The following is a 71219-nucleotide window of genomic DNA, read 5'->3' on the forward strand; positions in this document are numbered from 1 at the left end:
TTCTCCATTAGGAACCATTCTGGGATGTGAGTGGAGTGGGGATGCTGGAGCTTCCCAGCCCTGCTAGTCCCTTTCCCCCTCTATTTTTGACAATTAAGCATCCCAGGTTTCCACCACAAGACCTGTTCCACCTCTGAACAAGCCTGAAGATAAAGCCTTGAGATACAAACCACAAATCCCACCCCAAAAGCAGGAGGTTTGCCTCTCCCAGCAGGAGGAACGCCAGATTCCCAGCTGGACCAGCTGCAGCCTGGACCTTGAGCTATTTTCTCCCTGGTGAAGAGCAGAGAAATCCAGACCTATGGATCCATGGTTGGGAATACAGACCCAGAGAAAACGCAGGTGGAACTTGAGGTAGCTGGGATGTGTTTCCCTAACCTGGAATTTCGGCAGGAATCCAAGACTAACACCCTCCACCTTCCCTCTCGCAAACACTGCCGAGGGCTCTTTAACAACCACACTGCTCGAGGCCTGGGTTAATGTCTTATCCATAAGCGATTCAGTATTTCCTTTTAAAGACAAAATAGTTGGAATACCACTCTTTCTCTCTTTAAATTACAGTCGTGGCTGTTCCAAAAAACCCCTCAGCGCTATTTCCATGGCTGGGAAGTGTCTGTTTCTCGGGAATCCCTCCTCGGTTTTTATGGGAACTGCAGCGTGATGGAGTTTATGGTGGCGTTAATGCCCTCCGAGATAAAAGCAGATCCTTGTTCCCATCAGAGCTTGGTGGGGCTGGGAAAAGAGGCTTCCCAGGCTTCTGGTCTTGTCCCAGAGTATCCTGGGGAGATTTCTGGGGAAGGGATATCTCCTGGCCCTCCCATGAGGTGACACCAGGGGTTGTCATGCCCTGGGTGGCTCTCTGAGGAGTACAAGCTGCTCCTGTTGTGTCAACCCAAAACCTGAGAGCCAGGCAGCTGTGATAACCTGATTGTTACACCAAAACATTTCCACACAAAGAATCCCAGAATGGTTTGGGTTTCGGAAGGGACTTTAAAGATCACCCAGTACCAAGCTCATGGGCAGGGACACCTTCCACTATCCCAGCTTACTCATATATTCAGCTAGTGACCTGAATATATCCTGGTCCCCAATACCTTGGAAAACTGGGAAAGGTTAACCCCCAGTCTGGATCCATCCAACACCCCCAGCCTGCTCAGGAAATTATTTCCCATGGCAAAGTTTGATTAACATTTTTCTGTCTTCTCTCAAGTTTTTCAGGCCTTTGTTGAAAAAAATGAACAGAGAAAAGCCAAAACTATTTTGTTTTCTGGCAATAGAACTCCTCCTGGGAAGCTGATTCCCACGTAATGGATCATTGCTGGGGAGACACAGCTTCAGACAGAGACAAATGGAAAATCAGAGCACTCAGTGCCCAGAGTAGGCAGGGTTTGGCTGCAATGATGACAAAGGGAATCCTTGGCTAAGGTTGGAGGATGCAGCCTAAAATCATGGCTCTTTTTGGCTCCCAAAGGGTGACATTTCCCCAAATGCCTCAGAGCCTTTAATCCTAATGGGATTTAGGGCTTCGTTTCTTAAACAGTTTGGAAACTTGTCCTAGGAATGATTCTCATCTAAGGCTGCAAGGCTTTGTGAGTTGGTGTGGATTGAAGGACCACAACCCACCTCCTCCTCCTCTCCTGCAGGAATTATTCCCCATGGACACACTCAGGTAAGGATTAGCTCTTCCCTTAGATGGTCTGAGGGCTACCAAAATGTTGCAGCCACCACCAGCGAGCTTCTCATTGACAGGAGAAGTTTTCCATCCATCCACGGCACAGACATCAGCAGCATTCTTGGAATAGCTCAAAAAATCAGGGCTCCAGAGAGATGCTGTTAGGAGGGGGGAAGAATGATGTGGGTTTGATGTTCTGCACCACACTCAAAAATATTAAAAAAAATATATATATATGTACATGTCCATGCATATACACACATACATATTTTTAAATTTTTTATATATATATATATATATATATATATACACACACATATATATGTGCACACACACACACAGAGGAAACAAAGGAGATTCCATACTCTGGAAAAAGCTCTCAGTCAACCCAGCTCCCCTTTCAGTACTTGGTAAAAACATCAGGCACGAGGTCAGGTAAATTGCAGCAAATAAGGTTTGACACAAATTTCTGACTGGCTTTTTCTCCCCTAAAAGAGAACCATTTCCTGGTCTTTCCAATCTCATTTGTGTGAAAAGGTAAAGCTAACAAGAAATGGGTACTCTGGAATGACAATCTCTGTGATTTTCAGGACAACCTCTGCCTAATCCCTATCAGACACAGCAAAAGTCATTCAGCATCAATTTGGAGCTCAGCTTAAACGGAATGGGGCAAATGTGGCTGCTAAGGAGCTGCAGAAGACAATCCCTGGGTGGGAAAAAGAGATATTTTATTGCTGATGTTCCTCTCCAGGTGTGCTGAGAGAGGATTTACAGGCTGTTCCTATTCCAGTTCCTCAGAGCACAAACCTTCCCTGGTACAGCCTCAGGTACTCTTGGAGTCACTCAGAATAAACCCTACATTGTGCTCTAAGCCTCTACTTCAGTTATTTCCAAGTCACAGCATCTCTCTGACAAATAGTGAGGGTTAAGGGGGAAAAAATTGTCTGAGAGCACAGTATTGCCATGAATTTTCAGGAAAGATGACCAAATATTCGTGTTGCTGCCCATTTTTCCTGCACATTTGCATTCTGCAGCAATACCTGTGGATAGCACATGGCAGCCTGGATGGATCTCCTCCATCTCCTCCTCCAGCATTCCTGCAGACAACTCCCCTTCCAGGAATTTGGCAGCACTGGGACGTTTTGCTGTCACTTTGCTTGTCCTTTTCCATCCTGCTCTGGTTTTCCTGGGATGTGGGATTGCCAATGGTGCAATGCAAACCCGACAGGGCTTCCCACCCCATCCTCCTCCACACCCTCAAAGAGAATTTCCAAAGGCTCCCGAAAGAAAAAAAAACACATCACAGAGCTTTTCATTAGCCCAGCCATTGCAGCCAGCAAATAAACTCAGAAAAGGGAATGTGGAACAGCTCTTCCAAAGCATTAGCACCAAAAAAACCACACTAGGAGTCATTTTCCCTGCTCTGTTTTCACATTTCCTGACAGGAATGGCAGCAGCTGCAGTGGAATTAAAAGGAAAGGCCTGGCCTAGAGCTCTTTGATATGTTGGTAAGTGATCCTAAACGCCCATTTGCATTTGGATGGAGGATCTGGATCACTTTGGAGTCTGTCAAGGAATATATTTGAGTTTTGTGAAAAATGTCAGTGAAAGAAAGAAGTGTTTCCTTTGATATTTCTCTTTAAAAGGTTTCAGGCTTCCTTTTGAAAAGGATATGCCAGAACCTTGCAAGAGGAGAAATACCCAATGTAGACATTTCTAACAGAAAACTTTCATTTGAAAATATTTCTCCCCCCTCCACTTAAGATCTTTTCTTCCCCCTCCCTATGCTTGAATGGCAAATCGTTCCCATCTCCAGATGAATTCCTCCATTCCTGCCAGGTGCAGCTTTAGCTGTGCTGCAGAACCCAGGGGATCCAAAGGAAGATCTCACATCCCACTGCAGATGTTTCATGGTTCTGTTCAGTGCCAAAGGCAGCTAATGCTTTCCCAAGTCAGCTCCCTCTCCTTTTTTCAGGCTGGTAAAGAGACAGATTGTTATAAATTAAAGATGGCACATTCTGGGATAGGGTCAGAATTGACAGAACATGGTTCTGAGTGAGGGTTAGCATGGGGCTGGTGATAATTCAGCTTAAATTCTGCTAAAATGAAGCCAATGCTCCTATCAGGGGGTAGTGGCATCCAGCTCCCCCTCCACCCCGCTCCAGCCAAGGATCTGAATTTTGGGATGATTTTGCCTTGCAGATAATCTCACCTGGAGGCTGCTCTGTGCAGGATTGCTGTCCAGCTGGCTGTTTGACTTCTAACCATCAGCTGGTTTTCCATCTCCATTATCCTTTGGAGCCCAAATTCAAATCCTGGCTTTATTATCACAGAATGGTTTGGGTCAAAAGAGACCTTAAATCTCACCTTGTTCCACCCCCTGCCACAGGCAGGGACACCTTCCACTGTCCCAGGCTGCTCCAAGCCCTGTCCAACCTCACCTTGGACACTTGCAGGGATCCAGGGGCAGCCACAGCTTCTCTGGGCACTCTGTGCCAGGACCTGCCCACCCTCACAGGGAAGGATTTTTTCCCAATATCCCATCTCTCCCTGCCCTCTGGCAGTGGGAAGCCAGTCCCCCTGGTCCTGGCACTCCAGACCCTTGGAAAAGGTGAAGCAAAGGCTTCACCCACACAGGCAGAGAGGTCAAACACCTTCCCTGGCTCAGAGCTGATCCAGATTTAACCTCATTTTGCTCTACTCCCCCAGCCCAGGGATCCATGCATTCCCTCCCTGCACACCTGGCAGGCTGTGCCTCAATTCACCTCCTCCCAGGCTGCTCCAACACCTAACAGGAGATGGAGATAAAGCAGGAGTGAAAGCAGGGCTGTTCCCTGGCTGGGCCAGCTCCTCCTCCCCACGGAGAATCCCAGAGTCCTTCCCTTCCCTGCAGAGCCTTTGGGCTCCCTGATGAATGCACCCATTGAGCTGCCTGGTATTCAACACAGCTCCGGCTCCAAATCACGACACAAATGATTTTTTTTGGATGCCTCGAGCCACCGGTAAAAGTTTCCCTTGTTTTCATCTTCCCAGCCCCTGCAGAATGCTCCTCTCCTGCCAACCTAGCCAGAAAAACAGGAAAGACCAGAAAAATCACCTAAAAAATGGGTGTCACAGCACTCACAGACACCCTTCCACACCAGATTTGCTGAATCCACAGGAATATCATTGACACCTGGAGACTGAAAGGAGAAATAAAGGCAGGCTGGACTTACTTTGGCTACACCTATATACTATTTGTCCCTGAAACATTCTGGAAGATTCATAAATAGCACAAGTTCAGGCTGGTTTGGAAAATTGTTCCAAAAGGAAACAATTTTGAGGGAGTAAAAATAGGCCCCTTGAGCTTTTTCACCAGCCTAGGCACTGGGCTGGTTCCTCTCATGCCTATGATTTTCTAGTTCCAAATAGATTGCCACTTCTAAATGTTCACCTTTTAAATTTAGTTGAAAGAACAGGAAAAGAAACTGAAAAAAAAAGAAAAAAAATCCCTACAGACCAAAACAAGCCTTGATTCGATAAGAAACCCTTCAGATTTTTTACTAGCTGAGAAAAATCAACAGAATTATTTCGACTGAGCCACAAGCACTTTCTTAATTATTAAGCTTTTAGGAGCTGCCTGTAAACCACAGAAACCATTATTCACACAGGTCAGGCTTTGTATCCCTGACCTGGGAAACCTTGCAGAAGGCAGAATTTAAGACTTCCTGAAAATTATGTCAAGCCCAGGTTTTCTGAGGGCTCCTCACAGTCACTGGAATGACTTCAACTTCACCCCAAGAGCTGCAGATGCCACAGGGGGGTTTGCTCTGGAGCTCTCTCCATGCTGAGGTTGATGTTTCACGAGATTGTTGGAAAATACACCAGTTTAAAAATTTTGGATAACTTTAGCCAAAGAGTTCTGTTTGTCTTTACCCTGGGAAAAGGAATTTTAGGTTTCTCTCCAGGGCATTGTTCTACCAGGTGAGGTCTGGTGGACTCAACATATCAACAGACTGGAGGAACCCAAAAGATAAAGAGCTATCAGCAGAACATCAGCAGACAGCAGTGGCTATCTACAAACAGCTACCTGCAGCAGGGCTGAAGACATCTGGTCCAGAACGGACTGATAGGAAAACTGAAGAATGAAAAATCTAATTAACATCATAGGTGAGGAGATTCAGATCCAATGGGAAACTGAATACTAGGGATTTGCTCAGCTCTGCACCAATGAACACTGACCCAATCCATTTCTATGTATTTTAACTGCATAAAATACCTGAAGAATCAAGTAAAATCATGTGTGATGGAATGATTCTCTCTGCACAGCCAGGCTGTGTGTGGATGAGATGATTTCTGTGGTACATCCTGGCCAGAACAACATCCTGGCAGATAATAAAGTAATGCCTTGACTCTCTGACATTAAAATGTTGTTGGAGGGATTTTGTTTTTCCCGCAGTTTTGGTGACGAGATGACAGCATCAGCTCCAGTTTGTGAAGCAATCTTGAGGCTGTTTCCATGTAAAGTTTGGGGATGTGGGAAGGACAGATGGGCTGGGGCCTGAGGTTTGCTCACCCAGCTCTGGGTGGGTTGGACACAGCAAGGTCACTGTAGTGTCCAAGCCCTGGGGGTGGAATTGGGCAGGGAAGGAGGTGGGGAGGAGAATTTGGGTGGACAGGAGGCTCTGCAGGGTGACATCAGCCCTGCTGCCATGGGCTGGGCTGGATTGAAGGCAGGCATGGGGCTGGGTGGGCCTGGGGGGAATTTTGGGGAAAATCTGCCCAAAATTCCACGCTGCAGGTTGGGGATGAAATGCTCCAAGAGCCTCCAAAGCAGCCCTGGAGCAAGCAGAGAGCCAGGGAGGCAAACCCTAGAATCCCACAATGGTTTGGGTTAGAAAAGACTTTTCTAGTCCAACTCCCTTCCACTCCACCAAGCTGCTCCAAGCCTCATCCAAAATATTTGGGCAACATCCAGAACTCCACTAATTTAAAGGCAGCACCTATAAACCAGGAGTAAATTTTAATTGTAGTTTTTTTTTAACCATTATTGCCTTCAAAGTGGGTTTGCCCAGTGAGAAAAGAAATTAAAACATGTAGGTGTGAGCAAGCTGGCTTCCCTTGCAGAAATCAGAAAGCAGAGAGTTCATGACTATAATCTGAGAGGAGCTTTTTTGCTGAACATAATAGGTTTGTGACCTCAGTGGTTTTAAGTAGAGGAAGGGAAAAAAAATAAAGCAGGAGAAACTTGCAGTTTGGGTCAAAAAGTAATTGGCTCTTGGGAGAGTTTTCAGGAAAAAAATCCAAATATAAATAAAACTGGGTCAACTTAATATTTTCACTGATTTAAAACAGCATTCTGTTTCACTTTGATTCATTCTTTTCATTTGGTAGTTTATTCTTTTAATTTAGTAGAACATTTTATTCTCTTAATTTGGTCACTTCTTGAAAATCCTGCATACAAAAAGAAGGGTCAAAAGGGTTTATTTTGAAAAATGTCAAAGCAAAACATTTCTACATCAAAAAAGAAAAAAAAAAAAAGACATCTTTCTGGCTAAAATGTACTTGCCAAATGAGCCTGGTATTTGTGAGTCATTTCTCCACCACGTTTTGAATTTACTATTTGTCAGAAAGAAAAAAGAGAAGTTAAATCTTGCTCTTAATGAGAGCACGTATATGTTGGGTTCACATAAACAAACTCGTGAAGAAGAAAAGGGATTGGAAAGATCTTCCACTTACTGTGCATTTCTTTCAGCATCTGTCCCTGCACAAATTGGGTGTAAAATAGAGGCACACAGATAAAATCCAGACACAGCCACCCCCCTTTCTCCCTTCCTACACATATTTCCCCATCAAGACCTGGGGAGCCACAAGCCAGCCCGTGGAGAAAAGCAATTTAAGTAATATATTTCACCAAATATGCTTTTAGGGTTATTTAAAATTCAGAGTGGGGCATGGTGAGTGGGATTGTTCAGGAAGAAAAACCACTGGCAGTGCTGGCATCTCCCTTCCAAGCATCAGCAGGATCTTCATCCATGGGATTTTTCCCTCCTTTCCTTTACATTGCCCCAAAAGGCCCTTTTATTTCAGGGAAGTTTTCTCCTCCTGCAAATGATTTTCAAGATTTCAATAGGATGCCTGAATAGGCTTACCTAAAACAGAAGCTAGATAAAATTAGGAGAAAAAAAAGCAGTTGGATTTATTAAAGGCCTTCAAGATGCATTTAGGGCAGACAGAGCCTAGTGGAGAGGCCACACCCAAAATGGACAGCGAGTCATGAGTTTTTTGTACTTTATAAGTTCTGTACATTATCATATGGAGGTTTAATCCTCCAATTACACCTTCAGCTGATTATGTCAATTACTCCAAGTTTTCCCCCCATTCACTGTTGTTCACATATTTTAGGTCTCTGAGGCAGCAAAGTGTCCTTGATTTCCAACTTAGAGGGATTGTTTTGTCTAAAGATGTTGGGAGCAGCAGCTTTAGCACTCTATATGGAGTCCAGAGCCACACACTGAAACTACAGCTACACGAAAAATACAGAAGCTAAAATCCTAGGCAGCAAATAAAACCAGCACAGATTGCCCAGAGAAGCTGTGGCTGCCTCTGGATCCCTGGAAGTGTCCAAGCCAAACCTGGAGCCACCTGATTTAGCAGGAAGTTCCCTGCCCATGGCAGGGCATTGGAAGGAGATGATCCTTCAGTTCCCTTCCAACTCAAACCATTCAGAGATTCTGGGATTAAACTTTCCAATTAGCTAAATGAAAGAAATAAATGGTGAGTGTCCACCTTGGTCTCTTCCCCTGGGGTCAAAGGATTTCCTGAAGTCTTTGCTTCTGAAGAAGGACAAAAAATAATGGTAAAAGCAACAACAACAACTAAGGTCCAACTATCAGCGTGGAAAATGTAAGCATCTCCAGCTCGTAGAATGAATGAAGCACAAGTTTTTACGGCTGTCATCTCCAAATGACTGCGGGCAGCTGCAGGATGAGATCAGCATCTCCCTGCTCTCTGCATGGGAGAGCTGCAGCCCCACATTCCAGGGTGTAAAATGGACTTGCTGCTCCATTCCCGTTCCCTGTGCACCCATCCCTCTGCATTTCTGGGGACACTGTGCTCACATTCACCCCCAGGAATACCCAACATCTTCCCACAAACCCCAAGGCACACAGGATGGCAAAGCCTCCAGTTCCCCAGGCTGGGATTTGCCCCTGGGATTTATAGGCACCAGTCTGAACACTCCAGAAAAACAACCCTGGGACGATTGAACATTAAATGCAGAGCTGTAGTTACAGTCTGGGGTAATGCTGGAGTTCCTGAGCTGTGCTTTGCTCCATGGTTCTACAGAACTTCTCCCCTTCAGGCCAAACTGCAAAATCCCTGCTAGGACAGCTCAAAAAATGTCCATTAAACCACTTTTCCAAGGGAAGATAGTGCTTTCATTTGACTGGAAAAAGCTCACGAAAAGCATCCGATTTCCTTGAAAGTGTTTGACTTGTTTTATTGGAAAATAAAAATATTACTGGAAAATAAAAAGACCAAAACCTGAAAATTGAGAAATACCATTTTGAGCAGTGGATGATAATAAAGTTTTGGTCAGCAATCCTTTATTTTTATTACCCAAAAAGTGTTAACACTTCTCTTTCTTCCCCGAATGCATCACAAATGAGCATTTTTCTGGGACAGGCAGCATTTTCACTTTGTATTCAGGCATCTCTGTAAGAGCAGACACACTGGAGATTGTGTTTTTATCTGCCTGGACAAGGATCCAAGTGCAATCCTTGAGCATGGCTGTGTCCATGAGACCTCCAGAGTGTCCCAAGGACAGTTTGTCCCCACAGAACATCTCAGTTGTGCTCCTGGAGGACATGCTGAGAGGCAGCACCAGACCTGGGGGCTGACACCCTGCAGAACAGCTCTTTAAAGCTTCTTATTTAAACCTTCCTTGGGTTTGTCCCACACCTCCTGCCTGCAGGTTGGGCAGAAAACAGCAAAGGAGGGAGGATGAGAGCTCTGTGCCTCCAGAGATGTCACCCTGCCCCCTTCCTGCCCCCTCTGCCCTCACCTCCACTAACCCACCACATCCCAGAAACACAAAACTTCGCTCCAAATCCCCTTCCTAGCGTTCTGCTGGGAGACAGGAGCCTCTCCTCACTGAGATTGACTCAACCACCCACATTTGCAGCGTTAATGGCCTAAAAGCTTTAGATTTAGCTGTTCTGAAAAGCAATTTCCACCTCCCCATGCTCCCCCAACTCAAGCAGCCCTTTGGTCTCCACTGAATAATTCATGGCGTTTCCCAAGGTTGTTGTTTTTCTTCTTGCCATGAAGGCAGGCTATGAATACACCTGCTTGTTCTTGATTTCTCCAATGAATAATCCTGAATTATCCATGAAATGCTAAATGGCACCATGATCTCATCAGGCATTAACCATGCATGAGACAAGCTTAGCAACCAGGCAAAACACAGCAGCCCAGGCTGGAGACCACTTCAGACAGGGATGGACTTTCCAAGCACTTAACAAGGCAACAAACAAGAATATCTTTCCTGGAGATAAGGACATCAGCACCAGGAGAGATCAAAGGGGCTGGGCTGGGGCTGGGGCTGCATCTGCAGTGCTCTGGGATTTCACTCCCACCCTGACAAGCTTCATCAGACTTGGTTAAAACCTATTTTTCTCTTTTCTTTTCTCTTTAATTCTTAAATTTTTCCTTCTCCTTCTTGCTGTTTGTCCCCTCTTCCCCCTTTCTGGGGGGGAAACCTGCTGCAGTAGAAGTATCTGCAGGGGCAAGACTACCATGTCCAGTCAATGTCTTTTCAAGGGCATCATGAGCAGAAAGAGCCTCGATTTGAGGCAATTTTTTAGTTGAGAGTCAACTAGCAGAAAATTCTGATCACTGGCTTGGGGGTATTGAGAAAAAACCCAACTAAAGACCTTTATCACAAGGTCTGCCTTTCCCCTCACTATTCCAAAGGAAAAACAGCCCAAGGGAAATCTGGGGGGATTGCTGTGGCAGTGTGTGATTTTGCAGGGAGCTGTGCTGGAGCTGGGAGTGGAGCAGAGACCTGCAGGTGCAGGAAAATCACATTTCACCAGTGAGAAACCCAGCAGCCCCAAACCCACCCTGAGAGCTGCCCCAGTCCCTGCTGGCTCCCTCCGGAGCAAGGGGGGAGTGAGATGCTCTTCAAGTTACACTTCCATAGAATCCTGGAATGGTTTGGATTGGAAAGGATCTTAAACCCAATTCCAGCCCCTGCTCTGGGCTGGGACACCTTCCACCATCCCAGGGTGCTCCAATTCCTGTCCAGCCTGGGGTGGCACAGCCACAGCTTCTCTGAGCACCCTGTGCCAGGGCCTCAGCACCCTCATAGGGAACAATTCCTTCCCAATATCCCATCTAACCCACTCTGTAAGCTTGATGCCATTCCCTCTTGTCCTGGCACCCCAGGCCCTTGTTAGCAATCTCTCTCTATCTTCCTTGTTGGCTCCTGCAGGCACTGCAAGGCCACAATGAGGTGGCCAAACCCCAAAGCTTCTCTCCAGGCTGAACAATCCCAACTCTCAGCCTTTCCTCCTAGCAGAGCTTCTCCATCCCTCTGCTCATCCTCCTCCAGCAGCTCCAGCTCCTTCCTGTGCTGGGACCCCTGAGCTGGAAACAGCTCTGCAGATGGGGGGCACTGGCAAAGCCACAGCACTGGGGAAACTGAGGCATGGAGAGAGTCAGACTTCCCCAAACCAGCAGCAAACCCCACAGCAAGGTCAGGTGCTCCAGCTGCAGTGATCTGAGGTTTCATTTAATCACAACCCCCTTTCTCCCCTCCACTCCAGGAGCCTGCTGTGCTTCATTCCCCTCCTGATCAAAGCCAGCATGAGCTGTAAAATAAGGATGGTTTACAGTTATCTAATCATCAGCTTTCCAGTCCCTAGACACTCTGGAGCCAAAGGTTTGAGTCCCACCAGGATTCACAATGTTGTTTTGCTTTAGGAAGTTCCCTTCTGAGGAGAGATTTAAACCCCAGCTCTGTACTGGGGAGATGCTTCCTCAGAGGGATCAGCCTGGCCCTAAATTCTATGTTTTCCTACACTATTTGAGGTCCACAACCTCCATCCTCTGCTCAGACATCCTTATTTGCATGGGAAAAGGCTGCCAGACTAACATTTCAGCAGGTCCTGATCCTGCTGTCCCATGCTCCATGGGCTGACCCAGTGGCTTGCACAACACTTCTGGATCAGGAAGAAATGGAGTGATTAATGCTGAAGAAAACACTCCAGGAAGTTATCACGAGAAAGTGACTGCATGAAGAAGGACTTTCAGTAACTTCTACAGCTCAGCCTTACTCAGGTTAACCCCACTGTACCAGGAAACCTTTGGACATATCCTGCTCTTCCTGAGCTAGGAATTCAATCCCGTTTACAGCTGTGCTAAGGAACTCCAAGGAAATGCAGAAAGCTGGAGCAGTAAGCATGGCCCTAAAGGCACAAGCACACCCGTAAAGACCCAGTCACAAACCAGACATCCTCCTTTCCCATTTTTCTGCTGCCTGGGCTTGTGGAGATCCCTAAGGTAAGACTCAGGGAGTTTTTTCACACCTCAGAACTTTGTCACACAGCCAACCTCTGCCCTGGCACCCTTTGGACAAACCTAGCAGACTCTTCATACAGACCCAGTCACTTCCTGAGACCAAAAAAGGTTTCCAGGCTTGGAGAAAAGGAGAAAAAAGGCTGTGAATTCCCCTTTCTCCTACCTGCTCCCTCTTCAGAGCAGGGAGAAGGACTGTGTGCTATTTGCACAGCACCCTCACAGGGGCTTTGATGTCTTTGAAGCCTCCAGCTGATACTTCAGAGCCTCACTAAGCTCCCATTGATCCAGAATACAATCAGAGGGGAAAACCCCCAGCCAGCAGGATGTTTTTCAGTCTGAACTCATTGCTCCTTGTCCTACCCATCAAACACTGCAATATTGTGCAGAAACATCTTACATATTCCAGGCAATTCAGAGTAACTCTCGGTGCTAAAACACACACAACCAGTTTTTGCGTAAAGCAGAATATCCAGGGAACCAATTCAACACGTGCTTCTTGCTGGATCCTGCTCATCCCTGGCAAGGAGCCGACCAATTCAGGGAGGAATGTAGTTCATTTTGTCCTGACGGATGTCAGAAAGAACAGACAGAGCCTCTTCACTGCCCAAATCTCATCTCACAGCGTCATCACTGATTTCAAAGTGTCCTCTGAGCTGGCAGAGGAATCAGAGTCAGACCTGAGCTTGGACACTTGTGTGTGACACATGCTGGGCTGGCTCAGCTCAAATTATATTCCTAAATACAGTCTGCATTTAAAACACTGCAGACACAGTCATCCAAGACAGTAAGTAGAGGGAACTGGGAATGATGTGAATTCTCAAAAGTAAATGGAAAAAAAAATAGCAGGAGAGTAAATGAAGCAACAAAATGCAGATGGTAAGGGAAGCTGTAAGAGGGCAGCGAGGGCTGGCTAAGGATACAGCTGGGATTTGGAGGATGATGAGGCAGAAGGAGAGGAGCAGAGGGAGTTCAAGGGGTCCAGGTCAGAGGGACACAATGAGTGGATTTAAGGGAACAGAGCTGATGCAAGTCCCATGCTTTGGGCTCAGGGGAAGGTCTGATTCATACCCACATCAAGTCATTTTCCCAGGTTAGCCCGAGGTCTCGGGAAGCAGGCTGGCCAGCAATCCTGGAGTGCCTTTCTGGGAAGGGAGACTGGGCACAGTCTGCATTCAGAGTTTACCTGCATTGGCTCATCTCCAGAGCCAGCTCTGTCCCAGCCTCAGACACAACCCAAACACTGTGCACAGCCAGGGAGGTGCATTTATGGGCTGGATATTCCTGGGGACGACTGGAGCTGATAGTTACAGGCTTGAAAACCAGTTTGTAAGAGCAAGCTGGGCCAGGAAGACAACACAAAATGGAAAGTAACCCACCTAAGAAAGCAAATTGCAGAGCTGAGCAGTGGCTGGGCGGCCAGGAGGACACAGGGGTGGTAAAACTGCAGTGGGATAGGATCCAGTAAATAGCTTTCCAATGGCTTGGGCATTTATTGTAGGTTGTCCAGAGATTTTTCCAGCCAAACCACTGTGCCTAATGTCCTTTGGATATTTGTGCCTAGGTGTTATTGTTATTTTACCATGGTTTTATCATCATCATCTAATAAAGAGTGGGATTCCTTTTTGGCATCCCTCACTCCTGCCTGCTCACTTGGGTCCTTGGATTGTTTTCCAAGCTCACTGCTTACCAAACACGAGGACAACAGGAGAGGCAGCTGATCCCAGACTTCCAACCCAATCCCAAGGCCATGCAGCCCTGGGCATGAAATCCATCCTGATCCCAAACTTCCAACCCAATCCCATGGCCACGCAGCCCTGGGCATGAAATCCATCCCCGTGAGTTCAGTGGGCAGGGGTTAAGCAGCTGCAGCAAAATCAAGTGCTGTGGTTTCTCGGAGCATTCAAGGAGCTGCAGCTCCCACAGGGAATGAGAGCAGCATGGAAAAGGCTGTGTCCATGCAGTGCCCAGCCATGGAGATGTGTTGGCAAGGTCAGAACCCAAACACACCACACTGCCAGCCTGGAGGGGGGAAGGAAGCTCCCTTTTGGGGCGCTGCAGGGGAACAGAGGGGAAGAGGCGCTGCCCCACTCCAGGGCAGGACAGCAGGGATAAAACATCTCCCTTCTCCCAGACTCCTGCTGCAAGCAAGGCGGAAGCAACATTGCAGAAACCTCAGGATTTCTTACCCTGCACCAACCACCCTCACCATGGAATCCACTGCATCCCTCCTCCAAAGGATGCTCCAGCATGGAAATAAGATAGAAATAATCTCTCTCCAGAGACAACAGATCCCAGGGCAGGAGCAGGGAATGCATCTTCCCCTCCAAACCCCTCCTCCTTCCCCCACCCAATGGCTTGCAAGGAGCCTTAAAAATGCCAAATTCCAGTATATTCCATTACACCATATAATCTCAGTTTAAGGCTCCCAAGCATGCCTTTAATTTAAGCTTAATAAAGCTGTTATTGTCCACTCATTAATGACTGCTTATTAAAACCATATTTATTGCATATGGTGCTGAGAGATCTCGCAGAGAGCCTGGGGCAGCAATCCCTCCCTCCAGCCCGTGGTGTTTAACGAGAGATCCATGTGCAGGGGCTGGGAATTCCCAGCAAACGTGTTTCTAATAAGCACTTGTCCCAGCTGAGGTGCTGTGCACATACCTGTGGGTGCAGCCTCACGAGATGCAAATGAAATGCAGATTTAGGAGCTGTGGTTTTGCAGTGTTGGTGTTGCTTTGGGACAGGATGAAAACGCATTACAGGGTGACACCTAACAAAAAAAGCAAAAAAAAAAAAGGAACAAATCAGGGTTATATTAATTAATAGCGGTTTTAAAGATATTTAGTGGGGTTGGTGGGCAGCATCCAGACCCTCCTGCATCCTCCCTGCTGCCCAGCACTGCCCCCAAATCAAACACTGGGACCAAAGGCCTGAAAATTAATTTTCTCTTGAGGTTGACAGACTTGCTGAGATCCCGAGATAATATCAATACCAGAAGAAAAACCCTGTGCAAACACCAAGCCTTTTGCTTCCCATAGCCCAAGGATAAGAAATAATCTGATATTGGTGTGAGGCAAGCCAGCATCACTCAGGTTTGTGAGCAGGATTTGCAGAAAGCAAAAGCCTCCTGCATCCCAGAAATTGCATTTTCAAGTCCATGTCTACAGCCTGGAGACTCCTGATTTGGGTGCTGTAATCCCAATTATTGAAATATGAAGAGTCTTAGTCACACTGCAGATAAGGAAAGTCTCCATGGAGAAGAGGGAAGGTGGGGTTACCAGGAATCTGCCAGGAAAGGCATCTCAGCTTGGCACTCACCCTCTGCTCTGTGCCCTGAGCCATCAGAGGGCAATCAGTCCCCAACAGAACTGTCTGGGCTTCACAGGAAATTTAAAGATACTTTGGGCTCCCCAGCCACACCAGTTCCCTGTGTGAGAGGATGTTTGTCCTTCTATGGGATCATTTTCCCTATCAAATAACGAAGTCTCGGATGCACAACCCATCGACCCCCACCTGCAGCACTTGACCCACCCAATCCCTCACCCAGGGTTGTTTGCTCAGCTCCACGAGCCTCTCTGGATCTTACAGTGGGGGCTTTTTCAGCTCTGACTTTTGGAACATTCAAAACCACTTCCCCCTCCTTCTCGTTCCTTGTTTTCCCTCAGAGCAGCTTAGCCAGAAGTTGGGGGCAGGAGGGGAAACACTGCCAGAAAAGCTCCTAACAACCCTCTTTGGAGACAGGGTTTATACACTCAGCTGTCCCTTGTAAACTAAGCCCTATGTGAGATTTTTTTCCCCCAAACCTTTCAATCCCCTTCCTTGCCCTCACCCCTCCTGCTTTGCTCATGCTGCAAATATGCAGAAGAAAAAAAAAAATACTTGGGTACAAGAATGTCCTTTTGTACTGCAGGAGAGAGGGGCAAGAGGAAAAATAAAACAACTTAGACTGCAAAGAGGCAGTGGGGAAGCATCAGCATTGCCATGGCTGTCCTTTCCTGCAGGGCTCCAGCAAGATTTTGTGGATGGAGAAATACCTCTCTTCCAGACCAAAGTGCCCCAGACCACAGTGTGGCTAAAAACCACCATGGCAACATCACCCCCACGGTCTGTAAGTGGAAGTGACAGCACAGAGAGGTTGTGCTGGGATTGTTTTCCTGAAGTCTGTGGCCTGGGGAGGTTCAAATATTGCTTGAGCAGACAAGGTCAAGGTCTACACACGGAGCAATCCTTGGTGGGCACTACTGATCCTGGGAGGGAGCAGGAAATGGGAGGTGGGCAATGCTTTTTCATGGAAGTGTGGTGTTAACTGGGTGGGATCTCCCTGATTTCACCTGGAGGAGGAACCCATCCTGCTGGCATATCTCTCCAAGCCCCTTGGTGTACAGGACCTGATGTGGTCCAAATCCTTTGGGAAAGGGAAACACAAAGCACTTTCTGGCTTGGAGCAGGATTAAAAAACCTCAGCGAGCAGGATTCACTCTGTTGTGGTGAGAACAGTATGTCAGCACAGCGAGGCTCTGGGGTGAAGGATTCCCAGCTCTGCCTGGGCCAAGATCCCAGTGCAGAAAAGAGGGTCTTGGAAAAGCACATCCCTGCTGAGCACGTGTGTTGGGAGAAGAAATTCCAGCTAATCTCAGCAAGCCAGGAGCTGTCACCTCCCGGGCGGCAATGGCAGCAGGGCCTGGCCGGGAAGCTGGCAGCAGCAGGCATTACTCAGAGCATCCCCAGCACAGCCCCAGGATGAGCTCAGGAACAGCTCAGGGCTGGCTGACGCTGTCCCTGGAGCCATCACGTCATGGGAAGGCACTGGCACTGGCAGGGCAGGTGGCAGTGTCTGCAGGCCGGGGTCCTGCCGCGCTCGGCCTGCTGACATGGTGATGGACGAGCGCCGTGACTGCAGGCCTGGGCTGGAGCTTTGCTCTGACTGCATGGAAATGTTAGACACAGCGAGCTGGCTGCTGCCCAGAGGCACTGCTGCCACACAGATGGATGCTCCGGAGGGAAGGAGGAGCCAGGAGACATTCCCAGGCAGCTGGACATGGCGAGGAGAACTGGACTGCTTTCCTGGGTAAGGTAGTGGTAAGAAAAGAGCTCCTGCATTCCAAAAAGGCTCTTTCCAAGGTGACTGTGCAAGGAGGACCCCAGGGGTCACCATCCTTTGGGATCAAGGTGCAAAAGCAGCAGGACTCATGCCTTCCCGAGTTGTGCTGCTCTTGGTGCCAACCAAGAGGGAAAATCCTTTAACATTCAGCAGGCAGGAGAGGGTGAGGTTAGATTTCAGGAAAAGGTTCTTCCCCCAGAGGGTGCTGGGCACTGCCCAGGCTCCCCACGGAATGGGCACAGCCTGAGGCTGCCAGAGCTGCAGGAGTGTTTGGATAATTCTCCCAGGGGTGCACAGGGTGGGATTGCTGGGGTGTCTGTGCAGGGCAGGAGCTGGATGGATGATCCTTGTGGTCCTTCCCAACTTGGGATATTCTATGACTCCATGAACATCCCATGAATCTGAGGTAACATTCAAGACAGGAAAGGTCAGGAGATTTCTGCTCTCAGAGCCCTGACAGCTCCCTGAGGCTCTTTCCAAACCCCCTCCATCCCTTTACTGAGGCCAAACCCGAGGAGGGTCTTGTTTTTATTAAAATGTTTTACATCTTTTACAACCTCCCTGCCAGCTGGATGGCTGCACTCTCAGGGCAATTATATGCATCATCTAAAAATCATCTAAAATGAAAGGGCTTCGTTTAATTAGGTTATTTAAATGACACGTTTGATGGAAAAAGCCAAGCAGACTTAGCAGGATATTTAATGCTCACGTTAGTTTGCATGAGTACAAAACATTATCTGAAAGCCTTGGAAATGAAGGGCAACATTGCTGGTGACTTCAGAGGCTGTGGAGCAGATGGTGGCAAAGAAAGGATCAGAGAGATGACACAGGAGCTGCCAGGAGAGAGTGGCACTGCTGCCATTCTGGAAGTTTCCAAAGGAATTCTCCCTTTGCTCACAAACCTGTGGTTTTTCTCCCCTACAGAAATAGTCCTGCCCACAAGTTTAAACTGTTTTTTCCTCCTGCTTTTCTCCTGATTTCCTCTATGTGGAAAAGAAAGCACAAAGATGTTTTAAAAATGGAAAATACCTTCCCTTCAGGAAACCAAACCTCAAAGCACATCTGCCGTTGAAAAACAAGAAAACTGGGATTTTGTACCAAACCCGAGAGGTGTAGTTCTGGTTCTTTCAACTCCTAAATCCCAAATTTGAGAAGTCTAAACCTAAGTGGAGATTTTAGGGCTATTTTAGAGTCATGACAGAAAATAATTCCAATTTCATTGCCTTCTAAAATACACACACTGCAGGTGCCAGAGGCAGAGGAGGCACAGGGTGGAAGGTGCAATCTCAGGCATCACACCAAACATTTAAAAAAAACCGAACAAAAAACAACCAAACTACTACTACTACTAAAAAAAAAATAAAAATCCCAACACAACCTCCCCCTCCACTTTGCACAGACAAGCTGCATTCAACCTTTTCAGATGGTGTTATCTCCATTCTGCTAGAAAACACATAGCTGGGACAGCTTCTCTTTCTGCATAGACAGTGATCAGTGCTGAGAGTTAAAAGCCAATTCCTAAATGCCATATTCAATATTTTCCCTACTGAAACCAAGAACAGCAAATACAACAGCTGGAAAAAAAAAAGAATACAGAGAATTGTCCCTGGGAAACAGGAAAGACACACCTATTAGACTTAAATGAGGAATTACTGGGAAACTTTTAGATTTCACTGACTGTGTAAAGTGTTTTGAAACATCCTTTTCCACAGTTTCTCAGGAAGAATGAGACATGGACCTTTCATGCTTTCCTGGATGTAACTCCAAGTTATCCCCAGGAGAGATGCAGCACCTCAGAGTCAGTCCTGGCCACAGCTGCTCCCAGCAGGCAGCAGAAGGCAGCAGGGACCCTGTGACACTCCTGTCCTGCAGCCCTGTGCTGAGGAGCAGAAAGGCCTTGCAAAGTGAGGGTCTTGTCTCCCTTCTAAAACCCTTGCTCACTTCTGTTACTTTGGCTAACAAGAAAAACATCCTGGGAATGATTCAGCTAAACTAGAGGTGAAAAGTTACAAAGTTGTAAAACAATTAGCAGAACAAATAAGTGCTCAAAGTGGGGCTGTGGTTGGTTATATCTGATTCCTGCTCCTATCGTGGTCTGTGGTGGTTGGTTAAGCACATTTGTTGTGCCTCAAAAGCATGGAAACTCCTAATAAACTAACACTTTAAGAACCCTGGATTTTTGCAATAAAGTGTCTTTGCCATACCATCATGGAGAATCCCATGTTTAATGCCTCAGCCCTGTGCCCAGGGCAGGGAGCATCACAAGGAGCAGCTCCATGGCTTTTCCCTCTGCCCCTTCCAGTCCAGAAGTGGCCAAAACTCAGCAAGTGAGTCATCAGCCCTGGAAAGGCTCGTGCTGCTGAGCTCTTGGCTCTTCCATGACACAAACACTTGGCTCTTGGCTTTGCTCTCTCTTTAAACCACAGATCCACAACCCTGTCCCTCTGCTCCGAGCTCTCTCCTCGTGTCACACACACACTCCTCAGTCCCCAGCACTTCAGGACAAAATAGCCCACGAGGCTGAAGGAGTAAAAGCAGAGTTGCCTCTCGAAGCTGCAGGAGCTGAGCTTAAATCCTGGCACTTCTTGAGGCTTGAAAAGTTTTGTAAGGGAAAAAGCTTTCGCTCGTTGGGAGGGTAGCAGGGAGAGTAATTCCCTGGCGTTTTCCTGGCCATGGGCAGTCTAGATCTGTGGGAATAGCCTCTAAAATAGGTAGGAAAGGGGTGCTGGAGGCTGGGAGAGCAAGTGAAATGGAGAATATTGCACACAGGTAATCCCCTTGGACAGGGAAGGGAAAGGGTGCAGGCACAGTGAGCCCTTGGGATGCAAATGGCTCCAGGATTTGCCCATCCAGGGGTGCATTTTGGCACCTGATGGCTGCTGGGGTTGGGCTGGAAGCACAGCTCAGTGACATGGAGATTCCAGGCACAGCACTCTCCCTCTGTGAAGACATTCAGATCCTCACCAGCACATCTTTCAGAAATAATAATTTTCATTACGAGGCCTATAGTGACAGGACAAGGGGAAATGGCCTTAAAGTGAAGGAGGGGAGGTTTACATTAGAGAGTAGGAAGAAATTCTTCCCCATGAGGGTGGTGAGGCCCTGGCACAGGTTGCCCTGAGAGGCTGTGGACTCCCCACCCCTGGAATGGTTCAAGACCAGGTTGGACAGGGCTTGGAGCACCCTGGGATACCTGAAGGTGTTTAGCAGGGGTTGGAACGAGATGAGCTGTGAGATCCCTTCCAACCAAACCATTCTGGGGTTCCATGATTATCCTGATTAGATGCTCAGCCCACCTCACCCTGCCCACCCTGCTGCAGTTTCTAACCCCAATCCCTACCCTGACAACAATTCCCTAACTCCAGTTGTGCTGGATTTCTCTCCAGCACTGGCAGTCCCTCTGTGAGAGCTCAGCAGGATCTGTAAGGGCTGTGCTTTCACACACAGCACAGCTCTGAGCAAAGACAAAGTGCTTCCAGCGGGTTCAGGTGAGTCCAACACATTTCCAAACCTGGCCATGGCTTGGATCTGCACTTGGGGAGGTCTGTGGGCTCTTTTCCTCAAAGAGCCCTGGAAAAAAAAAAAGAAAGTCTGAGAAATTTACTGAGCTTGGCTTGGTATGTGGTTGTGCATCAGAGCTGGGTAAATGAAGATCTCAGAAAAAGCTTGGTTTGGCTCAAGCCAGAACAAACTTTTTCCAAAAATGAATAAAGAAACTGAAAACCAGATCTCCAAATAGCTTCAGTCCTTTTCCTGCTGTTTCCAAAACTCCACTTCTTCTGGTGAATTAACTTTTTGGACCTCCTACAATGAAAGCCACTTCCGAATCCAAACAGGGCAACCCAGAGCACTTTCAAATAAACACTCCCCTTGTGTATATTTGAATCTTTCATCATGCACGAAGTTTTGTGTAGGACTTATTTGTATTTGTAAACTTTGAGATAAAGGTACTCTGAGAGTTTACTTCTATGTAACATCACACATCCAAATAAACTGCAGCACAAATCCCAGCCAGACCTGTTTACCTTTCCCCCTAATTTCATTCTTGAATTCTTATCTCTCCCTAAACCACCAGCAACAAAGCCAACAAAGAAAATTGAACACAAACAACCTTGTTCACTTGATTCCAGGCTGCAAAAAGCTCGAGGATTCAATCTACAAAGCCAGCCAGAAGATTCCAAAAATGACTGTCGAATTGGCAGCAGCAAGAGATTAATCACTTTTAATGATACTTAACATTCCCACCTCAAATTAATTTAGGTCTTCACGAACCATTTGATTTCAAAATGGGTGAAGAAAATTGGCAGCAAAATGCACCACAAAAATGGGACTGCTGGGATCAGTGCAACCCTGAGTGTGACCCCTGTTCCCTCACGTGCTTCAAAACATGCTGGCAGACTGATGGAACATTGTTTGGAGATGGAAAAAATCCCCCAAAATCACCAAATGGAGATGAGAGAAGGCAAACTGTGTCCTTTTCTCCCCACACCATAACAGACAGTATGAGATGCACTAGGGAGGAAGCCCATCAAGTCTCTAAACTTTTCAGTCCAGCATCCCCTGAAAACCCAGATGTGACCAAAAGCATCCCCAAAGTTGTACCCAGCAATAATTTCACCTCTCAGCAACAAAATAGGGAACTTGGATTTTTTGTCTGACAACTGGCCCAGGACACAGTGCACGTGCAGAACAATTTCTCAGCACAGAGGATGTGATTTCCATTATTTCCACCCCACCCAGGCTCCTACCAGATGGTTTTTAGGGAAAACTCATGGGGTGCAGTCAATGACAGCCTTCCTAAGCAAAAGGGATGCTGCATCTCCTGCTGCAATAGATTCCCTTTCTGTTCAATAGTGGAGCAAGCAAAAACAATAACCACATTCCTTCAAAAAACTCCTCAAAGAGTTTTCTTGTGAATTGTAAGTCCAGAAAATCATTTGTGTGGGTTTATTTTATCAAAACCATCCCACTTCCTATGTCAATAATGGGCCATTATCCATTACATGATATTTCTGGCTTGTAACTTGATGTCTTGCCCGTGTTTCTTTGCACTGGAATAAAAAATGTCTTGTCTGTGAAGAACTGCTCAGATAATCTGAATTTTGCAGTTGTTGGCAGCTCAGAAATTGGTGGGTTTTTTCCCTTTTCTTCACAATTTCTTGTTGACTGGTTTAAGAAAACATCCTTGCCCTCAGTTACCTATTCTCTCCAGCAAAGCAAACTCCTGATATTCCACATCCCAGACAAGTCTCCATGAATTGCAGCAGAAACCACAGCCCTCCACATTTGCAGCCATTTCAGAAGATTGTCAGCAAGGAATAAAACCAGGGACTTATCACATTCCCAGAGTGGTTTGCAAACACCTTGAACCAGGCTGGATCCAAGGTCTGACCCTGTCTCAAGAGACCACTTCCTTCCTTCTTGGATACACAAACCAGCAGTGATTTCCCACAAATCAGGGTTACAGAAATGTGGGACTCAACAAGAAGAGGGAAGACATGCCCAGCTGAGTTCCTTTCCTAAGGAAGCACCAAAAGCAGGACCAGATTATAAATTTTCCTGATTGTTTTGAATTTGGAAGAAGGAACAATTACTCCCCCTAGAACCCTAGTTTTTCTGCCTCAGTTTCCAGTTGGAGGGAGAAGTTAGGGCTCTTGTGTTTATTTCTCAGCTCTCCAGATGCAATTCCAGTGCTACACTAAGTGAAAACAGATGAACTGAATCCATTAACCTCTTTGGGACACTGTCTCCAAACATGCTGGAAGTCAACATCCTTGAAGGAGCATCTGATTCCCTGAAAGGTGAGGTTATTCCTAATGAATCTCTCCAGGGGAGCTGGGAAAGGGAGGCGAAATTTTTGCACATGCAACTGAAAATCCTGGAGATGGCTTTTGGCTGCGCCGTGCTAATAAATAAGGACTAATTTTTGAGAGCATAACTCATGCTGGTGGGAGATAAGAAAGGAATGCAAGTTCCCTCCGAGAGCAGCCCAGGAGAGAGTTATCCTCCAGGATCAGAGCAGGAATGGAGTCAACAGCAGAGGCCAGTCGCCAATAATAAATCCAGCCTTGCAGAGCAGACCCCAAATGGCAGATTCCCACCCGTCAGGCAGCGGGAGGGCAGGAGAAGAGCCAAACTCTCCTCGTGGAGCAAGGGTTTGGTGTTTGCAACACAAACTCCATTTGAACAGCAGGCCCTTTATGTCAGATTGGTGGGGAATGTGCTCCTCCAAGGGGAGATGACAGCAGACAGCAGTGGTTCTGCCAGGAGTGTGTCTGTGGCACTCCTGTCCAGGGAATCCTCAGCAGGAGGGAGTCAGGTCTGAGTGGTTTCACCCTCCAGGGTGTCCCAGGCTGCCCAAGACTTCTCCATACTCCAGAGAAACAAACCTGCTTCCCTCTGCTCCTGCTCTGCCTTCTCCTCATTGATTGAGGGATGGAGGTTCAACCAGCACCTCAGGAATTACAGGTCACCTCCATCATCCTGTGGATTTAAAATCCCCATCTCTGAATGTTCAGTTGTTTAGAAACTCTAGATAACATCCATTAACCTTCTTGCCCTTACCTTCATGCTCTGGCTGCCTACACTTTCCCCTCAGACTTTCACCAGAGGAAGGTTTCCACCACAACTTCACAGAACCATAAAACCCTGGAGTGGTTTGGGTTGGAAGGGACCCTCCTGCCATGGGCAGGGACCCTGCATGGCCCTGTTTGTCCCACCTCACTCAGCTGTACCAAGGTGAAATCCCACACCACAGGATATCCCAGGATTGATCAATTGATTTTTAGTTGGGAATCCTGACCTAAATTGTGTAACTCTAGCCTAAAACTTGGAAAATGCTTAGTGTCGATCCTGACCCTTCCAAACCTGAGTTTTAAAGGTCTCCTAATCGTGGGTACACACTCCAAAGGCTGCCAAATCCACAGGTATAACAAAAGCCATTCTCCAGGACATTTCCCATTCCCTGTGCTTTACTACAGAAGTCCTATTTCTGCTCTGGGGGCTGCATACACATCTCCATCTGTTCCAACATTTTTTTAGCAGCCCCTTCCACTATCCTAGGCTGTTTCAAGCACCATCCAGCCTGGCCTTGGACACTTCCAGGGATCCAGGGGCAGCCACAGCTTCTCTGGGCACCCTGTGTCAGGGCCTTCCACCCCCACAGGGAGGAATTTGTCCCTAAAACTTATTTCTTCACTGAAAGAAGGGATGACAGCAGAAAGAGCTGCTCCAGAGCACTCCCAGTCATGCTGAGGGCTGAGTTTTTCTCCTGCTCACTTAACTGGGACAGAGAGAAAGGGACACCACATTCCTCTGAAAAGCAGGAGCTGAAGCCCAGCTCTTCCTCACAAATCAAACTGTATTTCTGGAGAACTCATTGCACCTGCTCTGTATTTATAGATGGGGAAAAGTCATGGAATGGAACCGTGGAGAAAATGGGGTGGGAAAATCAGATCTCAGCTATGCAACACTGCATTTTTCTGTGAACATATTAAAGAACATCTTCTATACCAAACCTAAGCCACGTCACTGAAGTTGTAAGGGGCTAAACCAGCTTCCTATCCAACCCAGAATTTCCCCAGCACATCTTTTAACAGGCTCTGAGAGATGTGCTCAAAATAAATTGAAAAAAAAAAACATGAAAGAAATTCACAGCAATCCTTCAGTGTCTTAAAAATCATAAGGGAAAGGCTCCTGAAAGGAAGATATTTAGGGCCTTGCAGGAGCTTTTTACATATCAGAACACATGCTGCTGTGAGACAGTTACCCAAACTGGCAAAGGCAGGCAATTCTGCCAGAGCAGGGACTGTGAAATCCATTCCTGGAACAGAGATAGCTGTGTTAATGAAAGCCATGGCACCCATGAAGTGAGCAAATTGAGTTTTAGCATCAGCTTTCCCATTTTCTGTCAGCACAACCTCTGCTCCCCACACAGGGATTGCTGTCTGCTCAGGAATGGCTCATTTCAGCAGAAACCCCAATTTCAGAGCAACAGGCTCTTCTGGGAAGCTCAGCTCCCAGCAGTGGCTCTCTGTGGTCAGATTTTGGAGGCCATCAGTGCTCCCATCCCTCCTGATGGGACAATCACCTGTGTGGGGCACAGGAAGACAGAATAAGAAGAATAACCTCATGCAAGAAGGGAATCATAGAATCCCAGAATGTTCTGTCTGGAAAGGACTTCTCATCCCCTTCCACTCCAGGACACCTTCCACTCAACCAGGTTGTTCCAAGCCCCATCCAGCCTGGCCTTGAGCATTCCCAGGGATCCAGGGGCAGCCACAGCTTCTCGGGACACACATCACTTCACACACACCTTGGGCTCCAGGAAGTGTCTTCCCAGTTTCAAGCCCACCTTGTTAATCCCAGTGGGATCTTGCCAGTGAGGCTGAGGACCCAACACAGTCAGTTCCCTGGTTTCCAATGCCTCCAAAGTCATTTCTTCCAAAGCCCATTTTCCCTATTCACCAACCCATCATAAAATACCTGCAAACACCCAACATTAAGAAACTGCTGGGAACACAGTGGGATTTGTGGCAGCAGAAGTGGCAGAGACATCACCAAATAGCTATGCAAAAAGCTCTATTTTTAAACCTTCGCCTTGGCTACCTATTAACTCCTTTCCTCCTGGGAAGAGGCACAGAGATTCCTCAGTTTGCAGACAGCAACAGCCCCAATTCCTGCCTTTTAACCTTTACGATTTGTTTTCATCTCCAGGAGGGAGAACTGCACCCCCTGGACTCCATCTCCAGGCCCGGCTGTGTTAGTTTTGGACAGATCCTGAGCTGTTTCATACTTGGCACTGGCAGGGATTTGTTTCACCAGCTGCTCAATAACAACACACCTGTAAGCAAGGCTGGGGCTGGGGGCTGCAGGGGGACTGGGCAGTTGGTTTAATTATCTCAGGGTGCCATGGTGATGTCGGCATGACCTCATGGTTTATTTTAGCTGGATGAGCTGGCAGGATGAAGAGCCTGTTTGCTCAGCTGGCTGTGCTCCTTGCAGGAGACCCACTGACCTGTGGGCTCAACCTCTGCTCCAAGGTGGGCACCTGCAGGTAGGAACTGCAGCCATTCACCCTTCCTTAATGAAGTAGTGTCTCTTCCCTGCTGATGGATGATCGATTCTCCTCTTGGAAAGCTGTGCTGAAAGCGGTCTGGGGTTTGGTTTGGCTTCCCGAGCTGATGAAAAGGATTTAATTCTCTCTTTTGGAAGTCTGTGCCTTCCTACAGCGAGCCAGGAAGCTACAAACCCAATGGCATCCACATAAAGACTGGGAAAACATCTCTGTGGCAAGCTGAAGGCTTGGGCAGGAAAATATGAGCCACATTTACGTAATAATTATAACTCACACTCGCACAGGACCTTTCAGCAGGGGATTAAAAAGCACTTTGCGAACATTATCGACCACAACTCTGCTCTGAGGTAGGTATGATTCCTCCTTTCTCTACAGGAGGAGAGAGGTGATTTTCCAGCCCAGATTTTGAGAAGGCAGTGAGCACATTTGGGGACTTCAGTGTTGGGATGCTGAAAAGGAAATCACAGGAGGTCTGATGATCGCACTAGATTCAGTGCCTGTGTTTCAGAGGTGACAGCTGGGGTTGGGATGATCAGAATCCTCCCAAACCTGCTCTAAAATCATAGAAAATCCCAACTTGGAAGGGACCCACAAGGACCACAGAGTCCCAGAATGATTTGGGTTGGAAGGGACCTTAAAGATCACCTTGGTTGTTCCAAGCCCTGTCCATCCTGGCCTTGAGCATTTTCAGGGATGGGGCAGCCACAGCTTCTCTGGAATCAACTCCAAATCCTATCCCTGCACAGGACAGCCCCAAAAATCCCTCCACATCTCTGTTCTGAGAAACTCAGCTATGGAGCTCATGCACCCAAAAGCAGTGGCCACTTTCACAAATAAAAACCTATAGTAAAAACTGAGATTAGAGTCCAGGAGTTGTAATTACCAAAGCTTTGGAATAAATGCACTATTTCAGCATTATTAATGTGCGAGCTAGGAGAAAAATAACATGGTTTTTATCACTCCTCATGCTTTAGGGAATAACCAGATGGACCATGGAGCACAGTTCATTCCATCCTCACTAATTTTTGAGCTTGCAAGTAAGATTAATAGATTTTTGCTCTCCCCACAAAATTTAACTACAGAATTGACGGATACCAAGCCACACTGGAGACAAAAGGAATTTGGGATCAACTCACAATGCTGAGATCACCTCTTCCCTCTTCCCTTGCAAATAGGACACAGTCAGGACAAGGGAGAAACGAGAAGCTGCCAACAGCTCTCCCAGGCCATCTCCTGGAGCCACAGCCACACCATGGCACTTGGAAAAAATCCATCACAGGCCCTGGAGAAGGAATGTTTCTTGGAAACCCTGAAAGGCTGTGGGAAAACTGACCTTCAGGAAAGGAGGAGAGGTGACCCTGAGGTGGCTGCAAGGGTTAATTCACTAGCCCTGCTCCAATGCAAACATGTACAGAGCTCAATTACTCTACCCACGTTTTAAAAGGACCATAAAACATATATTGCATTGGCAAGATAGCCAAAAGCACCCCTGGGATGTGTGCTCTGCGCTGCTTAAAGAGGCTTTGCTTGAGGTGATTTTTATTTTTTGGTTGGGTTGGGTTTGCTTTTTGCTTATCCAATCCATCTGCAGTGCTGTGAGGTATGTGCATAAGCTCTGGGAGATTAAAGAGCTTCTATCTAAGTGCTCTACTGACATAAACAGACCACAGTGGACCAAAGGAATCAAATTCCAAAGTATCTGAGGGTCTGTCTCCCACTGACTGCCAGCACAGCACACTCTCCTGCATCCCTAGAGCTGTGCCCAAATCAAGGCATGGACTCCGAAATCACTGCTGCTTTCCAACGTTTTGCTCTGGACCACTCCAGTCTCAGTGGTTCTCCCCAATCTCAGCCCAACTGCTCCTCAGGCATGCAAAGCAGCCTTAAAATGTGGCTGCATTCAGAGGAGTAACTGCATAAAAGTGACACCTCATCACCACCATCGTCCTCCCCGCGTGTTGCTGGTGAGTCACACTCTCTCCACTTGCAGAGCAGAAACACAAACACATGTTTTTACTCCTCTGACCAGCACGGTGCCAGTGCAGCTCGGGAAAAGCCCAGGAGGGTCTCCCTTAGCACGTGTTGTCATCACAAAACAACCAGCCCTGCAGTCCACATGGCAACAAAACAACTCCTTCCCACACAACACCCTCTGCTCTCACCAATTTCTTCTGCAGGTAGGGGAAGAGAGGCTCCAGGGGCCAGAAGGGGATTTTTAAGATGAAGAATAGACTGATGGAAGTGCTTTTAAAAGCATTCAAATGCTGGTGGCTGCAGCAATAGGGGTTGCAAAGCTCCAGATATTCACTAAGACCTTCATGAATTTGCAGGTTCAGAGGATGGCTGCTCCAGGTTTGATATCACTGCATTAGGCTGATCAGGAATAATATGCAAAGAGGGCTGATTAACTGTAGGAGCAGCTTTAATTGCCATCTGAGTAGGGAAACTGAGGCAAGAGCTCACAATTAGCAGACACCCAGGGTGATTTAAGAGGAGCTGAGAGCTCAATGCACAGAAGCACTGAGTGACATCAAATTACAGCCCTAAAACTGTACACAGGGGATTCTGCTTGAGCAGAGGATGCAACTGCTTCAATTTAGGTGAAACAGAAACACAAGGAGCCTCACAGTCCACATCCCCTGACAAAGCCATGTTCTCCTGCCCTGGGATTGAATGAAACAAGCTCTGGTGCTTTCCCACATCAGAGAGTGAGTGGTTGATGGTATCAGAAACCAAACTGAGGTCCCCTCAGTAACTTCCAAAAGGGCTCTGTGGGTAAAGCACAGCAACAAACCCCAGTTTTTGTTATAAAACACCTAATCCAGCCTTAGCCCACACCACAGAAAGCAGAATTTCACACATGGCCTTTGGTGAAGCTGGGAGAGTTGTAAGAGAAACACAAACTGGGGCCAGAGCAATCCTGGTGTTCTTAAAACTCCCTTTAACACAAACCCAAGGGCTGAGCCCAGACTTGCAGCCATGCAGCTACTCCAGGCTGGGGCCACCTTGCAGCCATGCCTCAGGAATTGCTTCCTGTGTTCACAGGGATCACAGGGGCACAGGTGGCACAGCTAAGCAGGGGAGATTCCCACCCTGGAAGTGTTGGACAGGGCTTGGAGCAACCTGAGACAGTGGAAGGTGTTCCTGCCCATGGCAGGGCATGGAACAAGATGATCTTTAAAGTCTTTTCCAAGCCAAACCATTTCATGTTCCACACTTCAGAGATACCCTCTGCTCGAGTTGAACTGAGTCACATGAGCTTAGTCATCCCTAAAATCCATCCAAAGTGTCTGTTTCTCTCCTAAGATGGTTTTATCTTGTAGTGCCAGGAACTACAACATCCTGGAAAAAGTCTTGAGAAAGAAGTTTTGCTTCAGCAAAACGCTTTGGACTTGCAAAACCTGACAAAACAAGCCCAGTTCAGCAACAAGAACATCCCCAGCTCTGCTGAAAACAAACCTTCCAGTCACTGACTAGAGTACCAGAACTGCAGGATTTTGGAATAGCTTTTAACAAGTAATACCTAATCTCTGACCTCATGGGGTGAGAGGAAACACCCCTGGTGCCCCCAAAACCTGGGGGGAATGCTCCAGGCAGAGTCCTGCCTTCAGATCCAGACAGAGCATTGCTGAAAAGCAAGGCAGAGCCAGGACCAGGCAGTTTTTCAGGCTGGAAATGACTACACTTGGACTCTTCTGACCTATACCTCACCATGTGTTTCTCTTCCTAATTTTGAACTCCCTCCTCTTGCCACAGAGGGTGGGCACTGATGGGATCCAGAGCCCAGATCAGGCACTGGCATCTCCTTGCAGATCATTCCAGCCAAAAATGGCACACAGGGCATGAGCTGTGATTAGGAAAAGCTGTTTCACAATGAAATACAGTTACAGGACAGCTGGTGGATTCTGCCAGGAAGAGTTTATTTTGTGCTTTTTTTTTTTTTTTTTAAGTAAAGTAGAAAAATGTGTGATTTTTATTGCTGGTGAAAGGTGCTGGATTTGTACTCAAAGGAAGGCCAGGATTGTGAAATGAGCTGGGGAGAACTCGTTGCCCTATCTGATCAACTTTTGCAGTATCCTGACTTTCTTCACATCCACATCACAGCAGCAAGAACTCGGAAATACCATTTTAAAGGATTCTCCATTAGCTTCTGACTGTAAATCAGAATACCTGACCTAAGAACCGTCAAAATTCAAGTGTTCATATTTCTCCCCTAAGATTTTTCTGTAGCAAAACCTCAGCTTCCTGCAGGAATTTTCAAGGACTGAAAAACATTTAACCAAAATCCCTCTAGAAGAGATTAGTAACCAGGATGGTAAGCAAACCTCAGCAGGGGTTGGGTCTTAATTTTCCATCTGCATGATGAGGAACATGAGGAACAACTCACCCTTGGCTTAGATTGTTTTCCCACTTCTGGTGGTGTAACAGTTGTGGGATTATCCCAGAAGCTCTTAAAAAAAGCTGTCTGGGTTTAAACACCCACCACCCAACTAGTAAAAACACATCAGCTAATCCAGAATTCTGGAGAAATAGGGGGAAAAAAAAAGGATATTTGTGCACTACTAGTGGTAGAGAAGATGACTGAGAAGGAGGTGAGGTAAAGAAACTTTAAATCCAACTCCCCTTTAGCTACAGCATCACTGACTTTAAACCAAGCACTGGCAACAGCAGCTGCAGCTGACAGCTCTGACTAATCACAGAATCCTGGAATGGTTTGGGTTGGAAGGACCTTAAAGATCATCCAGTTCCACCCAATCCATGGGCAGGGACACCTTCAATTATCCCAGGGTGCTCCAAACCCTGTCCAGCCTGGCCTTGGACACTGCCAGGGATCCAGGGGCAGCCACAGCTTCTCTGGGCACCCTGTGCCAGGGCCTGCCCACCCTCAGAATTCCTTCCCAAGATCCCATCTCTCCCTACCCTCTACCAATGGGAAGCCATTCCCTGAGTCCTGTCCCTCCATCCCTTGTCCAAGATAATGGCATTTTCCTTGCCCTTCTATCACGGAGGAAAGAACATCTAAGCAAAGAAGAATCCTGATCTGTGGGAAAGGAAACAACAACTGTTGTGCAGCTTTCAACACAACTCCTGCCCAGGTCCATGGCAGAGTCTCTGCTGTCCCTTCTCCACCCCATGTCAGTCACCACACAGCACAGACCCAGCTCAGCATCTATGGTTTCAAAGCAAACAGAGCTGGGGCTGCTTTACACCATCAGGCAATGTTCTCTCCATTTTCCTTGGCCAGGGAAGGACTTGCAGGCTTGATTAATTCTGTTTGGGGGAGAGGCAGTGAATTCCAGGCTGTGGTGCTGAGGGGACACGGGGATGGAAACCATCACCGCTGAGCACGCGAGCAAAGCTCCTCCAGGGAAGTCCCCAGAAGTGCTGAACCCTTCCCAAGGTGCAGCTGAGTGCACCAAAGTTTTCCTGTTGCCCCACTGCTGTGAAAAATAGAGCTGGGAAAGAGTTCAGGCAGTGCTGGGATCCAATCGTTCCAAAGAACTCCAACCACAAAATAACTTCCCCAATCATGTACAAAAACAATCATTTTGGAAAAGCCCCCTGTGAGTACATACACTCATTTACACTCTGTTGTTATTATTATACATGTTATTCTCCATTGGTGATGAAATCCATATGTCTGCTTTCCCCCTTCGTTCTTTCTACATTACTATCTGAACCTTTGATTTATTTCCTGGCTTTCCAAATTGATTATTCAGAGCCATAGAGGAGGGAAAACATGATACTGGAGGCCCAGAGACAAAGTCATAAGCAAAAACAAAGGGAAGGGGAAAAAAAAAAAAAATACCACAGTGCCAAGTATCACACATCTGTAGTGTCTCTCAGCAGAGGTGGGGAAAACCACGGAGCTGTTCTCCGAAATGAAGCAGACAGGGATTTATTGGGAAAGCCACGGCAAACCAAACTTCTTGGGCAAGGGTTAAGAAACTCAGGAGCCGATCTTATAAACACTGAAGCACATACTTAACTCGATTTTGACATCAAAGCTGCTCACGTGAGGGAAGCCGTGCAGCATGTGTTTGCAGGGCACCAGGGGTTAGTGTTGCACTCGTAAAAGCCTGAGAAGGCTGCGACAGAGAGGCAAACAAGCAAGGATTAAAAATAACCAAACCAAGAGAAAGCTGGCAAGGAGCTCTTGGCAGCTAAAATAATAATAGGACAAACCCCACAGAAATTAAAACATTGTTAACATTCTGTATGCGAGGGGTCCTGAGCTGTTTGTTTGTTTGCCAGAGGGAAGGCTGAGAAGGGTTTGCTGGCGGGACCTTTGTTCTCTGTCACACAGATATGGGATCTTTGGCCTCTTCCTGCACGGCCAAAGCCCTGGGGATGAGAAAACAGCTTTGTTTGCTTAAAACTTCTCACCCAAACAAGAGCAGGATGACTGCAGGATTGGCAACATCTTCCCAGGGGGATCTTCTCTTTCTCGATGCTCTAACACTGCCTGGTGACAGATGTAGATAGAACAAAATGTTGTTGAATTTAGTAATATAATAAGTTTATCTGCCTGTCCTATTCGTTTTGCATCACTGGGAGAGCACCTGCATGATCCCATTGTGATCCCATGATCACATCAGCCCATTCCCAGGAAATATTTCCACTGCAGTCCAGAGCAGATCAACCTTAAATATTCCCACAGCCACCACTGTGAGTCACCTCACCCTTTGAGGGGTCGGTTGTAGCCATCTAGAAAACCTCAGGAAAAAAACAGAAAGTGTTGTAGAAAGTTTACTGTGGTTCAAAATTGCACTTTTTAGTGGCGGATTTCCACCTCCCTTTCCCAGGCAGAGAGGAAAAGCCTCACCCGTCACTGCCCTTGTGCACCTTCTGCCAGCTCAGACTAAGAGCAACACTTGGAAACATCAAACTCAAGCTGGAAAAACTTAGAGACAGCAAAAAAGGGAGGAAAAAACCCACTTACCCACGACTTGCAAGTTTCCTGTGGGAAAATTAGGATTTTTTTGTGGAAGGCTGTCAAAAAAGGGATTTTTCCCATAACATACTTTCTTTCAAGGGAAATGCTGGAGTTGCAGCCAGTTCTATTCTAAAGCCCTTTGATTTCCAGTTTTAGGCTGGGAATATAATAAAAATAAGCTTCTTTGGAAGAGCACTGGTATTTCTAACTCCTAATAGAGCTGATTTTAGGAGCAGCATGAAGAGCGATCAGTAGCCTCTCAAAAACTGTCAATGGGAGACAGAGCAGCACTGATTAAAAGTGTCAGTAGGAGCTTTGGAGAACAGTTTAGCTCCCGTTCCCTTCCCCAAGCGATTCCCTTCGCAATATTTCTCACAGACAAATTATTAATTACTCTCTGAGAGAAGAGAGAGCCTTCATGGTGTCTCTGCTGTTCAATGTCCACGTCAGGTGTGGCCTGAAAATTTTGGCTGAGGAGCTTGATCACTTCTTCAGCCACCTATCCCTCTCTTGGCTTGGCTATAAACACCTATCCCAGACCAGATGGCCAACAACCCAGCTCTGATACACAAACCTGCTCTTGAGGGAAGCTCTGGGAGCTGCTCACTGCTCTGGCTGCTGGGAGGAATTCTCCTCTCCTCGATTCTTTCCCTTCTCTCAGGTTGCTGTGAGGTCCCACCAGCTCCACGTTGGGCTCTCTGGAGATCCTTTGGAGGCAGATGTGCAGGACAGGCAGGTTCTGCTGGTTAGCACACATCAAAGATTGGTTTGGCTGAGTCCTGCTCTTCCACCAGCTCATTCTGAACAAGGCAGCAAATGCCATTTTTAATATTTCAGGCAGTTCAGGGGTAAATCACTCACAACTCAGACTAAAGGCCAGGCCTTTCCATGGCTCCCTCTGGCAGTGAGCAGCAAACCAGGAAAGCAGGGGTTGACAAAAGATTCTCACTTTCTCTGTTTTAAGGAGTTCCATCATTGTGTTAGGGATTTCACTAACTGGTTTAGAAGTTCCTCCCCACATTCAGTCACTGAAAATCAAAGATGAGTCCTGTGAGTAAAGCTATGAAGCCTGTGCTTACTCTGTACAAAAATAAAAGCAGAAGAAAGCAAAGGGGCCACAAAAAGAAATTAGGGTTTTCCTAAAGTTGCTTTCCTGGTGTAGTTGAAGTGACAATCCCATAGCACTGCATTCCAGTGAAACCCAAGGCACGTTTGCTGGAGCAGCTGATCTCAGACAGCTGATACGAAGAGACTAAATCAGCACAAACTACAAAACCCAAGGAATGTGGGGCATTTTTATCCCCAGCTTCTTCCAGCAGCCATTAACTTCCTTCCTGCCCTCTTGAGCTGTCTGGGTTTTCAGTGTTTGGTACCACATCCCACACTCGGCATGGGCAGGAAGGTGACAAAGTCTGCAGCCCTTTGTCTTCACAAAGCCTTGCAAAGGGATCATGTCACAGCCAATCCCTCCCCCCACACCTATCCCTTAGTACAAGAAAACGAAATCGCCTTGGAACGGGGAAAGTCCTTTTTTTTCTGTCTTAAGATTGTCTCCACTTACAATCTCTGGCGTAACATTAAACCTCTCTGCAGTAACACAGCCCCACTGGGCATCTGATCTCAGCAGCCAAGAACTGTCCTCCCCGAGCCACGGAAGTGCTGGCAGACAGAAATCCCAGAAACCCAGAAATCCAGGATCCAGGCAGGGACAGGGAGACTACCTTGTGTTCTGATAAGAAGGAAGACAGAGCCTCGGGGGTTTTCAAGAGTGGCTGAAGCCTTACAGCTGGATGAGAGAACAAGCACAAGGCCTGAGAGCTGAGGAGCTATTGCAAGAGAAAACAGCTTTCCTTGGAGATCCCATCTGGGCCAGTAAACAGTAACCTGAGAGGGGCTGTGGTTACTGAGGGATGCCAGATAACACCCTCATACCGTCACCAGGACCTGGACCCACCCTTCCCCAATCACTTTCCCAGAAATTCAACCTTTATCCAGGCTTTGTTTTGTTTTTTGCAGAAAAGCTTGTTTGCTGTTGCCCTGCAGAGAGATGGTTGCAAATACACTTCTGCAGCCACACTGATGACCACATTCCCTCTGCTCCTGCATCAGCCATGGCCTTTCCAGGATTCCCAAAAGAAGCTCTGCAGCATCCCTTAAGAACAATAGGGATGGAGCAGATGGTACCAGGAGCATTCCAGTTCACCACCCTTCACTAAGGGAAGATCTGCAACAAAACCTGGACTCCTCATCCCTGGAAGTGTCCAAGGCCAGGTTGGATGGGGCTCAGAGCAGCCTGCTCTGGTGGAAGGTGTCCCTGCCCACGGCAGGAGGTTGGAACAAACTAATCTTTAATGTCCTTTCCAACCTATTCTGTGATTTTATGATTCTACGAAGACAAGCTCGGGATAAACAAAGGGAATCTATTTTCAAATCTCTTTGCCCCCCATCACAATGCAGAGGCATGAGCAGACACCAGTGACCTCAACTCCCAGCCCTGAGGCCTGTCCAGCCTGGGAATACCAGTAATTTTGCCTGTTCCGTGGCTTCTTGCCACTAATCAAAGCGATGGTGCTTCAGGGGCTGCGCTCTCTTCCCATAGCCGAGCTGCCTCTGCACATTCCCAAACAAAGCATTACACTATGTGAAAAGAAGGCACAAGCCCTGCAAAGCCCATCCCGCTGGCTAAAACAGGAAATATCTCCCATCATCTCAGCTAATCCTCCACCAATACAATGAGAAATGATGTCCAGCAGCCGCCAAAAGATTATTAAGCGAAGAACAACACGCTGCACCGCCCATCGTGACAGAGCCAAAGGCAATAAAGGGGAAATACAAACTGCAGCCAGTGCCTGGGAGGAGGAGGGGGACAGGAGAAACAGCAAACAGCAGGCAATGCCTTCAGCAAAGCCCCAGAGCTGGAGAACATGTGGAATCATGGAATAGGATCATGCAGTGGTTTGGTTTTGGAGGGACCTTAAAGATTATCCAGTGCCACCCATGCCATGGGCAGAGATACCTTCCGCTGTGCCAGGGTGCTCCAAGCCCTGTCCAGCCTGGCTTTGGACACTTCCAGGTTAGGGGATCCAGAATCCAGGTGGATCCAGGATGTAACAGCTTCCCCTCAGCTCCTCAGGAAGCACCAGGATTGGTTTTGCTGCACAGCACATCTGTTTGCCCGTAACAAAAGCACAGGCCAGGGGTTGAGTTTATGGCACACCCCAAAACCTGCCTCCAGCTAACACAGAGCTTCTCAGAGCAGGACACCTCAGTGGCAAGGTCCTACCTGGGCATCCAACCACAGAAATTCTCTTCTGCTCCCCTTTTATCAGCACATCCAGCTCACAGAGGAGCTTCAGCTGCACATATGTGGCCAGAAAAGGCATTTGCAAACCTTTTGGTGACAATATTCAGCAAGCTGATACTGCTGAGATATTTCAGCGCCGGGAGATTAAGAGTTTTTGATTATCTGTGATAATCCCAGAATGGTTTGGGTAAGAAGGGACGTTAAAGATCATCTTATCCAACCCCCTGCCATGGGCAGGGACACCTTCTGCAGGACCAGTGTGCTCCAAGCCCTGTCCAGCCTGACCTGGAACATTTCTAGGGACTCAGTGGCAGCCACAGCTCCTCTGAGCAGTCTGTGCAAAGGCCTCCCCACCCTCACAGCCAAGAATTCCTTCCCAATACCTAAATTACATTTCTCTTCTTTTAGTTTGAACCCATCAGTTCCTGTCCTATCACTACATTTCTGGATCAAACAACCACACATAATCACACCTAAATAAAAATCACACACAAACCAGCATTAGCATTCCAGCTACTTTTAGCAATAAGGCATTTGGATGCTTGGGATAAAATTCTTGCAGTATCTCCCTGTAGCTCTTCTCCCTGGTGTTCCAGGAAATCTGTGAAATTAAACACAGCATTTGGATGGACAGCACTGAGGGAAACTTGGCATCTGCTTCAATACCAGCCTCCAAAATGCAGCTCCCAGGTTGAATAACTTGTTTTTAAAGGCAGCATTCCTCGAGATATTTTTGTGTTTTTTAACAAGTGCATTTAAGGCAAATGGATCTGCAGAAGCAGCGGAGATGATCCTCCTTCCCTTTGATCCCTCTTGGAGGAGGTCTTCCAATTTTAGTGAAAGAGCTCACATGTGCTGCTGACACAGGAAATCTTCCTTTGGGGGATTTATCAGGAAGTTATCCCCACCCCCCAGAAGGTTTAGACTTGATTTATTCCTTTCCATCTGACATAACCCCTCTAATTTAGTCCTTGAACTCCCATTTTCAGTTGAAAGCAGTGCTTTGAAGTTTCATGTAGAAAACACCCATATTATCAAGTCCACTGTTAACCATTCAGATCTTCCATTCCACCTTCTCCACATCTTGCTCCATCCTCCCCAGCAAACCTTGCCCAGCATCTCCCACCTCACAGCCAAGGAGGTTCCTCAGCTGACAGTGCCAAGTGATGCCACTTAAGCTGGACTGGCTGATCTTTGTGGGTCTCTTCCAAAACAGAATATTCTGTGAAATGATGAGGTGCTTCAGCCTCAACCACCTGCAGAGCTCTTAAGGACAAGGGAAAAAAAAACACCACTTTTTTTTTTTTTTCCCAGCCTGCAGCATGCAGACACCCCAGATGCCCTTGCATACCTAAAAATTCATCAGCAGTAACTGCTGGTTTGCACTTCTCTTGTCTAGGCAGCAATTCTCCCCTGGCCACAGAGCAGAGGCTGGAGCTGAGCTCTGTCCCTTGCCAAATCCCAACAGCTGAAGCCAGGCTTAATCCCCTGCAATAACAGAGGCCTGGGAAACAACCATAATTGGGCTTAATTTGTTGTTTGCTGACATTTTTGATAACCATGTTGGCACCCTGCAGAGCACAGTCTCTCCTTGGTGAGCTTTCATTGCTCTCAGTTACATGCAGGGGTATTAACTGATCTCCTCCCTTGGGGGAAACTCTGCTTTTGTGTGCTGGAACATCCTGCCCCAGCCTGCCTCCCAGCACCTCCAGGCATTTGTGACCTTCCAAACCAGCTGGGAACACCTACATGGATCAGTTTGGGGTCAGCTGAGAAAGGATGGTCAGTGCAATCTGCCTGAACCCACAGGAGGTGTAAACACCTCAATCTCAGCTGACCTCCCCAGCAATCTTCACCCAACTGGATCTGAAGGCAAACTAGCATATTCCATCCCATTTTGCAGTCACAAGGATCTGAGGAGACCCAGGGATCAATTGTTGTGGAGCACAATGAAAGCCTGGCTCCCAATTTCAGCTCCTGTTGAGTCAGCTTAGAGTCACACATCACCCAAAATTGGTTGTTTCCTTACAGTTCAGCAGAAGACAGGAATACATGATAAAGTTTGGGACTGTGGCACCACAATTATGCTAATAATGATAATAACAGAAGATATTCCCTCCCAGAAAGTTTGGAGTCTGGTGAAGCAGCCAGACAGGACTGGAGCAAAGGATTATCTTTATCACTGACTCCTGTGACTCAGAGAGCTCCCCCAGAAGTCCCACATACCCTACAGCAGTGCTGGGAAGGAGTTCAGCATCCTAATTCCCACACCCACAGCTCCCACGTGTCATCCTTCAGCAGCTCCTCTCCCTGCACCTTCCCCACCCATGGGACCATCCAGGTTTGGAGACCAAAGCTATCTTTTAGAGAGAAGAGTCCTGCAGCTACTCACACTATCATCACATCCTCCAGTTTCATAAATCCCCAAGACTCCTGACAACAAAGTCTGGTTTGTGACAATTCCCAGCTCAGACTCCTGAATTTCTGCACACAGGACACTGCAGATTGTTCTACAACACATCGTTAAAACCCTGTGGGGACACTCAAGTGATGACACCAGAGCTGAAACACCCAACACATTCCAGAAAAGGTGCTTCCCTTTAACATAATAAATCCTTGCAACAGAGTGACCTATCCCAGCATTTGGGTATTTGATTCCCACATTGCCCAATTTCCCACATGAGTAATAGTGGGGAGGTGGCACAGAGGGAATTCACATCCTCCCTTACAACATTACAACCCTTACAGGCTGCAGACTGGCAGAGTTAGGCAGAGGAGCAATTCCCAAGTCATCCACCCTCCAAAGAAATAAGAAGCAAACTGGAGAAAATGCAAGCCCTGATGCTCTGGGTGCTGCTGGGTAATTTTATGACTTGGGTCTGCTCCGAGCTCCAATCCCACCTAACCATATCCCCACCTAAAAGCTGCTGTTAAATGGAATAATTATCTCCTGGAAGGCTTAGGGAGAGGGTGGCTCCCAGTGGAGGTTGCTCCCTATTAAACTGTCAGAGTCACTCCAGGGTTCGCAGCACTGAAAACAATTTGCCACTTGGGAATGGCTTTTGTTCCAAAGCCTGATGACTCCTCTCCCCTTTCCCAGTTCAGAGCTCCCAGAGGAGTCACTGCAGAGAGGCAAGGTGCTACTGGCACTGCCCACCTTTGTTATTCACCATCCCTCCTGGAGGTGCTGTCAGTCTGGAGAGAGATCAATATGCACATATCGCTGGCTTTGACACCTGACTGTGCACAGACAGAACATTTAGAGATAATCCTCCCATCCCAGCTCCTCCCAGGCACAGCTGACAGCACGTTCATGTGGAGCCTGAATGCTCCAGAGCCCTGTTTATACATCCCAGCATGATACTTGTCTTTTTATTTGCAATACAAAAGCCACAAGAGACCCAAGCTAGGTCAGCTCCAAACCCTCCCAGGCAGAGCTTTCCCTGGCCAGCGTTTCCTCCTCCTCCTCTGTTTATGCACCTGGTGATTTACGTGCAAACCTCATCCACGACAAATTACATCCAAGGGTTTGTCCCCCACCCAGAAGGGAGTGGGTTTCTCTCCACACCTCCAAAGCTAATCCCATCCTCCAGCAGCACCTCCCTGCCTGGCAGCACAGACACAAGTATTCCCTCTCCTATCATCCACAGCCTCAGGGATTATGAAACACTTTGGGTCTGAGTGGGGTTTTTTTTTTCCATGCCTGGCAAAATCTCACTTTATTAAGTTTGCTGCTTTGGCAGTGAACCACCAGCAACTGTTGTGTGTCTGGTTTTCTCCTGCTCACATCCACCTTTTCACAGCAGCCTCCCGAGGTAGGGAAAGGACCTCAGCACAGTGCCAACAACCTGTGAGCTGAAGACACACAAGTTTACTCTTCCCCATCCTCATATCTGGTTACCCAGCAGGAAAGGCAATTAAATTACCTGGCTGGGGATAAATCACCAGAAGTAGCCACTATTCCCTGACACTGACGTGTTTTCTTCTGTGTCATAGAAAGTACTTCAGTAAATACCAGGCAGAAAACTACAGAATTCAAGGATTCTCTTTCAAAAGAGTTTCTGGAGCCATCACAAGTAACACAGGTCACAGGGGTAGAGTTTCTTTGCATTGACACATGTTTATTTGCAAGATGTTCACAGAGCAGCTTGATGGGAATTTAGGTACTATTTATGCTGAACTTGACCAAAATTTGTAACTCTGGATCTATTAAAATGGACTAAACCCTGAGGCAGCACATATTCAATAAATGTGGGATCAGAAAAGCCAACAGAAGCATGCACGGAAGCTTTGGAAAATTTTTATTCCTGAGCAGCTCACCTTTTGCACTATAAAGCTTAAAATCCCTGCAAAGGTGTGCAGGAACTTGAAGCTGGAACTCAGGCTAATTTTAAACAGTCTGAAACAGAGAAAAGCACAATTACAGGAACCTGGGAGCCACCACTGCTTCTTGCTGATGGTTATTGAGCTCCCATTCTGTGCTCAGCTCCTTCTCACCCACCGAGAGAAGCAAAATATATCTCCCCCATTGTATCCATCACTTTATTTCCAGAGATTCAGAACACAACTGCGATAAAGCAGAAGCAGCAGTGACAGAAGTGATCCAACAGCTGTTTCTCTGTGACACTTTTCCAAAACAAAGCTCATCTTTAAACAACCACCTACGTGCAGAGCACTCATCCTGCTCACCAATTCGTCACACATCCGTGAATACTCCACTTCCCATTTCAAGCAGGAAACATTGAGTTGTCCAGTAATAAGAGAGCCCTAAACACCCACATTGTGCCATTTTGCCCACTCCCTGTCTGTGGTCAAGGATTTCCTGCTTTCCACTTCTGCAACCCTTCCCAGTCGAGCCTGGGCAGAACTCCTGCTTCAGAAATGCCATTTCTTCCACTGCTTTTCCAAGCTCTTTCATCCAGTGAAAGCAGCAATGAAAGGATAATTTTCACTCAGTCTCTGTTTTACTGTTGCCTCCCTGGCTCACTGATAAACCAGTGTTCCTTTGCTCCCCTTCTCATCCCTTTTTATTCCATGTTAGCAGCATCTCTCCAAGGAGTGCCTCCAGGAGACCGCAGCTTGGAGTGGTTTTCCCTCTGGTTACACATCTAAACAGATGAGTTCTTGTGCCAGTAATGCCATGGATGTCCCTTGAGTGCCACCCCAGATGGGCTTTCCCCACTTTCTGCCTTCAGCCCATCCTCGCCCTGCTGTGATCCAAGAGCAATTTCTCCAAGGGTCACACACAAGGTCTCTATCCCACCTGAACATGTCACGTTCCTTTGGGACTTTTCTATAGAACAAGGGGGAATGGCTTTAAACTGAAAGAAGAGGTTTAGATTGGGTATTAGGAGGAAATTGTTCCCTGTCAAGGTGCGGAGGCCCTGGCACAGGGTGTCCAGAGAAGCTGTGGCTGCCCCTGGATCCCTGGAAGTGTCCAAGGCCAGGTTGGACACAGGGCTTGGAGCAACCTGGGACAGTGAAGGTGTCCCTGCCCATGGCAGGACAGGATGAGCTTTAAGGTTCCTTCCAACCCAAACCATTCTGGGATTCTCTGATTCCTGAGTGGACATGAATGCACTCTTTTCCCTCCCACTAGGACAATCTCCACCGCAGAAAAGCTTTCTTGCCCCCATTTCCTTTTCTCCCTGCCCCTGGACTGATGCTTTGTGCCACATTTCTCACCCCATGGTGATCATCTCCCTGCCTGGAAACAGCAGATTTCTGCATCATCCCTTTGGGACAAACACCTCAAACAATTCTAGACGAACAAAACCCCCTAACAATGGCATTGACTCGACAAAAGAACTACAGCCCCACTCAGCCAAGGAGAACAGGGGTATTTCCAGAGCTCTGAGGTATTCCAGGCACACGAGCAGCCATGTGGGATTTGAGAGGAAGCCATGGGATTTGCTCGTATCACGCAATGATGAAACAGCTTCTAATCCAACAGTAACCAAGGAGGATGTTAAGCCACAGCTAGTAAATGAGGTCTTTTGAAATCAGCAAGCACAGAGAACTCATATTTAAAAAGGGACCTGGCCAGAGAGTGCTCTGGATCGTTAATGTTGACTTTTAATAAGTCTTTGGAACACTGAGAGCTGGAAGAAAGCTTATGTTGTGCCAGAGTTTTAAGAGGATAGAAACAGGATGACCCACATAATTATCCACCTGTGACCCTGACTCTTATCCCAGGTGAAATAATGGAACAGCTGTAAAAGAACTTCATTAATAAAGCATTAAAGGAGGGTAAGAGCAAATGCCAACAGCTTGGGTTTATAGGAAGCAGATTTGTCACTAAGTTGAGAAATTGCTTTGGAGTTGAATATGTTCCCTGAGTTTGCAGGCTGGATGTAAAAAGAGTACGAAGTTTATACAATTTAAAGCCAACTGAGGCCTTACAAAAACCTCAGCCTTCCTATCCCTGCAGAAGGACTACCAAAACAGTTACAGAATCCCAGCAAGCAAAGAAATCATGGGGTAAGATCAGCAAGCAATCCTTGAGTGTCTCTGTGCTGCAGGAAGGGACAATCGGAGGAGCAAAGGGAAAGGAACAGCCAGAGCAGGAATTTCCCTCATGTGAAGTGCAGGACATTGTCCTGGATTCCCTTGGCTCAACACCTCCATGACTGAAAAGCCCACTGGCTTCTAATTAGCTCTGTTTTCAGTACAACCTCAACATGACATCCACCAAAAGTTCATTGATTTGAACCCAAATCCATGAGCTGCAGCACAAGGATGAGCACTGGGATGGCTCCAGGTACAAACCAAGAGCTGTGCCTCTGAAACACCAACGAGAACCAGGACAGAACCAATCCCACTGGTGAGGCACCAGTAACTCCATTACACACCAGGAAGGGTTTGGGTCCTTGCCCAAGGGCAAGAAGGGAAATGAGAGGGGGAAGAGCTGCTGTTTGTGTCATCTTCCGGAATGATGCAATGGGTTTGGAGCAGCCAAACTTCCTAATGCTTTGGAGCTCCACATCACCCAGAGGATGCACCTCAGCTCCAGCAGCAGCACTGCCTGGGAGGTCAGCTATGGTGTGACCTTCCCCAGCCAGTTTTCCAACCCAAAAATCTTCAGCCACAGCCCTGTCACCTCACACCTGCTTGGGAGGCTCTGCCAGCTCCAAGTGGGGCAGCAGCAAGGTGAGGAGAAAAGCCATTTTTCACTCCAAAATTGCCAGCAATGCATGTTGGGAAAACTGCCCTCTGCCAGACAGCTGGGGTACCCTGGGCATCCCAGGGACACAGAGGGGGGCTGGGAATTATTTCCAAATCCCCCTGATGGTCATTGCTGAGCCCTTATGACTTCATCTCAGTTACTGCTATGTTTTTGAGAGTCAAGAATAACATGAATTTTTCCATATCTTGTGGTTTTTGGAGGGTGTGAATGAATTCTCATGCTGTGAGTTATTTAGGTATCAGCAAACCCAGCCCAGCAGCGGTGAGGCCATTAAGCAATGCAAAAACCCCATGGAGGAGATGTGGCAGGCAAAGAGTCACCAGCTGACACATCAGGAGCTCCCAAGTGTCAAGAACCACCAAGAGGAATTGCAGATATTCCTCATAGCCTTGATGAGTCTACTCAGAGATGTCACCTAAATTCAGGACATGTGGAAAATGACTTGACTTCCCTTTCTACATTTGGTTTCATATCTTGTATAAATGCATGAATATAAAATGCCAAAAAAACCCAGACTTGTGCCCTTCTGCACCATCAAGAATCACCAAGTAATCCCCCAATCCTCTCAGAAAAACAGCTTGTTGGCATGTCAGCAACAAGAGCAAAGCCATAGTGACTTCCCATCCCCATGCTGTCCCTTCCTAAAGATGTGTCTCAGCAGGAGCTTTAAGCCGAAGGCCAGGAGTTGGAATTGATGATCCTTGTTGGTCCAACTCAGTTCACAGAGTTGTGGAATCATGGAATATCCTGGTTGTCAGGAGTTCTCAGGGTTGGAAGAAGCAGGGAGGGCACAATGATTGGTGGATCCTGAAACCTGAATGCTTCCCAAAGGGAAAATTCTACCTCTGGAGGTGAAGGCTACTTTCTTATCAAAACTTTTAGATGTGTTCTCCTCAGCTGTGCTAAAGCCTACAGAAAAGGTTGTTTCTAACACAAACCATTCGGGGATTCCATGATTCTACAAAAGCCCCCCAAAAACCATACAAAAAGCTCCCTGGCTTTTTGGGTCCAGCTCCTACATGAACAAGTGCAGGAAGAAGAGGAGGAGAAGGAGAGACCTCATTTAAAACTGTACTAGGGGAAATTGCAAAAAATTACCTAAACCTTTAGGAACATATTTATATTTTGATTTCATGTAATATTACTTCCTGGTTTCCAGCACATATTCCCTGGGCGTCCCCTATCAAATATCAGGCAGTATTAAATCACTGATCCCTGATCCCCGCAGCTCTCAGAAAAACATCTGTACTAATTTGTTGGTTTTCCTTAACACGAGGGCCAGCTGAACTCCTCCAGGGCTGAGCCAAGTGAGATCGCTGACAGATGCAGAATAAAAGTGCAAAGATTTTTCCTTTATTAAAAATAAGGTTCCTCACTCCAAGCCCTGGGCTCGCCGCTTGCCAGAGTGATGAAATGACACGCGGCAACCTTGATGCAACTCTGTTGTGGATACAAAAACAGGGCTTTAGCTAGTGCTGCTCCCCCAGAAAATGCTCCCTGACAGCACAGCCAAACGGGCTCAGACCAACAAGGTGAGGGGTCTGGCAGGGGACACAGCCCTGGGCTGCTGAGGGTCGCTGGTGTCTCGAGGGGAAAGAGTTATTGCAGTTCATTGACCTGGGAGCACAGCAGAGCTGGCACCCTGCTCAGGATCTCGCTCTGATTTGGACAAGCTTTGCTGCAGCAGCTCGGAACAAAGCAGGGAACAGAAGGGCAGGTAAAAGCAGAATTTGTCCTGGTTGGACATAAGGTACATCAGCCCAAATCATGCAGGGCTGCTGGGATGAGCTGAAAAACGCACCAGAGGATGAGGCAGCTCATGTGGTGGGCAGTGCCCAACACTTCCATGGCTTTTGCACACACAAGGCACATTCAACTCATGCCACAGCTGTGCCAGGTATCCTGCAAAAGCACACAGGAACTAAGAACAGCTTTCCTTAAGAACCAAGAGTCACTTGCCTAAGAAAAATCTCCCTTCCAACTTCCCAAGGGTCCCAAGTCACAGCCCAGGACCTCAGTTTGCACTTTGGTGGGCTCTGCAATGCAGATGCTCCTCTTGTGCAGAAGACCTCACCCACCTCAGACACGACACTGCTGATGTATCCATGGCTGCCCTCACATCCATGGGAATATTATCCCAGGGCAATCCAGCTGCCAGGGAAAGCCCTAACTGCATGAATGACCTCAGCCATGTGTTTCACCCCCAAGCCTCACCACAGAGCTTGTCAGCACCACATCTCTGCACAGACCTGACTCACACCAGTGCTGGTGCTTCCCAGCGGGCATTTCCCTCCAGGAAATCCTCCCTAGGGATCACCCAGTCAGAGTGCAGAAAATGCCACAAACCCACATCCCTTCTCCAGCAGCCTGGGGATGAATCCCAGCCAGGGGCACAGGTCAGCCCATTGCCAGGCTGTATCTGCTTCCAATAAACTTTTATAGCCTGTCAATGCGCTGAATCCTGTGCAATAAAATTGGTGTCATAAAAAAGGTCTTGCAGTGCCAGTGTCTTTATTTTCCCTCCTCTTTTTAATTTGAGGACACAAGGGAGGGGCTGATTCAGAGGCCAAGTTTGTAATATTTTGGGGGGAGGTCAGGGAAATTACTTTAAATTACAATGGGAATTTTCAGAGCCTCCTTCTGGGGAGAGCAGCCATTTTCAAAAGTGACTTCATTTCCAGAGCTGGCTTCCCTCCCAGTACTTGAACAAGCAAGCAAAGAAGAGTTCAGAAAGTAAATGGGTTTCGAGTTTGGCTTGATTGGTTTCAAATTTAACAGCCATGAACCAGACTGTAGAATTCCAGGCAGATTTTAGGCTGGTTTTTCTTATCAGGCTGCCAATCCTGAGGCTCAGCTCACTGGGCAGAGGTGACCTTGCCCAGCACTGCCTTCAGGAAAATGCTTCACACACCAACCTGGGCAACCCCAGCTGGCAAATCTCTACATTTAACACGACCAAGCTTTTGTCTGGACTTTTACAAGGGTTAAAGTGCTTTGCATCCCTTCCCTGGGATGCACTTTTGTGGCAGCCTTTGAAGGCCATGTTTAGTCACCTTAAATCCCTTTCCAGTCCCTGGACACAGTGATATGGGAGCAAGGGGACATTTAAGAGCAATTCAGGCTCCAGTAAAGCACCAGCTGGAGACAGAGGGACCAAGGAGACTCGAGGGCAGTGAGAGTCTCTCTTTTCCCTGCTTTAAGATGCAGATAACATTGTTTTCTTAATGAGCACGTTGGGAAGATAAATAGGCTGCTGGGGTTAACAGGCTCTGAGACTCTCGGGATCTGCAGCCCAATGCCCAATTCCCAATCCCACTGAGGCTGTTTGGGGCAGTTTTCACCCATTATTGCTGCTTGCAATGATTAGTTATCAGGAAAAGCTTTCCCTGGTAGGAGCAGGGCTTTGATAAAGCTCCTGAAAAAAGCTGTGAGTAAGCAGGAGGAATTCTCCCTGCTTGGACTGCCAGTCACCCCAAACTTTGCCACGAGCAATCCCTGAGCCCTAGGGGGAGCTGGAAATCCCATGTCCCAGCGTGGGGCTGAGGGAAGGAGCTTCCCCACGTAGGGGGCAAACAGCTGGAGCTGCAGCCAGATGTTCAGCACAGCAGTGACTGCTGGGGTCTGTCCCTGTCAGCTTTCAGTGGTGCTTCAGCAGAGATAAGTCACTAACGAGCTCTGCCTAAATGATCCTTGGCAGGGAGAGCAAAACCCAGGCCTTTAGGAAGAGTTGTTCTGTATTTGTCAGAAGAGCAGAGCCAGATAATTGAATTTATTTCCATGCTGTTGTTGTCCCCGGGGTGGGGTGGGGGATGCATGGAGGGGAAGAACTGCTTTCCAGGTCTTTGACACTGAATGTTCATGTCCAAGATGTGGTGGAGTTCCACAGCTCCATCTCCTCAGATCACATCCTCAATTTTAGAGCGATTTTTTAAATGTTTCTGGTGAAAAGGGGGGATTGACAGCCATCAGTTTGAACACAGGAGAGGGCAGGAGAGCTGCCCTGCTCAGTCCCTCTCCCCACTCCCCCAGGGGGATCTAGGCCGCAGAATGGCCTCTGGTCAGACTGGTTTCCCACAGCATCCCAAACAGCAGCTCCTTGGAGAGCTCTGCCAGCAATCCTGCTGGCCAGAAATCAAATTAAATAACATAATCAATGCCTGGTCTGCAGGTGGCATCACAGGAAGAGAAAGCAAAGACAACATCCCATCCCCTGATGACAGAAACCTTATTCCAAACTTCACATGACTTCAGGAGTCACTCATTCCTGCTTACCCAGGATGTCTCCTGCTTCTCTGGATTTCAACCTCAACCTTTGGGTTTCAACTTCTGCAGTGCACAAGTGTTTTGCATGGCAGCAAACTCCATCTCTGTTATTCTTTTAATCCAAACTAAGAATATATAAATACAGCAATTGCCAGATCCCTTTGTAAGGAGTGGGAGAGGTTCCTATGAGGCTGTGGCATGGATGCAGTGAAAGGGCAATGGGGAGAGCAGGTTCTGGGCAATCTGGGTCTAATTCCTTCCTGTTTGACCTCAAAAAGGTCATCTTTTCCCCCTCAGCCTCCACATCTGCACGGAGATCACAGAATCACAGATGATGGATTGCCAGCCTTCCCTACCAAATGGTGAGAATTAACCTGTAGAGATGTTGGGAGGCTGGGATGACAGGGAATATAAAACTGCAAACTCTATTATATCATTGCACCACCCCCTGGGCCAAAAATCTGCCTTTGCAGAAAAGATCCAGACACAAAATACATTATTAAGTGAGGATGTCTGACAGTAGTTCAGCTGCACAGAGATGTTAAATAGTAATAATAATGAAACAAAGCTCAGCATTTGAGGATGCTGTACATCTTCAAAGCACTTCACCAAAACAGTAACTGATTATACCCAAAATAAATTGCTCACAGCTGCTGGAGATCCATGAGGTATTCAGAAGAAATGGATGGAACATCATCCATCCTGGATCATACAGGGAATGCATGTGCTACAGTGTAATCAAGAGCTCAAAGGAAATAACTTGCAGGGAGTTGAGCCTTTAGTGCTCTTTTGTACACCTCAAAATGGATTTTTTTGTCAGAGAAAGCAGCACAGACCTGAGCTCCCTCCTCTCAGTGCAGAAAAAACTGTGCCAGAGCCAAAGCCTTTATTCAAAGTTCATTGTCATCCTGTGAAAAGTCCTATTTCAGCTCAGTCTTAGCAGAAAGAGCCCCATGCCAGACAGCTTGAGGCATCCACGGTGCTGAGACACAAGCAAGAGAACACAGATTTGGCTCTCTTGTGCTAAACACAGCAAACTCCTCCAGCAGCTCCTTCCGCACTCATCTGTCTTAATTTAACGTGGATTTCACTACTGCAGTTCCACGTTATGTCAAGGAATTAAGAATGTTTCCCCCAACCAGTTCCCATCCATGACTTACAAACCATCCCAGCCCTCCTCTCCCAGATTAAAAAGCCCTTCCAGGTGCACAGAAAAAAAAACTTTTGTAGCTTCACATGCCAGGTAACAAACACCCTCAAAGAGCAGCAGGGCACTGGTATCGAAATAAACCCACAAGTATTCTCCCCACAGTTACTGGCTGGTTTTCCAACACTGGAACTATTGGCTGTTGGAGTTCCTGGTCTGTTCCCTGCCAGAGGCTGGCATCTGCCTAGGCAGAGTGTGGAAAGACACAAGGAAAGAGCTGCCATCAGTAATAACCATTAAGGTAGAAAAGGCTGATTGTTCCCTCACAGATCTCAGCCCTCTGTTTACCACTTCCCCCCTTTGTGGTTTTTCTGTGCTCCCTGAGGGAGCTGAGGTTGGAAGAAAACAAGCCTGAGGAGCCCAGAACCAACCAACCACTCATCCTGTTCAGTTTGCCCCTTCCAAAAAGCAAAGCCCAGCACCAGCACCTGTCCCTGAGCCCTCACACCGGGGCAGGTGAGCTGGAGAATCACAGGAGGGAGAATGGAGCTTGGATGGCACACAGAGCATCATCCCTGAGAAAACCTGCAGAGAGCAGCAAACAGCTAAACTGAGAGGTCCAGCAGAACATTTTGGGGGATTGAGCCCAAAGGATGATCACTGTGGAGAGATTAGGTGCAGGCCAGGAATAACACAAGTCAGGAATTTCCCAGATGCCAATGGAGAAGATCAAAGCAGAGCAGCCAACTCTGCATCCACAGGGAGCTTCTAGCAGACAAGGCTTGGCAGGAAAGGGAAACAGCAAAAAAAGAGTGAAAACACCCTGGCAGAGTGCATACCTAGGGAAGAGCAAAGCAGCCCCTTGTTTTCTTCCAGAGCCTCACAGGAGCTTTGCATCCAGCCTTCCCCACCATTTGCAGATCACTCTGCCTCACAAATCTCCACAATTCCCAAGTGACTGCCAAATGGAGCCCCAGCACCCTCCAGGAAGCCAACTGCCCTCGATAATGAGGGCAGCAAACTAATTAAAGATGAGCTATTTAAAAGCAGGAGCCTGCAGTGCTTTGCCCAACTCTTCTCACCTGAACGAAGCATCACAACACATTTCTCTGCTTTGCCCTCACTCCACACACACCCCCTCAGCAGTGGGATTTTGCTTTGCAAGCCACATTTCAGAGAGGGCTCACCACGTTCACTGAACCTTTTAGGCTCTACGAGAAGGGAATCACACCATGCTACAACTTCACTGGGTCTGTGTGGATTATTTTAAGGAAATTTTAAACACAGCCCACATCAGTTTGAAATGTGGGCTTGAGGGCATGAAATAGGGGCTGAAACTCTCCTCCCTACCTTGAGCATGGTATAAAATATCCTCAGAATAAATGAGCTGTTAGGTCTGGCGTGATATCAAGGGACAGTGCAGCACTGGACACAAGGATGCTGCAAGGGGCACTGAGGATCTTGCCCAAAACCCCTTTTTAGGCAGCTCTGGCACTTGGGATTTGCAGCACAAAATCCATGGCAGGCTGCCAGCAGGTTGCATTCAAGCCTGAAATACAGCTTAAAAAAGAACTGTGTGGGGCATCAGAGTGCCAAGAGCTGGAAATCAGCACTGGAACAGATTGGCAGAGCTGCATGGGAGCTGCCAGGGCAGGGATGAGCAGTGCCCAGAGCCTGGTGCTGCAGGGATGGGCAGCTGGGCTGATTGGAGGAGTTCTTGTGGTCATCCTTCACCCCAAGTGCTCCAGGAGGGCCCAAGGGAGGAGAAACACGGGAGGGCAAAGCACACCCAGCACCTGCTCAGGCTGTGCCTGGATCCACTCAGCTCTGTCAGCCTCTCACTTGGAAAAAAAAGCCACCACTAATAGACTTTCTCCCATCCCAGGCTCTCTCCTTCCCCTCTGAGCTCATTCATGGCTCAGGCTCTGGACAGCTGCCGGCTTGCCAAGTCCCCCCAGCTCAGTGAAGCACAGAGCAACACGATCGGGATGATGGCTGAGCCAGCTGTTGGAAACCTCTGCAGGACTCCAAACAAAGCAGGGGAAAACAATAAACCAGCAGAAAAACCCTCATTCCTTTGCCCTTCCTGCACATTGTGGTCTCGTTGTTACCACCAGCCCTAAATGGCCAAGTGAGCCCTGGCCAAAATGACAGCTCATTATGAATATTTTAAAAATACACTGGGTGGGGACTGAGGAGCCCAGGGAACAGGCAGTGGATTTTTTCACACCTAAGTGATTGTTTTGAGCGCAGCTCAGGTCAATAGAAGTGACCTCCATCCTGACTGGGACCAGAGCCAGGCGACTCCAGCATGAAGTTCTTCCCTCCAAGCATCATCAGAGCTACACTGAACTTCACGGAATTACAAGAAGGTTTAGTAGAGCTCACACACATTTTTATACAGCCTCTGCCCAACTCAGCAACCTTAACTCACAGGCAGAATCCCCTCTCTACCAAAAAAATTTAAAAAAAAAATTTTTTTTAAGTCCTTTTTAACAACAGAGTTACTGTCTTTGTAACAAATCCCACCAAACTCGTTTTAAAACACCATTTTGTTTAAATTAGAGCACATTAAAGCAGGGAACAATGCCCCTGTGTAAATTATAGGGAAAACGTTGTCTTCCCAGAGTGGCTTGCTCAGTGGGCTACCAAATGTCCTCAGCTAACACCAAACATCAGCCAAGGGATGTGGAGAGGATGGAGAAGAACAGGATGTCTGCTCCCTGAATGAGTGGGGGCCAGAAACAACAAAATGCATCAGCTCCGAAAGGAAAATGGGATTTCGGGACACTAATACCCACAGGAGCCCCATTGTCAGCAGCTGGGTTCTGACTCTGCCTTGTTCTTCCCAACAAAACAAGGAAAGAGGAGAAAATTTGACTAAACACGTCCATGGCAGTGCTCAAGTACCAAGCCCTGTGTGAGACACCCCTCACCTAGATGGGGCACACAGGACAGCCTGGGATGCCCTAAACACTGGAGATGGTGACAGGGGATGGCGTGACAAGCTCAGGAAGAGCAGCAGCACTCAGGGAAGATGATATTTTCTCAGCATATCTCCTTCCTGCAGCTCCACAGCCTTCTAGGCAGGTCTGCCCAGCCCCTCTGCTTCCAGCAGTGAGCACAAGGGCTTGAAGCTGGCTTCAGTTTGAGGGAACCCCGGGGATAATTCTGCTGTCCCCCTGTTCTGTCTGGCAGGGCTGTCACAGGGCACAGCAAGGTCACATTCCCTGCACACCCCACTGCTTCCACAGCTTCCCAGCCAAGGCACAGGAGCCTGGGGATTTCCCTCAAGCTTTCTGGTGCCTCTGGGATGGGAAGAGGCCAGGTTAATGCACTGCAGCACCATCACTGCTCCCTCAGGTGTCCTGATCCACCCCGAGCATCAGGGATCGGAAGGAATCCCACAGCTCTCCATGCTGTGCTAGCTCCATGGAAACTGCAGAGCTGACCTGGCAGCTCTGCCAGCCCTGCTCCAAGCACCTCTGAGGAGGCAAAGCCAAGGTGATGCTTCCCTTTCCAAAGCTGGAAATAATAAAGCAGAGGGGATGGAGCTCTAGGCTGTGGCTGCCATCAAGAGGTCTGCAGCACCATCTCCCCAGGGCACAGCAGTGTCTCTGTGCAGTTTCTCCCTGGTTTTACTCCTCTTTTCAGGGCAGAATGTTAACCTTGCTGAGTGACAATCCCAAACAGCCTGTTCTGAGTGTTCCACATGGGAAAGGAAGGGTCTGCACCTCTGCTCTTCAGGAGAATCTTGGCTCTTCAGAGAAGCAATCACTGCTCACAGAGTCCAGCAAATCCATGGGCTGCCACATCCTCTCACACATGAGCAGCTGACGAGTTCATTACTGGAGAGTCTGGTCCAGCTGAACTCCTCCCTTCCTGTCCTCTGCCTTCCAGCAAGAGGGGCTCTCCCTTTGGAGAAGTCTCTCACCTACAGCAAAGGCTCTGACTGGAGACCCAGGGGTTTGTCGTTTTTGGTGGGAACAGGAGCCACTCCAACCTCTCTGTTCAATTCCTTCTCTCCCCCAGCCTCCAGCAGAAGCCTCCCTACAGCTTGCTCCCCTCATCCCAGCCCCATTCCCCATCCCAGCCTCACCCCCACTGCCTCCAGGTGCAAGACAAGCATGTTCCTGCCTGAGCACCCCTCCTGGCCTACTGGCTGCTTTCTCTTCCATTCCTGTATCCTCGGAGGCTTTGCTGCCTGCTCAGAAGGCAGGACAGATGGAGAGGCTGCTGCAGCCCAGGGTGCCCTGAGGGACAGTAATTGCAGGATGAGGTAAGGCAGGAGGAAGTGGGTGCTCTGGGCTGCAGGGAAGGACAGCTGTGGCTGTTCCCAGGATCTGGAGGAAGTTAATTGATAAATACCAGAGCTGGACCTGAGGAAAATTGGGCATTTACAGCCAAGAAAGCAGAGTTGCTTTAGGAGAAGCCTTTGTTGCACAATGTCCGTGGAAAGCACTCACTGTACTCACAGAGCAAGAGGCAAAGGAGGGATAAGCAAACTCACCCCCTCACTCAGCCGTGCTCAGCCCAAAGCACAGCTCAGCACAGCCTCCAGCTCCCCACCTCCCAAAAACACCCTCTCCAGCAGCCAGCACTGCAGCATGTCCTGTGCAGCTGCCCCTGAGGAACTCGGTGTGAGAAACTGCAAGATTGCAGCCTTTCCAGGGCTAGGAGTAGGCCAAGGCACACACCATCCTGTACAGCCAGGGCCTGAACATCTCAGTGCCTGACAACCTTTGAAACCTCAGGAGAGGGTCAGCTGCAGCCAGGACCTCGAGCTCTCTTTACAGAACAATATTCAATACCCAGCCAACTGCACGGTAAATAAAAACCTTTCAGCTGGAAGCTTCACAGCATTCAGCAAAACCTTCTGCTTCTCTGGACACTTGCAGCTAAAATTCAATAAAAGAAAACTCCAGTTGGTTCCTGCCACCCATAAGTTCAGCTAAACCCTACCTGATCACACAAAGAGCAACTCAGATGCAGCCAGGACATCCTCTGCTGTCATGTGGTAGCTCAGGATGCTCTGTGACAGAAAGGACCTGGAAACAGGCACAAAGAAAGGTGTAAGCCTTCAGAAAAACGAGGGTATAACACACTCACATCCTCCTTGCTGCTCCTCATGCCTTTCATCTCTGAGGTCACTGCAAGCTTCTTACCACAAAAAGGACATCAAAGAGGCCAAGAGAGCTCCTTCTCTCAATCCTTGCCCGGAAAACTCAGCCTCTCCTGAGGCTGATTTATATAACCTCGTGCCCTCACACACCTGTGAGGACAGGTTAATTGCAGTCACAGGGTCAGCCCTCCTCTTCTGCAGGTGGTAGAGTTTACTTTGTTAGCCCTCCTCCTCCTCCTTCCCCAAAGGGATGGCCCTGGGAACTGCCTTTGAGATGCACTTTAAAGCCTCTCTGCGACTGATGCCGGAAGATTTGGGAAGTTCTGTATTTTTCCACTTCATCTCCAAAGCTTCCCAAGGCTTAGTGAGAACTCAGGGAATTACTGAGGAAGAGAACTTCCCTGAGCCACACTGGTACACCTTAACTCACCTGCACCTTCCCAAAATGGCACATTTAATCACCCCAAATCCCTGCTGGGCTCTGCAGTGGACCCAGCCCTGGCCTGTGTGCGTGCAAACACACACACACACCCCCAGAGCACACACGTGCTCACCCCTGTGTGCAAATGAGCTCTGTTCCCTCCGTGTTTGCCTTGGCTGCACAGCCTGCTCTCCCCGGGCTGGGCCAGCAGATATCCAGGCAAAGATAAACACCAGACAGCTGCTGGGAGCCAGAGATATTTGGTGATTAACAGCTGCGTGGAGCTGCACAACAGAGACCCCCGACCTCTGTGAGCCTCCAGAGCAGCCTGGCTCCTTTCAGATTCCTGCCTGTCAGGCGAGGCTGGGAGTGACCGGAGGAGACTCTGGGAAAGTCACAGGTGGGGAACCTGGAGAAGGAGAAGCCTTTCCCAGGAGAGAAGGCATTGCCCAAAAGCCTTTCCCAGGAGAGAAGGCATTGCCCAAAAGCCTTTCCCAGGAGAGAAGCCATTGCCCAAAAGCCTTTCCCAGCAGAGAAGCCATTGCCCAAAAGCCTTTCCCAGGAGAGAAGCCATTGCCCAAAAGCCTTTCCCAGGAGAGAAGCCATTGCCCAAAAGCTCATCCCTTTTCCAGGAGAGAAGGCATTGCCCCAAAGCTCATCCCTTTTCCAGGAGAGAAGGCATTGCCCCAAAGCTCATCCCTTTCCCAGCACTCTGGCTTTGCCCAGCAGCTCGTGTGCAGCCATGACTGCTGCATTTTTAATTATTTCACCACTGCTTGAATCGATGAAGGAATAGCAAAAAGCCTGTTGTCTCCTGGGTTAACATAACCAAATACTTCAGAAGAGCCTGGAAGTGTTTCACTGACAGCTCTTGGCAAATGGGCTCTTCTCTCCCAGGACAGGCATCCAGCAAGTAACAGACTTGTCCTGGAAGAGGAGAAGCTGGGAAAAGGGGCTTTGGAGTAAGAATGGGGCTGACACATAGGGAGGACAAAACCAAAATATTATTATCCCTTCATACAGAGAGGGAACAGAATCACAGCATCCCAGAATGGTTTGGGTTGGAAGGAACCTCAAAGCCCATCCTGTTCCATTTGGGCAGAGACACCTCCCACTATCCCAGGCTGCTCCAAGCCCTGTCCAACCTGCCTTGGACACATCTCAGGCCTTGATGCCTAATGGCTGTAGCTGACCTTGTCCAAGGAGCACCAGGGAGTTCCCAGTCTGACTCTCCCAGTAGGGAAGAGGATTCTGCAGGATCCAGCAGGATTGCTGAATGGAAATTCACTCCTCACACAGCAGCAGCAGCCTGGGATGCCTTACACACCATCCCAGAGCCAGAGTGTTCCTTTGGAGAAAAGGGGAGAGAAGTGGGAAGTTGCTCACAATGGACTATAAGAACAGTCTGGGGATTAGTTAATAACGTGTGGCCTGAGCAAACAAACACATCTCCCCAGAAGGACCCTGGCTCAAACAAACTGCCTCTGCTGTCATTAAACCCCATCATCTGCATGTCTGCTTCCCACTGGCTCTGGTGTGAATTTAAAGGGACCAAAAAGTGGGGAAATAGCCCCCAACATCATCCTTTGGGACACCTGGAAATCCAGATGTGTCTGAGAGACACCATGGCTTGGACTCACCCCTGCATCACAATTGTAGTGAACCTGAACACACAGAGCTGCAATTCCTTATGTTTTTATGCAGGAAAGCTCACACTGAAGGCAATGCCTTCTTGTCTTCAAAATGCTGAAAACTGAAGATTCTAAAAGGCCAGAAAATGTGAAAAGTCTTCTCCTTTCCCTCTTCCTTGCTCCCAGCTCCCTCCCTGCAATAGGTAAAGCTCAGACCTGAAAAACCAGGTCTGCTCTAAACCCCCTGAGTTCCGTGGGGAGTGGAGACCTCTGTGGGCTCAGGTTGCCCTTTCACGCCTGACTGCAGCTCATCAAGGCCCAGAATCTAATCATGAAACAAGGAGGCTGAGAGCTCCCTCTGACAGCTGAACTGATGGGTGTAATTAGGGAATGGCCACACAGCTCTTCATTAGACTTGTTATGGCTGTTGTGGCCAGGAAAAGCCATCCAGGCCCCCCAGCCTGCAGGGGAAAGAGGAGCAGGACAGCTTGGAGCAACCAGGGAGCTCTCTGTGCTCTCCTGGATCCCCACCTGGCCACCAGGGTGGGTTTTCACACCTCCTGGGTACACCCAAGCACATTCTGGTTTCATTGCATGTAGCACAGCCATCATTTTTGAACTTCTGCAGTTATAATAACCCTGGTTATTCCCCAGATGTTGGTGACTGCACTCACCAGAGTGAGTCTTTGAGTCTTGAGACTCTGCTTCTCTCCAGACATGCTGTGTACCCCTAGAAGAGCCTGACCCTGTCTTTGCTTAGCCCAGGGCTGGCTGGTTTTGGCTGAGATTCCCTCACCAGCCTCCCTGAGTGCTGAGATGTCCCACCACAGCTGTGGCAGTGCTGCTCCCAGAGGTGTCTGTATCACTTCCTCTGTTTTCCTTCCTGAAAAATTAAAAATATTTACTTACACAGCAAAACCTAAGCATACTGAGAAATACACTCATTTTCTAGGTGACAGGCAGAACAGAAATCCTGGGCTCCCTTCCTTCCTCTGCCTTTCCAAGCAGGACATGCTTCTCCTACATTTAAAACAAGATTTTGGGTTTTGTTAGCTTGATTCTGCAGCTTCAGGTTTCCTTGCTCCAGGGTAATGCATGCTCTTCTCGTAGCTGTTTTATAGAAGAACCTGTGATTCTAAATGGCAAAGTGAGGGAAAAGGAAGTAAACTGGTTATTGTGCCAGAAACACTCCTGGCATTCCTCCCATTTCTATTTTCCCTTACATTAGAAAGCTGGAATAAATCAAAGTGAGCAATACCCTGGCGAACTGATGAAAGGGGAGCAGAATCAGCACTCTGGTCCCTTGTACTGATATAAAAAAGGTGTAGTCCCATGCAGGCAACAGTCTGCCTGAATTGCAAGTGGTGGGGATGGAGAATGGCCCTAGGAGTGTTTATTAGCAGTCATAACCTTAATCAAATAACACTCAAGGATATGTAAAGAAATCTGTTCCACTGCAGCCTCCCAAGCCAAATAAAGGAGTAAATGGGACTTCTATCAAAAATCCCTTTTAAAACTCAAGCGGGCTGAGTTCTTTAAAAAAAAAAAATTCTCCCTATTTCTTGGGGAACAGCCAAAGCTCCAGAGGAGCTGCCCTAGATCAAACCAGCAGCCCAGAGTGCCAGGCATTGAGCCTCTGCTGGAACCAGATCCAGGAGAGAGGTGATGCTCCAGAGGGAACCTGCCTGCCTGGGATAGCTGGGGGAGGAGGAGGATGATGAGGATGCTCTCCCAAAGCATCAATCCAGCTTGGATGGAGCTCTGAACAACCTGGTCTGGTGGGAGGTGTCCCTCTCCATGGCAGGGGGATGGAATGAGATGATCTTTAAGGTCCTTTCCAATCCAGACAATTCTGGGATTCCACAATCATCAGCCCTACAGGCATCTCCCAGCTCAGAGATCTCCATTGCCCATTTGCACAGCCTGAGCCTCATTCACTCCCTCTGCCCCATCCACGGGGCTGCTCCAGTCAAGGCTTGCATTCATGTGGAATTACTTGGGGGAAAAAGAAAGGCAAGAAAAGAAACAGACTCTGTGTAATAGAGGTGCATGTAAATAATCACTGCCCTAATCCCTTCTGACAATGAAAGATATCCAACCAGAAATTGTTCGAGCCTGTAACCCAACCTGAAATTTAAGCACGAGGAAGTCGTGTCAAAAGGGGACTTGGGTTCCCATAAAAGCCTCTCTGCTTGCAGACCCTGGGCCCCTTAGCCAAAAAAACAGAGCAAACTTCCAGACATAACATCTGAGAAGTGCAGGCCTCTCAAAGGGCCTTGCTGGGGAGACAACCACCAGGAAAACAAGCGGAGCAAGGGAAGCCTCTGAGGCCAGATGGAGTACCTGCCATGAGCAGAGGCAAGGTTTCCATCAGAGCTGCAGCAGGCAGTGGCACATCATCCCAGGAGGGCTGGGAAAGCCCTCTCAGGAAGGCATTCCAAACCAGACTGGCCAAAGCCCTGGGGGAAATCTGTGGCTGGAGTGTGTTCTCCTTTGGTTCTGTGCAACAGCCCTGAGGTTGATGCATTACAAAAGAATGGTGGAGGAAGAGGAGACCCTGGGCAGAGAGAGGGGGATTGGTGAGCTGTTCATGGTTTCAGTTCTCTGGCTCCATCATTTCTATCCCACTAGGGGCACACAGAGGGTGAGAACCACCAGCTTGGCACAGGCAGGGCTGAAAACCCTCCTGAAAGCAGCACAGGTCACCTGGAGAGCAACAGGAACCTCTCATGGAGTGAATCCTTCTCTCTGTGTGAGGACACCTGAGGGGAGCACCTCCCTGCAGCCAGTGCTGATATCAAAGACACGCATCAAGAGCCAAATTTTGGGCTACTTTTAAGAGCAGAGGGCCAGGTCACGATCCAGCTTTTGGTTTTTCACAAAGGGAGAGAAGCCCTGGGAGGCACTGTGTTCCCCAGGGTCAGCAGCCAGGAGCCCAGTCATTTCTCCAGCCACAACACTGAGGTGAGTCTGGGGTGTTCCAGTGTCCTCCCTCTCAGCCAAGCCCCATGGTCCATCAGAAAGGTCCCTCAGGGGTGCAAGAAGCTGTTATTGCTCTAGAGGAACCCCAAAGCTAAAGCAAGAAGAGCTGTCTCCATAGCACACCCAGGAATCTCCTCCATGGCTCAGGCACAGGACTGGGGAGTGGTGGGGAGGCAGAAACAGCATCACTGAATAATCAGACCTGTTTGAGAGCAGCTCATGGAATCCTGGAATGGTTTGGGTTGGAAGGACCTTAAAGCCCATCCAGTGCCACCCCTGCCATGGGCAGGGACATGTCCCACTGTCCCAGGGCCTGTCCAGTTCCTGTCCAGCCTGGTCTTGGACACATCTTAGGATTCAATGCCCAATGACTGCAGCTGATCTTGTCCAACCCTGGCCTTGAACACCTCCAGAAATGGGACATTCACAGCTTCTCTGGGCAACATGTGCCTCACTGTCCTCACCGCAAAAAACTTCTTCCTAATACCTCATTTTGCTGGTATCTAACTTGCCTTGGTTTCTCCCATTATTTCAAATTTTAAGGACCCTCTTTATCTTCAGACCTCCCCCAAGGCATCAGCTTGTGCTCCCAGTGCCTCCAGGGCCCAACCTGCCCCTGCCTGTGCTCTGTGCTGCTCACTTGCTGCACCCTCTGCCTGCACTGAGAGCAGCATCACCCTGATGGAAGAGGAATTTCTAGAGGAGAGTGTTTGGGAAACTAGGAGCAGCCTGTGGAGAGCAAAGCTGTTCCATGGTTTCCCCGTGCTGAGAACAGTGCTGGCTGCACTTCATCCCTCTTTATCCAGACACAAGATTCTGCTGGTATTGAATTCCCACTGCATGCAAGAGGATCCCTCCTTGATCCACCAGGGAGCTCCTCCCTGCTGGTTGGGAATTTCCCAGTGGGATGATTTCTCATCGGAAAATGCCAATACACTGAAATCAAAGCCGTTGTGGGAATGTACCCATTTCAGGGAATCTTTCATGGGAAACTTTTCTTCAAGCCCAGCCTGGAGCTTTCCCCTTGGGAAGTGTGAGCAAGGACTCTGCACACCCTCCATCCCCATCAGCTGGCAGGGCTGGCTGTCCCCAGGGATGGGGACATCCCTCACCCTCATGTCCCCAGCCCCAGGAACCCTTGCTGTGAGGTTCATGGCTCCACAGATGGATTTTACCCCTTATAAATGCTGTGACCTCAGGGACACAAGGGCAGCACATGATTTCAGGATGATTACAGGACGATTTCAGGATGATTTCAGGACACTTCAGGGAAGTTCAGGATGGATGTGAAGCCACACTTGCCGGCATGTCTCTCTTCTCCATCACTGCTCCACCAGCTCTTCCCGAGAAAAACCAGGCAGAGCCTTGGGATCACCCTGAAGGAGGGCTGGGAATGAGCTCAGGTTTGGGAGCAGCTCCATCCGGGAGCTGAGCTCTGTCCTGCCCGGAGCTCGCAGGGCGCTGTGGTGGCTTCCCGAGGGTCCCCTGGCCACGGTGGCTTTACCTCTTCCCTCGCAGGCTCTGCAATGGCTGAAACAACAGCACCATCTTGTGACTCTGCCTGGCCTGGGAAGGGATTTTGGGGATGAGCCCGAAGCTCCCTCTCGTGGATCCTGCAGCCAGCGAGTCACAGCAGCCCAGATGTTCCTCTGCACGGCAAGGGCAGGCTGGACAGGGCTTGGAGAGACCTGGGAGAGTGGAAGGTGATGCCCATGGAACGAGATAAGCTTGAGATGCTTTCCAAATTAAACAACTCTCTTATTCCAGGATCCCTTGGATTGAAACGTTGGGAGCAGGAGTGAGGGCAAACCAAACTTCACAGCTTGCCTGCTCCCCAGAACAAAAAAATTTGGAGAAACCACTCCTGGGCATGGCAGGACACAGCATGTTCACCCCCAAGTCCATCCAGAACACCCAGGATCCACCCAGGGATGTGGGGTAAGCAAGTTTTATACTTGAGATGGGTAAAACTGGATCTGAAGGGTCAGACCTGCCACTGTGGAGAGCAACACACAGATTTAGGAGCTACCAGGTCCCACTGCATTTGTTCCCCTAAAAAATATGGGAAGAACTTGGGTCCTTCTTGAGGTGCTCAAAGCCAGGGGAGATGTCTCCACCTGCAGCTGCAGTGCTGGGGCCCTCAGGGATGATCTTCCAGGCAGCAGAACTTCACCTGACACGTTTTTTGGCAGTTTCAGGTTGTTTCAGGGGATGCTCCCTGCAAACACACTGTTGCAATGCTGCCTGCCAGGCTTTCCACACCTGCAGGAGCAGAGCTGGCACTCGAACTGCATTTGGGACAGTGCTGCAGGGGATTTACTCACATGAAGCTGTTCCTTTTCTTTGCCACGTGATTTCTTCCCCTACTGCAAGCATTTTCCAATTTTCGTGATGAAATCAGGTCCTTCTGAAGTTTTGCCCCAGAAGGACCCAGAGGGCTCACAGATTGCAAAACCTCCTGGTGCCACCTTATCTGCCAGTGCTTGTGCCACACTCCAGGCTAAATGCAGCTGCTGCCAAGCACAGGAGATGAACTTTTCTCGAGGACAATACAAGCCTAAGGAGCTTTTCAAAGGGTATTAGCAGCTTTAGTTCCGTGTTTGCCACCCGAGAGAAGGACTGCAGGTCCTGTTCTCTCACGCTGATCTCACTCCTGGCTGTTTCAGGGTACCTGTTGAGTGCTTCTCTCCCTCAGCCACAGTTTTCCTCTCAAGCCACAGCAGAGAAGTGCAGATTTCACATAAACTCACAGAACCATCACCATTGGAAGAGACCTTCAAGATCATCAAGTCCACCCACCAACCCAGCAACATCACAATCACCCCCAAACCATGTCCCCAAGTGCCACATCCAGACACCACCACCTTCCTGGGCAACCTATTCCAATGCCTGACCACTTTTTCAGCCAAACTTATTTCAGATATCCAGTCTGAACCTCCTCTGATGCAACTTAAGGCTGTTCCCTCTGTTCCTTTCCCTTGAGGCATGGCAGAAGAGCCTGACCTCACTGCACCCTCCTGCCAGGGAGCTGTAGAGAGAAGTGAGGTGTCCCCTGAGCCTCTCTTCTCCAGGCTGAACAAATCCAGTTTCCTCAGCTACTCCAGAGGTTTCAGTCCTGTTCCCCTCCTTCCCTCCATGCAATCTGCCTTTTTCATTCCTAACCATTGTGCTGTGGAACTGTTCTCACCCTTCCTGCCTCCTCTGCCTCCCTGGCCTCTCCAGCTGCATGGAAATTCTTTTCCAAGGCTGCCAGGGCCTTTCCACACTTGTCTCAAGCCTTGCCTTGTCCCTTGCCACGTGTGCTGAACCTTCCAGGGAATATCCTGCCTGATGGAGTGCCAGCCTTGTTGTTGTCCACTATCGATGAGATAATGTCTCTCAAAGCTGGATCTCTGACACGAGGGTGCTCAACCCCCTTCTGCTCGTGGCTGCATTCCAATTTCAGGACAGAAATGACCAGGAGAAATATGAGAAGTTAGTGACATTCTTGGCTTGGGAATCGCCAGCCTGGCGTGGAGAGGAATGCTATCAGAAGAGATCACAGTGTTATTTTCAAGGCCTTGTTTTGTGATGCATTTTCATTCCAAAGAGACTTTTGGGCTCCAGGTGAACCTCGCTGAGGGGGGTGGAACAGGTTATTTTTGTTGATGGAGCACACTGGGACAAGAACAACCTTTAAAAAAGAATGGTGGTGCATTGTGGCTATTTATACCCTGGATGCTCTTTCCCTCGAGACAGGGATGGACAGGAATGCATCCTGCTTTTCCAGGCAGGTGCCAAAAACCCTTGTGAGTGCCTCACAGGACAGGGGGATTTTCAGATGGTGCTTTGGAGATGCACACAAATCTGGGATAAAGCTCTGGGAACTGCAAGGATGTGTTTGAGCTGAGGGGTGTTGAGAGTGGCAGCCAGAAAAGGCAGTTTATTAGAATCCACTTGCACAGATGAAAGGAAAAGCTTAATGGAGCTTGATGGAGTGTCAGAGCAGCCTTGGTACAACAAAAGCAAAAGAGGGTTTTGAGATAGGGATGAAGTGCAGTGCTGGGAATCACCCTCAGTCACACCAGGAAAGCTCCAGTGTCTTCATCACTTTGTCACAAAAGGAGCAGCGAGAAGCAATCTCCATCCTCTCAGAGTTGTTCCAGCAGCAACTTCCTCTCCCAAGGCTGCAGCCAGAGGGTGAAGATTTTCTCACCAGTCAGGGTGTTTGGAGCACGTGCATGTGAGTGATGAGGGAGGAATTCAAGGCTTCTTGTTGGCCTAGTCAGATAAAAATCTTGCTGAAATCCCTCCCGGCACAGAACACACTCCTGTCACACAGACTGATTCCTCCAGTGGCCCTGATGTACAGGAGGCAGATAAGCACCAGAGCATCTGTTGAGGAGAGGAGATTACCCAGAGCTAATGCTCTAAAAGTGGCTGCAAACACGAGCAGACTGGAGAACACTTCACAGACAGAGCATTCAGCAGCATTTTTGCAGTAAACAAGTCACAAGAGCTCTCTGCCATTGGAGGGAGGGAGCTCAGCTCTGTTTGCTGGGCCAGCCAAGCACAGAGAGGATGAGCCCCTGTCCTGCCAGCCTGATCTGCAGCATCCCCAGCTCACCTCCCATGGCTCTTTCTCCCCATTCTATACCAGAGAGTGCCCGAGGCACCCAGAAATGGCATCACTTATCACAGAATCCCAGGATGGCTTGGGTTGGGAAGGATCTTACAGATAATCTAGATGATCCAAACTCCCTGCCACAGGCAGGCACACCTTCCACCAGCCCAGGAAAGTGGAATTCTAGTCCTTCTGGTGGAAGTCCAGTGGATTTCTGCGAGGGCTCAGCACTGCCCTCGGGGCACTGTGCATGTCACAGCCTCGCAGCAATCAAGTGAAGCTATTAAATATCGAGCACTTCCCATGAAGTTGACATTTCTAATCCCCACGCTGCCTTCTCTTTTCACACACTGGTGACTGGGGCCTTTCCCCACTGAGAGGGCTTTTCCCCCCTCGCCTTATTGCTCCCTCCCACTCGCAGTTGAGAATTCAAAGACATAATAAAGAGCCCTTGAAGGGGCCGGCGGGGGGAGCGGTGTGGAAAAAACAAAAAACCCAGGTCCCTTGTCGGAGCCAGGGATTCATCTGCCTCTCCCCGTGGAGATGAAGAGGCCCTTTCACCCCAGCAACCAGAAGGATGAAGCTGGATATGTGCTCACCAGCACGGCCGGGCTGGGAGCTGCCGGAGGTGACATTTCTACCTCAGATTAGAGGGAACGGCGCAAAAACCCATTCGAGTTGCTGGGGAGACTTCCCTCCATGAGGCTGCACGCTTGGGAGCGAGCTGGGGTAGCTATGAAACCAGCCCAGCGTGGCTCCCAGCCCTCTGTGCAGAGGCAGGTTAATCAGAGGCTGGCCAGCCTGCCGTGCCCACCGTGCTGTCCCAGCAGAGAGCAGACCTGCCCCAGGTGGGAGCCCAGCGCCTCCAATATCCCCACCCAGCGCCCTGCTTTGTTCTCCGCTCCTGCCCGGTGATTTTCATTACAAATATCCTCTTATGATGCGCTCATGGAGGGAGAGGGAGGAGGGAGAGAGCCCACACAAAGAGAAAGAAAAGGCTGCTCGCTGGAAAAGCAGTAATTACAGGGCTGGGGCTTTGCTGGAGGAGGATTCATATGGATTCGACATGGCAGAGGTTCACACGTCCAGCCCCTCCGGGGGCAAGCTCCTGGTTTGATTTCATTATCAGCAAGCTGGGCTGCCAGGGGGACTTCTGCCCCAAAATGAGTTCCCAAAAAGGGACAGTTGCACTTCTTTTATTAGCTGCTTTGAAAGCAGTTTTGCTGCTGCCCCAGAAGCCTCTGCCTTCGCTCAGGCAGGGGATGGAGAGCACAAGTGCCATGAGTTGGGCTGTCAGCACAGCCTGTCAGGATGGGAAAACTTGTTACAGAATCCCAGAATGGCTTGGGCTGGAAGAGACCTTAAAGCTCATCCAGTTCCACCTCTACCATGGGCAGGAACACCTTCCACTATCCCAAGCACAACCTGGACCTGAACTTCCAGGGACAGAAATCCACATCTCTCTGGCCTATTATTTATATGTGGTCACCACCTATTTTAGCAAAATCTGGTTGAGTCAACCCTTCAAACATCTCCTAACCCCAGACATGTGAAGACTCTGCTCTCACAGATAAGTCAAAAATCTCTGTCCTTTTACAAGGGAGGTAAAACATGATCCAGGTTTAAATGGATACAGGTAGTCTCACAGGAACCAAACTTGATCTTTATGACTTGTCACAGGTATTGTGTGACTTTCTCCATGTCAGGCGAGGTGGGTGAGCTCAGCACCCAGAGCATGGCAGTGTCAGGATGTTTGCACAGCTCTGGATCAGGTAAAAACCCCATTTTACACCTGGGTGAAACAATGGCTCAGATTAACCAGGCCAAGTCCACAACGGAATTTTGAGAGAACCCAACCTGTCCCCTCCCTGCTCAAAAAATGTGTTAGACACCTCTCCCCTTCCCTAATGCCTCCTCATATATCGGACACAAACCTGAAAGGGGGCCTGTTTGGGGTCTCTTTACACCATTTCTCTGGGAAATGCATCTCAGGAGCAGATTTTCACCTTCCTTGGTGCTTTGCCAACAACCCTGGGACACTTGTGGGACACCTCGCAGTGGCAGGGCTGATGATGAGACAGAAACCCAGAGGAAAGGTGTTTCTGCCATTAGAACACACACTTTTAGGCAAGTTACCTTGATCCTCTGTGGTTTTATGATGTGCACAAGACAAGGACCAGCACATCGACCCACTCTGCAGTCTCAGAGGTGAGTGCAGTCATTTGATGACAAACAGTAACAAATCTGCTGTCATGGACAGAGCCCTGCAGGAGCAGAAGTCACTTCATTCCCTGGAAGCTCACAAAGAACATCTACCTCTGTACTTGTAGGTGTCTGAATCCATTATTCTTGGAACAAATGCAAACTGAAGTCTGGGTTTCAGGTAACCCCAATCTGCTACTAAAAAATAATCCCAGAATGGTTTGGATTGGAAGGGACATTAAAGCTCATCTTTTTCCACCCATGGCAGGGACACCTTCCACTATCCCAGGTTGCTCCAAGCCCTGTCCAGCCTGGCCTTGGACACTTCCAGGGATCCAGGGGCAGCCACAGCTCCTCTGGGCACCCTGTGCCAGGGCCTCCTCACCCTCACAGGGAACAATTCCTTCCCCATATTTAATCTAATTCCATCCTTTATTTTAAGGCCATTTCTCCTTATTCTATCCCTACATGCCCTTGTGAAAAGTCCCTCTCCAGCCTCCTTGGAAACTCCCTTGGGTACTGCAAGGTGAGTCCTGCAAATGAGTCCCAGGTTAATGGTTTGGCTCCTCATAAAGACAGGCTAACTCACAAACTCAGACCCAAGCCCAGCATTTGGTTTCCAAACACGCTGACTTTTGCTTTGCTTCTCTCTCTTAATTCCCATCATCTTTTCTTTCTTTATTTACTTCTTAATTTCCATGGGTCTTAATTTCCTGCACCCCGAGCCCTGCTGAGCCCAGGCTCTGCCTACATGGGATTGCACTGCAGAGCCTTTCCCTCTTCAGGGAAAGGTCAGGGATGGAGGTTAGTGTGGCGAGAAGAAAGGCAGCAGCAGACAGACTGAGAGCTCTCATAAAGGTCTGGCTGTGAGCCTCTCTGAGAAAATGTCAGCTTGGGGAGGCTGTAACAGCTTTAATCTGCAGTACAAGGGGATTAAAAGACTCGTTCTCACAGGACAAAAGGGAATGGAGGGAGCGGAAGGAGCAGAACAAGGGGAGAGTGAAGCTTGCAAGGGGAGGAAGGGAGAAAGTTAAAGAGCTCAACTCTAAAGAGCATCGGGGCTTAAAGAGCTCCGGCCTGGAGTGTAATAAATGTGAAGTGGCCTGCACAGAAAAGGGGCTTTGGCCAATGGCTTGGCTTTGCTTTTTCACACTAAGCACACACACTTCAGGCTGCTTCAGTCAAGGCAACTTGTTATGTTTGGCTTTGTTGATTTTCAGGGGCAAAGGAGTAGGAGGGGGAAGCAGAAGGTTAATGAGGCTCTGCCAGATGCAACACTCGAGAGGAGCAGTGGGCACTCTGTGTTTTAAACAGTGGTTCAGGGGCTTTGATCCTCACCCCTGCTGTCCCTCAAACCCTCCTTGTCCTCGAGGGCTGGGGAAGAGTGGAGGGGCCTGGGAACAGGAAGGAAGTACGTGGAATTACGGGATGTTGTCCTCAAGTGCTGCTTGAGCAACCTTTTCACCTGCTCAGCGAGGCTGGGAGATGAAGAGTGGGACTGAAAGGGTGAGGGAAGAAGGAGACTTGAAATGCTTTTCAAAAGGAAAAAGAAAAAACAACTCAATGCATCAGTTGCAGGAGATGTAAAGGCCAAGGAGCCACCAACAGACAAGCAGCTGTGCTGCTACAGGGAAAGCAGGCACTCCAAGGCAGCCCATGGATTGCAGGAAATGGGAGCTCTTAGGGCTGAACCTCAAACCAAGGCAGAGCTGCTCTGCCTGATTAGCAAGGTTTGGACATGGCAAACATTCTCGAAGGCAGGAGGACTTTTCCCCCATCAAGGACATACTTTAGTCTTCCAAAATCATTGAAGAAATGACAGGACTGGAAGGTAAGACAGCACCCACCAGTCCTGGGTTTCTCCCATGAACACACTCAGCAGCCTAAGGAACTCACAGAGAGAAGCAGATTTCCAGCAGCCACTGAATTAACCAGGCCTGTGACATGTTCTCCTTCATGTCACCCACCTTCCCAGCTCCACAGCCTTACAAGCCAGCAGAGATGCTCCAGAACAACACCAGGCACAGTCAAATGTCTAAGGCAGCTTTTCCCTGTTTTTGTAGCTCAGCACAGTGCTGGGGCCTGGCTGGTGCTCTGTGCACAAATTCTACTGAGAGAGGGGGAAAAAAAAAGGCTTTGTAACATAATAAGCAAGTTCCAGACAGGAATTAAGAGTATAGCATATCCAGCGGAGACAGGGGCTGGAGTGGCATTAAGGTAGGAAGAATGTAATTACCTGACCTGGACCATGGCCAGATAATGGTTTTAATTTATTTCAACAAAGCCAGACGTGCCAACACCTGGATTCTCCATTTAAACCCTGAAGATAGCAAGTCACAGTGCCCTGATTTTAATTCCTCCAACTTTTGGCTGGCAGGAATGGTGTTCCTGATAGGGGTGAAAAATCAACACCCACCTCGTGTGGCCACGATGGGAGAGCTCAGCCTCAGCTCCAGTTGGGAAGCCTGCTGCCATCCCAGTGCCATTCCTGTGCATCCCAAAGCACCTTGCAGCACCCAGAGCATCCTCCCTCCCACTCCCCTCACTGCAGGCAGTGGAGCCTTGCTTGGCAAATTCAGCCCCAGGCTCTGACTTCGATCTGGTATTAATTATCCTGCTCTGCAGAGATAAATGCTTAATCCCCTGGCTGTTGACACTGGAAATGGCCCAATCTACCCTGGGGTGGATATTATCCCGGGGAACTTGGCTTCAGCCAGGATCCCACATCATGTGCTGTGCAAATGTTCAGTGCCTTGCAGGGAATGGATTTCATAGGGTCTGTGGGTCCTTCCGTGGCACAGCTAAGCCAGAAAAATACATGACCCAAGCATTCATTGTATCAGGTTTTTCTTCCTCCCTCTTCTTTTTTTTCCCCTTTGACATAATATTGCAAATTTCACGTGGAATTTCTCATTTCCAGACATTCCCTGTTTCCTTACAGCTTACCAGCTTTCCTACTCCAGCACTGATAGCAAGGGAAACTTCCTCAGCAGTGCTGCCCAAGGGATGTGGAGATGGGTTTGCACAGTCCCTGCTTCTAGGGGAGTCCTTCCCTGTTTTCCAGGAGAAAGGCAAATAATCCACATTGCTTTCCCAGTTTTAGACCCCCTGGAAAGCCTAAATCTAGGGAGAAAGGGAGAAAGCAGCAATGCTGGTGCCAGCAGAGGTGGGGAACTGTGCTGATTCCTGACCAACCTTTAAGGACTTTGGTCTTTCCCATGTCTGAACAGCCCCACTGTGTGCCAGGAGAGAAAGCACAGTCCCACTGCCACCTGCCCTGCTGTCCCAGCCATGCATTTGTGACACCTGGGAGACACCTCCCTCCACCTTCCCACTCACACCTGGCCTCTTCTCCCCCTTGTTCTTCTCTTCCCAAGGGCTACCTTAGAGGCCAAAGGCAAATTTTAAACCCTGACAGAGGAGTAAGTTTGAAATAAATTATTATTGCACACAAGGACTTCAGAGTGAAGGTTTGCTCCTCATTTGACAATAAAACAGGTTTTCCATACAGCACAATTCCACACAGACTCCAACAGCAGCACCACAAATTGCTGATACAAAGGGCTGAGTACAGGAAATAGAACAGGGAATCAGTGCACGATGGGACTTTTTTCCCCCTAAAAATACAGTTTAACAACCAAGCTCTGGGAATATTTAGCTTAGAGTGGTGCCTTGGAGCTCTACACCACTGCACTCAGTCACACACTGCAGCAATCCCTGCTTCCAGGAAGCTTCCAATCACCTGCAGGAAACTAAGGCAGCAGGACAGGAAATGCTTCTCAATAACGTGGTGGGCTGGAGGCAAATCCCACAATCCACAGGGATTGGGGAGGGAGAGCTGAGCACCCACCTGGGGCAGGTACTGCTCTTCACCTCATGTGACACCAGGCTGCAACTCTACTGAGACCAAATCTGGCTGCTCTCCCCACCCACCCTTCAGAGAGGTGCCTGGAGCCTTCTGCAAATTCCTTCTGCAAATTCCTGCAGAAAAAAGGAGCTTGCTGGGAATATGACACACAGAGTGAGCTTCAGGGTTTTTTTTGGTCAACCTTGTTTGTTTTACCAAAGCAGTTTTTCTAGTCTTAGTCCAATGGAAATAAACTTTCAGCCCACCTGAATGCAGAAGTTTGTATTTGCCACCATTGTGCTCAGTTTAATCCCAAAATTACACAGAGGCAAAGAACTCGCAGTAGAAAAAAAAAAAGCTGAGCTTTTTATTGGATTTGTTTTACTCCTTAACAACACGATACAGAGAGGGGCTATTTGCTCCTGGGCAGCTTCACCTCAGCTGTAAAATCTGTACTGAGATCTCCCAAGGAGAGAAGGGGGATTTGAAGCCCAGCCAGTGAGAGCATGAGAAAGGCTCAAACTCTCAGATCTGGGACAAGAAAGGGGGTTCTGGAGAGTGAAACAACCATTTTGCAATTCAGACTCCTTAGGTCTGTTCCCAACTCCAACACTGACTTGAGAGTGCACTTAAGTAAATCTATTTATCTCTCTCTGCTCCTGCTTTTGTATCTTAACAGAGGGGGACATTGCTGCTGCTACAACCCCAAATCATTGCTGCACCATCCCAGCAAAGCACCAGCTCCCAAACTGGCACTAATCACAAGTTATTTCCACCAGGAGAACTGAATATTCAGTCATTTGCATAATTTCAGAGCTGGGGGTTAAAAGCAGGGAGAACTTGGGCTTCCTGGCAAAGGAGAAGTGTCAGCTCCTCCTTCCTGTGCGTAAGGACTGTTTCAGACTTTTGCCCTAACCTGGGGCTGGCAATGGATAATTTGCACTCCATGATTCTCTTCAGCAAAGCCTCTTAATATTATCCCTGATCAATGACAGACCACAGTCCTGGAGCTCCAAACCCACACAATTAATGAGGAAGCAATAGCAAACAAGCACACCAGGAGCATCTGGGAAGCCACCAAGCACAACAGCACAACTCTGCTGCATCATCTCTGGCTGATGGTTTCTTCTCCCACTGCTGACAGCTGGGTGGGAAATGGAAG

At 48.4% G+C, this 71219-nt stretch overlaps 1 protein-coding gene and 2 long non-coding RNA genes across 6 annotated transcripts in view; all 3 read right to left on the reverse strand.

Annotated features, from left to right (window-relative positions):
• Positions 1–3637: 3637 nt before the first annotated feature.
• Positions 3638–17281, reverse strand: LOC146427467 (uncharacterized). 2 transcript variants are annotated; one of them, XR_014856426.1, is made up of 3 exons: positions 16891–17281; positions 14897–15005; positions 3638–3965 (listed from the first exon to the last, which is right to left on the reverse strand). It is a non-coding gene; the product is annotated as an uncharacterized LOC146427467 (long non-coding RNA). The 2 variants fall into 2 exon arrangements; XR_014856427.1 differs by lacking the exon at positions 3638–3965 and adding an exon at positions 9229–9556.
• A 14198-nt stretch (positions 17282–31479) lies between these two features.
• Positions 31480–54815, reverse strand: LOC146427468 (uncharacterized). Of its 2 annotated transcripts, none has more exons than XR_014856425.1 (5): positions 54415–54815; positions 54212–54297; positions 34211–34377; positions 33924–34088; positions 31480–32878 (listed from the first exon to the last, which is right to left on the reverse strand). It is a non-coding gene; the product is annotated as an uncharacterized LOC146427468 (long non-coding RNA). The 2 variants fall into 2 exon arrangements; XR_014856424.1 differs by having other exon boundaries at positions 33924–34091.
• A 15591-nt stretch (positions 54816–70406) lies between these two features.
• SNX19 (sorting nexin 19) overlaps positions 70407–71219 on the reverse strand; it is a 22941-nt gene continuing 22128 nt past the window's right edge. For both annotated transcript variants that reach the window (XM_085081991.1, XM_085081990.1), the window contains one exon: positions 70407–71219. This exon is cut by the window's right edge and continues 2019 nt beyond it. The gene's annotated coding sequence lies outside the window, so the exon portion shown is untranslated.

The sequence above is a fragment of the Lichenostomus cassidix genome, chromosome 24, assembly GCF_008360975.1.
Source record: "Lichenostomus cassidix isolate B80296 chromosome 24, HeHo_3.0, whole genome shotgun sequence".
Lineage (NCBI taxonomy): Eukaryota > Metazoa > Chordata > Aves > Passeriformes > Meliphagidae > Lichenostomus > Lichenostomus cassidix.